This window comes from Jaculus jaculus, chromosome 4 (assembly GCF_020740685.1).
Source record: "Jaculus jaculus isolate mJacJac1 chromosome 4, mJacJac1.mat.Y.cur, whole genome shotgun sequence".
Taxonomy (NCBI): Eukaryota; Metazoa; Chordata; class Mammalia; order Rodentia; family Dipodidae; genus Jaculus; species Jaculus jaculus.
Window position 1 is genome coordinate 47165406 of NC_059105.1, and position 72089 is coordinate 47237494.

At 37.4% G+C, this 72089-nt stretch overlaps 3 pseudogenes; all 3 read left to right on the forward strand.

Annotated features, from left to right (window-relative positions):
• The first annotated feature begins 3415 nt into the window (after window positions 1-3415).
• Window positions 3416-4150, forward strand: LOC101597795 (annotated as a pseudogene).
• A 4701-nt stretch (window positions 4151-8851) lies between these two features.
• Window positions 8852-9295, forward strand: LOC123460226 (annotated as a pseudogene).
• Window positions 9296-10224: 929 nt separating this feature from the next.
• On the forward strand, window positions 10225-49938 carry LOC101598388 (annotated as a pseudogene).
• The last annotated feature ends 22151 nt before the right edge of the window (window positions 49939-72089 follow it).

Consider the following 72089-nt stretch of genomic DNA (forward strand, 5'->3'; position numbering starts at 1 on the left):
CTTATATTTCAGAGAAATATATTTCCATAGAATAATTTTAATTTTTTCTACATGGATAAACTTTGTAAAAATATCTAATCAATTTAACTTAATGTGATAAAATTAAGTTGTGCACAATAGTCTATTATACAAATAATTAAGAATTTTATAATAAATATTATGATAGGTTACTTGGTACAATGCATTATTACTAATTTTGAGCAAGATTCAGAAGGAATAGTAATAATTTTAGTCCTAAATCTGACATCAAATGACTATTTATTTTTATTTGTATGTTAGAGAAATTATAATGAATAATATTCCAAATTGTGTGACAATATCTACTTTTACTGATGTAGGACCATGGTGCTATCCAAATACTTCTAGCCTCCAATTTTGCCAGTGTCAAACAGTAAAAACTACTTAGTGAAAATTAAACCTACCTTAGGTTCAGGCCACCTCTGTAGAGCGTAGCCTATTGTATCATCTGTGTCCGCTTGGTAAGTACATGGACAAAGCAAGAAATGACGGGTTTGCAAAGTCCATCAGTACTATGGAAACTTAAGAGCACTGTGCATTCATGCATTGATATATGGCTGCTATTATTTTCCTCTTTGCCTTACATGACTTACAATGCTTTTATAATTTTATGTCATAGTAGTTATATGACCCTTAAATGAATGAAGTCCCTGTACTCACTGTATGATTATCTTTTATATTCTTTTTTCTGATGGCACTTTATGAATCAAGGAAATATTAGCATAAATAGTAATATCATATTTGTGAAATTTCTCTAAGCTTTTTTTTTTTTTTAATTTATTTGAGAGAAAGACTGGATGTTCCAGGGCCTTCCACCATTATAAATGAACTCCACACATGTGCACCCCCTTGTGCACATATAAGACATTGCATCCTGGTATCACTGTATGTCTGGTTACATGGGCCTGGAAATTTGAACGTGAATTTCCTTAGGCTTTGCAGGCAAGCGTCTTAAAGCACTAAGCCATCTCTCCAGCTCTTCTAGGTTAATTCTAATCAATGGCCAAAGTGCTGTCCCTGACTTCTGCTGTTCCTTTCCAGTGTGTCACACTATTTCTCTGCACATGTACTCTGGAGCTGTGAGAAGCTGCTTCTTACCCATATACTGGAGAAACAATACCCCATATTTGAATTCTGCAAGAAGGAAATTGGAATTCATATTAGGTATTCAACTAGAAAACAAACTTGGAGACCAAAAGAAAACTTGGTCTTAGTTTACATTTGCCAGTTAATGAAGGAAAAGCAAGCCCCAGAAATCATAGTCATTGCTATTTAGTCTGATTATAGCTAACATGGAAGGTGCAATCAAGTCTTTCACTATCCCCAGCTTGCCCAAAGCCCTTTGTTCAACCTCTGATACAGACAGAACCGGCCAATCACACACATACACATGCACGCACACATGTCTTCCATTATCTAGTGAATTTTGTTCAAACTATATAAGTGGCATTTGCAATGGCATTGAGATTGGAAAACAGAACAGTGTAAGACAATATTAACATATGATCTGTAATGAACACTATGTAATATATTTCAGATCTCTGGATAAATGACAATTGAAACCCTTTTATTGTGAAATTAGTGATACCTAAATTTTAAACAATGAAATTAGAAGTTTGGATCTATGCTCTCTTTTCATTTAGAATTTCCACCATGCATTTGATACACATGCACTAAATTTAATTTAATAAATACAATTAAGATATCATAAATTTATTGGAATTGATTTTAATACCAATAAGAAAAATGTTTACTTTGAAAGAAATATACCTTCATTTTAGTTGAGTCAGACTAAAGGGCAATGATGACAAAGTAAAATAAAGAATGAAAGTGGCATCTCAGCTGAACAAGTGAATATATCACAAGTAGCATATTTCAAATCGAGAGAGAACCTACAAAAGGACCAAGGAGCGATGTTCCATGGCATATTGATAATCATAAATAATGTGATAGGTCACACTGCTGAAGATAATTGACAGGGAACAGGCTGTCTAAAAGATATGTCACTTCCCTAACCTTTCTGTAGAGCAGCAATGTTAAAAGTCCTTTGGGGTTAATGAGTTAGATGTGATACCAATGAAACTGTTGAAGTGTACATACTGGTTTAAGCAATCTGAGAAAGTTAAATGCAAGCAGCTACAGGAAATAATGAGCATGTGTTAATAGAGCAAAGATAAAAAGTAGAATATCCCACATTATTAAGCAACTTCAACACAGAATGGATGAAATGGAGAAGATCAATTCTGGCACACACGCAGGAACAGTGAGATTTAAGTGAACAAGCATGCCTTGTTTTGCACAGGTGTGTGAGGATGAAGGCAGGTAGTGGAGGAATTCATTTCTCTTTACCTACTACAATAGATGCTCTAAACACAATGGAAATAGTTTGGAAAAGAGATTAACAGAGATGTGGAGGTCAGAAAGGAGTGACGTCTCCTGACTTTAAATGAGAGCATGAAAACACATGAAATCAAGGCTGCTGTTATGGGATGAGATTTGTAATCCCAAAACTAGTGTAGGGAAATGGGAGATTGAGAGGTGGCCATGACTACAACACACTGTTACAAATAGTATACTGCTTACTCACTTTCTTGAAGTGCATTGTCATAATTAGATGCCAGTTAACTCTTTGATGCTTGCCTGGTTAATCTAAGAAAAAAAATATCTGATTCAGTAATTGTATGCATCTAATCTTGTTCAGTAAAACGGCATTAACATTTGAGAACCTGACACTGAGCACCTGTCATATGCTGACATGATATTGCAGTAAGGAACCATCTGACTAGACTGCTCATGAAAAGATTATCTCCTGATGAAGTTGTCTGCTTCAAAGTTCATAACTTTTATATTTGATGATCTAGTGCTTTTTAGTTTATTGTTAGGTAACTTTACTTTTTGCAGTATGAGGGATTGAATGCAGGGCCTTTTGAATGCTTGAAAAGCATTCTACTACTGAGCTGCCATTGCAACTTTTTTGATTTTTAGACAGACTATAGCTAAATTGTCCAGGTTGGCCATTAAATCACTCCTGTACCATATCAGGACTTGAACATGTGCTCCTCATCTCTCAGCCTTCTGTGCAGCTGGAATTACAGGCCTGTGTCACCAAGCCTGGCTAGGTTTATACTTGCTTCTGTTTCTTTCGAATATATTACTTATTGTATTAGCAAAACATTAAGACATAGTCAAATCATGTTTAAGTCTCTCAGGCCAAGCTAGATGCCTAATTTGCTGCTTTTTTTTTTTTTTTTTTTTTAATTAAAGAGCTCAGGCCGGTTGTGGTGGCGCACGCCGGTAGGATGTTGCTGAAGAGGCAGAGGCAGGAGGATCAGGATTTCAAGGCCAGCCTGGGCTACACATTTCCCAGAGACTGCCCAGTGCCCGACCATCCGCCCGCCACCCACTGGGACACAGAACATCCAGTCATGGATAAAAATGAGCTGATGCAGAAGGCCAAACTGGCCGAGCAGGCTGAGTGATACAATGACATGGCAGCCTGCATGAAGTCTGTAACGGAGCAAGGAGCTGAATTAACTAATGAGGAGTGGAATCTTCTTTCCGTTGATTATAAAAATGCTGTAGGAGCCCGTAGTTCATCTTGGAGGGTCGTCTCAAGTATTGGGCAAAAGACGGAAGGTGCTGAAAAAAACAGTACATGGCTCAAGAATACAGAGAGAAAATTGAGACAGAGCTAAGAGATATCTGCAATACTGTATTGTCTCTTGGAAACATTTTTGATCCCCGATGCTTCACAAGCAGAGAGCAAAGTCTTCTATTTGAAAATGAAGGGAGACTACTACCGTTACTTGGCTGAGGTTGCTGCTGGTGATGACAAGAAAGGGATTGTGAATCAGTCACAACAAGCATACCAAGAAGCTTTTGAAATCAGCAAGAAGGAAATGCAGCCAACACATCCTATCAGATTGGGCTTGGCCCTTAACTCTTCTGTGTTCTATTATGAGATTCTGAACTCACCAGAGAAAGCCTGCTCTCTTGCAAAGACAGCTTTTGATGAAGCCATTGCTGAACTTGATACATTAAGTGAAGAGTCATACAAAGACAGCACACTAAAAATGCAGTTACTGAGAGACAACTTGACATTGTGGACATCAGATACCCAAAGCGACTAAGCGGCAGCAGGAGAAGGAGGGGAAAATTAACCAGCCTTCCAACTTTTGTTTGCCTCATTCTAAAATTTACACAGTAGACCATTTGTTATCCATGCTGTCCCGCAAATAGTTTTTGTTTACGATTAGGACAGGTTTACGTTAATTCTATTTGAATTTCTATATTTCCCATGTGGTTTTTATGTTTAATACTAGCGGAGTAGAGCCAGTTAACATTTAGGGAGTTACTCGTTTTCATCTTGAGGTGGCCAATATGGGGATGTGGAATATTTATACATGTTATAAATGTTTGGCATAGTACTTTTGGTACATTGTGGCTTCACAGGGGCCAGTGTTAAAACTGCTTCCATGCCTCAGCAAAGAAAACTGCCTACATATTGGTTTGTCCTGGTGGGGAATAAAAGGGATAATTGGTTCCAGTCACAAGTATAGTTATTGTGGGCACTTTAAGGTTTGGAGCACTTACAAGGCTGTGGTACAAACAGATATCGCACGGAATACTACATGTTGGAATCATGTGTTTCTGTGGAATAGTCAATCTCAGCGTGCACATCTTTGACTGTAGCTACAGAAGTGTTCTTTAGAAAAGGTTGTGACCCAATTTACTCTGGATAAGGGCAGAAACGGTTCACATTCCATTATTTGTAAAGTTGCCTGCTGTTTGCTTTCATTATTTTTGCTACACATTTTATTTGTATTTAAATATTTCAGGAAACCTAAGAATAAGTGTAAAAGTGCAGTAAAATGAATTCTTGGTATTCATGACTTCATGTGTATCAAGCACCGCAGTAAACAAAAATCTCATGCATTTAACTTTTTTTGGTTTTTTTTTTTTTTTTTTTTTTGCTTTTTTTTTGATACTTGCCTAACATGCATGTGCTGTAAAAATAGTTAACAGGGAAATAACTTGAGATGATGGCTAGCTTTGTTTAATGTCTTATGAAATTTTCATGAACAATCCAAGCATAATTGTTAAGAACATGTGTATTAAGTTCATGTCAGTGGAATAAAAGTTTTATGAATAGACTTTTCAATTACTTTCTCTACAGCTTTTCATGTAAATTAGTCTTGGTTTTGAAACTTCTCTAAAGGAAATTGTACATTCTTGGAAATTCTTTATTCCCTTTGGCAGCTAATGGGCTTTTACCAAGTTTATCATAACAAAAAATGCTAATATAACTACCATTCTCTACCACGTCCCATATTACCCCCCCTTCTTCTCCCCCTTTCCCAGTGAAATGAACTTTTTGGGGGAAGTAGGGACAGATTGCAAAAGGTAATATGCTCCATTTTAAAATTTTGGTATATGGCATTTTCTAACTTAGGAAGCCACAATGTTCTTGGCCCATCATGACGTTATAAGTTCTGTGCTTCCAAATCACTTTGTTTTTTAAAACTATCTTGGTATTCCTATAGCCTGCCTTTGATTTGATCCTTTATTCTTTCCGTTTGTCAAGTGCGCAAGATTTCCTACCTTTTTAGCCTCTTATCTTGGCACTAACCATTCCTACTTAGTGGCCATGTACTTGGGAAAGGTCACATGATCTCTGGCTCCACTCATGTCTAAGATAATGATCTGCTTCCTTTGCTTGCATCCCACACACTTCCCATCTCCCCTTTACTGCAGCACATCTCTCCTTAGTTGATGAGATTGTGTCTGTGTCCCTGTCCTGAATGGTCTGTCACTGTCTGCCTTTAAAATCCTTTCCCTTCCTCTTTAAATAACGATGGGGCTAAGTTATACCCAAAGCTCACACCCTACCAAATATTTCCTCAGTACTTTACAGAAAACACAAAACAAAATTGCCATTTTAGAAGAGGTGTATTTTTTTTCTTTTAGAATGTAAGCTCCTCACGAGCAGGGACAATGTTTTCTGCATGTTCTGCTGTGCCTAGTACATTGTAAATGCTCAATAAATACTGATGACGAGAGGCAGTGTGTCTTGATGATGAGGGTGATGAAATTGGGAAGTACCAGCACTTTCAGACAACTATCACAACTACTGGATTCGATCAAAAGTGCAGTCTGGGTGAATATTTCCAGGAGAAACAAAATCTCACACATCTGGGGCATGAAGCATCTCATTTACTTCAAATTTGCCTAAACCCCAGGCCAAGGAGATGAAACCACTATGGCTTAAAGAGAATTAAGTAGTTAGTAGACTGAGGATGGAATTATATCTTGTTCAAGTAAATTAAACTCTGGAACCTGTCACATTTGCCTATTGGGTATTTGTATGCACTAGTCATTGGTAAACAAGTTTGGTTTTTCACTATCATACTAAATAGTGCCCAATAGATGGAAGATTTTCAGCCTGAGAATTTTTTTCCCCTTGAAATTATTTCAATAAATTTGCCTTATTTCCCTCAAAAAAAAAAAAAAAAAAAAAAAAAAAAAAAAAAAGCTCAGTCATTTGGGCTTCAGCAATACTAAATAGAGGAGTTATATCTTTTGTCAATATAGATCATGTTGGTTTCAATTAGCTAGTATTTACTCAATTCTATGATGTCGATGTCTCATAAACAATTACAGATACAGTGTAGACCAGTAAGTGGCCATGTGTATCTGCTTACATAAAACAAGTTTTATTCTCCTCCCTTCTCTTTCCTTTATTCCTTCATTTCTTCCTTCCTATCCTTCATATATTGCTATAATTATCATTAATAAAATGGTAAAGTTATGTTTGAACATAATGAGAATTTGTAAAATTCACCTGTGGAATTGGACCAATAGAATTATCAGGCTAAGTACCTCAGTGTGAGTGTTGTTTTACTATATTTTTACTTATTTATATTTTTATTGTTTGGCCTATTTGGTTGGAGTTAAGGCAAGCTTTTTAAAAAATATGATTGCTCTCAGTAGTGTTGGAAATATAATTAATTTGAAATACTGAAAGCCATATTTCTGGAGACTAGTATAAAAGCTCTCCTGATACCTTGAATATTAAAAATATACACATCCATTCCAATCAAAAGATTCCTCCCCTTCTGCATGTTAGGATCTAATAAGCTACTATGCTGTTGAAAATTTTACTGCAGTATAGTAAAGGTCACATACACACACTGAGCATGTCCCAAATTGATATCATATCCCCAATCATCTAAGCAGCCAGATTGAACTTCTGTGCTTATTTTCACATCCTTGTGTTGCTGACTTACAATTCACTTTTTCAGTAACATTTGGGGATTGAAGGAACTGGGAGAGGGTACATATAATATTTTAGAAACATTTCAGCTATTTGACAGAAATCTAAATCTGTAAAATACATTTGGAAGCAGAAGTTATGATTTTATTAAGAAAATATGCAATTCCCAACCCAATGTTTGCCACTGCTTTCTAGAATGACAATAACAAATATTTAAGCAACATACTTAAATATTTCATAGATCCCTATAGGTACAGCTTATATGTATATTATCTAATGTCAACACATCAAATTGTCATGAAATGCTGTAAGAAAGAATCCCCCCCCCTCACTAATTCAACTGCCTGATCAGGAAACCATACATGCCGATGCATGTGAAGGAGAGTAGAGAACATCCTGGCAGCCTGAGAATGAGGGCTGGGCTTGTCCCTTCTTACTTTCCTTTTTACTACCTCTCCCTTATCCCTCCTGATTTTGCATGGATCGTGTTTCAAGTAGGAAAAGAGGAGAGAAACAGAAATGAGTATAATGGATAAAGATGACTTGGAAAAGCCATGGCAGCCAGAGATAATTGAGGAGGAATGTAGATTCCAAATCAGCAGAAAGCACTCCTGTGAGTAAAGATGGAACCAGCCAAAGGGAGGAAGGGCAGCAGGTATGGCACAGGGAAGACGCTGCCAATAGATCCTATTCTAAAACCTCTCACATGACCTCAACATTTTCACAGCCACAACTTCTCCTCACACCTGGAACTTGACCATTTCCTGAAGATACCATGTACCAGGCATAGCTTCTGCAACTTCTTGAGCACAGGTGAAATGCTGTGACTCTGTAATAAGTTGATATTGGTATTTTCTCTGCCTACTAATTGTTACCTTCTCATTGCTGGGACAAAAGACATAACCAAATGCAGCCCATAGGGGAATAAAAAAAGGTTAATTTCCAATTTATAGTTTCAAGGGAAAGCTTCATTATCTCCCCTAATTTTGTTTTTAAGTCAGGCGTTTGAGTATTTAGGAGTAATATTCTCTGATTTTAATAGACATATTATGCAGTATCCAACTTAATGTGGAAAATTTCTTTCTCCTTAGTGATATTCAACCAATCATCCACCCCCATTTCATGGCAAACACTTTACGTCATTGAAAGCAATGTACCACTGCCAAACCATGTACACAAAGAGAATTCTAACTTACAATGTATAAAAAATGACCCAGAAAGCCAGACCTCAAACTCTGCAAGAATCGGCCCAAGACAGGACAGTATTAGGAGTTTAATCAGATTGATGATTAAGTTACATTGCAATGTATGGATTTGTAAACAGTTTATTCATTAATCAATTATTATTTTTTCAGATGGAAATAATTGTGAAACATCACAAAATCTACAAAAATGTTTGTAAACATTTTATTTATTATGATTGAAAACTGGATACACACCAAATTTCTTTAAGTACTGGCTCATATACATGGTCATATATATTACTTATAAAGTGACTAGCTGTTCCCCCTGCTCCTCTGACCTTGCTGTTGCTCTGGCATTCTTACTTTTTAATCTGGCATGTCTTTTGAAGAAGAAAAACTGCTCACGGGTGGACTCAATTTCAATAGTGGTGAGCATTCACTTGAAGTCCACTTCAGCAGCTTTGGGCCTATTTCTGAGGTCGTTGTTGTCAAGGACGAGGAGACTTAGCAACCCAAAGCATGCTTCATATGCTTTGACTGCCATGAACAGATAGTCCCTAGATGGATGCAAGATCCAAAGTGAACATGGAAGGACACCAGAAAGAGTGCCTTTGGGGCCCATGGGCAAGGTCACAGCTTCTCTAGAGGTGGTGGGACAAGAGCTATGGAGGTAGCAGGTATGGCAGTTGACCTGGAGGTTGTATATGGATGGTCCAGATACTACAGTAGCAGCCAGGACGGTTAAGACCACTACTCTGGAGGAGATTACAGAAACAGCTGTGGTGATGAGGCATGCATGCATAATACACACAAAGAATAATAATTCTGACCCAGAATCATTGTTCCAAATTGCTGTATTTATGAAGAGTTTTGGGGATGCATCAAAACATCTCCTTAAGTGCATCATCTTCTATTGTTGAATGACACTCCCAAGGTAGCTTATTAAATTCCTTTTAGAAAGCCCCATATTATTTTTAAATAGTTTTTTCCCATTTAAGGAAAAATTCCTAAGCAATTTGTAGAGTTTCAATATTTACCCTTTTACCAAAATTTTTGGATTATTGCTCTGACAAAAAAAAAGTGTAAACAGACTGATATTTATAGAAGACCTTTTTTAAAAAATATTATTCAATATTTATTATGGCCAGAAAGTAATTTCTAAATATACCTGTAAACAGTCTGCATTAAGAACACCATTAATTAAAGGTGTATTTTATTCAAGATCACCACCCTAATTAAATAGAAGAACTTCTTTAAAATGTTTTTGACTAGCATTTTTAACACATTCTTGTTCAAATATGTTCTGTTATGTTTCATATGGTATGTAGGATGTTCTGCATAGAGCTGATTAAAAAAACTGTTGCAGGGACTCCTGATGTCATGACCTGGCTATAGTTCAAGGGACTTTTGCTGATAATGTAAGGAAAATGGCAATCTCAAAGGGTTATATGCTTTATCACTCCCTCCACTTCTTTTCTTAAAAAAAAAAAAAATTATTTGAGACAGAGAGATACAGAGAGAAAGCAGAAAACACAGAGACAGTGAGAATGGACACACCGAGGCTTCCTAACACTGCAAACAAACTGCAGATGCATGCACCACTTTGTACATCTGACTTTAGGTGGCAACTGGGGAAATTTAATCCAGGCTGTCAAACTTTGCAAGCAAGTAACGTTAACTGCTGAACCAACTCTCCAACCCAAATCATTCCACTTCTAAAATAATCCCAAGACTAATGGCCATGGAGGAATGAGTGTAACTGCTGCTGCCAAGAGTTATGGTAATAGGAAGTCTTTACATGGGTAGTAGGAAATTAAACCAACGTTCCTAACTGTGCAGGCAAGTGACTTACTGTTGAGCCATCTCTCCAGCCTCTCATTTTTCTTCTTGAAAGTTTGTGTATCTTCATTTCTATTGTCTAAAATTTCATGATATAGTTTTGTGGTATTTTTAAACTCATTATTTTTATGGTGCACAGTATAGAGAAGATGGTTTTGTTTTGTAAGCAAAATTGTGAATTAGTTAATGATTTTCTACTTTCATCTTTGACAAACTTTTTTTTCAGATTTTTCAAAATTTAATTTATTAGTTTTCTTTTTAGCAAATACAGGCAGTTTGGTACCATTGTTTAGGCTCATCCATGATCTACCCCCTCCCAATGGACCCTCCTTGTTGATGTAAATGGGTCGTGCATTGTGGAGTTAGCCCACAGTTATCGGTAAGATAAATGTCTCTGCATATCATGACCCAACATGTGACTCTGACATTCTTTCACACACTCTTCCACAAAATTTCTCTGAGCCATGTTGGGTTCATTTTTGGTCTGCTTCAGGGCTGAGGTGTTGGGGGCCTCTGAGGCTCTGGCTCTCTGATTTGGTAGGAGTTGTTTTTTCTCTGTGTTGGTCTCCTTCCCCTTTGTGCTGGTATCTGGTTCATCAGGAAAACAGCACCCTTGCTTGTTTGACCAAATTTCCTTAGTTTCAGTCGGGCCCCCTTTTGAGGTATGTTGGGAAAGCTCTCTCCTTAGGCTCTGCATCTATCTGAAAAAGAGAAGCAGATTCTCCAATGGAGAAAATTGAGATAACACTTATGTTTTTGATAGAGAGTTTAATAGGTGTAGGTCCTCTTGTACCCCATACTTGATGGTAGCTTGATATTGGAGAGAGGGCTTATGTTTGGATATGGCTCTGACTTGTTTCCCAGCTCCAGCTATGGGTCTCCTACCACTGAGGGTATCAGTTAGCCAAATGAAGAGCAGTTGGTTCCCCACCATGGCTGTGTGCCACTATTACACTTGTGTGGCATCACAACAGGTTATTTGTTGCTAATTAGGTTATACCATGAGTTGCTTAGACAGATATTGGTCATTTCCCCCAGTTGCTCATGTAGCACCTTCTGGCACTAGACACGCTGACTGTCTTGGGACTGACTCTCTCCTGGCTTCCAGCCATGCCATTCCATTTTACGTGTCAGTTGCGTATGGAGTCTTCAGCAATAGGGTCTTACCACTGACCTTTGGTGGGTCATCAAGTACTCTGACAGAAGTCTGTCATTGTTTTGGGAAACTTGTAGGTTTCTCTGATCAAAAGTTCATTGTGGATAATAGCCCCAAGCTGGTAGTGGGGGTTACAGGTCAGTGCCCACTAAGAAAATGAGGAAAAGCATAATTAATATACAAGAGTTAGAGAGGAGGGGGTGGGAAAGGGAGGGAGTGAAGATGTAGAAGATTTAGGTTAGTCTTGATCCTACCCTCTCCAGTGTCTTGTGGTTCAGGTGTTTCCTGTAAGGGTCTAGTGAAGGTTCAGCCATTTGGTCTGCCTTTTAGAAAGTAGAATTTTATGGTACCATTGCCTTTTGGGTCCAGATTAGTGTTTCCCACCCCTTCAATGCCCTCCTCTCCCTCTCCATCCATCCTAGTGTCTAATCAATGAGGTGCTTGCTGGGTATGTAAGGTATCTTGGGTAGATTCAGGTTAGGTGTTGTAGATGAGTGAGACTATGTGTCGATTTTTTTTCTGTGACTGGGTAAGTTCACTGAGAATGATCTGTTCCAGGTTCAACCATTTTTCTTCAAATATTTGTGTCTTTTTTTCTTACTGCTGTATAGAATTCCATTATGTAGATATACCACATCTTAGTTATCCATTCTTGTAGTGATGGAAATCTGGGTTGATTCCAGCTCTTAGCTATTACGAATTGAGCCACTACAAACATGGTTGAGCAAATCTCTCTGGCCTGTGGTTTGAAAGTTTTAGGGTAGATGCCCAGTAAGGGTATAACTGGGTCTGTTGGTATCTCTATAGTCAGCTTTTTCAATGATCTAAAATTTCATATGGAAAAACAGAAGGACTCACATATCCAAACATATCCTTGGCAAAAGAAATACCTCTGGTGGCATCACCATACCTGATCTAAAGCTATACTACAAGGCCATAGTAATAAAAACAGCATGGTACTGGCATAAAAACAGGAGTATAGACCAATGGAATAGACTTGAGGACCAGGATTTTGGGTCAAGCAACTATAGCTACTTGATATTCGACAAAGGCCCAAACAATATAGGCTAGAAAAACGACAGCATTTTCAACAAATGGTGCTGGACAAACTGGATAACCACATGCAGGAAACTAAAACTTGATCCACACATTTCACCATGCACTACACTCAAATCCAAATGGATCAAAGACCGCAACATAAGACCAGAAACTTGACTACTACTGGAAGAAAATTTACGAAGTACTTTCCATGATATAGAAATGGAAAAAGACTTCCTGAACAAAACCCCAATAGCTCACGATCTTAAACAGTCACTCAACCAATGCGATCACATAAAGCTGAAGAGCTTCTTTACAGACAAGCATACAATAAGCAAAGCCAATAGATTACCCACAGTATGAGAGAAAATATTTGCAGGTTATTCAACTGATAGAGGCCTAATCTTTAGAATCTATAAAGAACTCAAAAATCTAAACAGTAAGAAGTCAAACACCCCACTCACAAAATGGGGCAAAGAGATGAACAGGCAGTTCACAGAGGAAGAAACACAAATGGCAAACACACACTTAAGAAAATGTTCAGCATCTCTAATCATTAGAGAAATGCAAATTAAAACAATTATGAGATTCCACCTTACCCCAATAATGATAGCAAACATCAAAAAATCAAATGAAAATAAATCCTGGTGAGGATATGGAGAAGTAGGAACAGTCATCCACTGTTGGTGGGAATGTAGGATGGTACACCCACTTTGGAAAGCAATATGGAGACTCCTGAAAAAGCTGACTATACAGATCCCAACAGACCCAGTTATTCCCTTACTGGGGATCTACTCTAAAACCTTCAAACCACAGGCCAGAGAGATTTGCTCAACCATGTTTGTAGCGGCTCAATTCGTAATAGCTAAGAGCTGGAATCAATCCAGATGTCCATCACTAGAAGAATGGATAACTAAGATGTGGTATATCTACACAATGGAATTCTACACAGCAGTAAGAAAAAAAAAGGAACAGATCATTCTCAGTGAACTTACCCAATCACAGAAAAAATATCAACACATAGTCTCACTTATCTACAACACCTAACCTGAATCTACTCAAGATACCTTACATACCCAGCAAGCACCTCTCATGGATTAGACACTAGGATGGATGGGGAGGGAGGGAAGGGCATTGAATGGGTGGGAAACACTAATTTGGACCCAAATGGCAATGGTAACATAAAATTCTACTTCCTAAAAGGCAGGCCAAATAAGCATATAATAAGCAAAGCCAATAGAATACCCATAGAATGGGAGAAAATATTTGCAGGTTTTCCAGCTGACAGAGGCCTAATCTCTAGAATCTACAAAGAACTCAAGATTCTAAACAGTAAGAAGACAAACACCCCACTCACAAAATGGGGCACAGAGTTGAATAGGCAGTTCGCAGAGAAACATATACAAATGGCAAACACACACTTAAGAAAATGTTCATCATCCCTAATCATCAGAGAAATGCAAATTAAAACAACTATGAGATTCCACCTTACCTCAATAAGGATAGCCAACGTCAAAAAATCAAATGAAAATAAATGCTGATGAGGATGTGGAGAAGCAGGAACACTCATTCACTGTTGGTGGGAATGTAGGATGGAACAACCACTTTGGTAAGCAATTTGACAAACTTTTATCTTCAGGATCCATCATTTATTCTTTTAATTTATTCTGTTTGCCAACATTTTGTCTTCTTATGTCCATCAATATTGTATAATATATAGAATATATTATATTTACCTATAGTGTAATATTTTGAATATTAATAAAAACTACTATATACACTTGTTTTTATAGTAATAAATTCATGAATACCTTGATTTTTCCTTTTCCCTGGGAAACTTTCATTATATCATTTGTTTTCATTTTGAGATTTATCTCCTGGTATCTGCTTATACTTGCTAAGAGATAATTATTATTTTATTGTTTTAAGCTCTATTTCATGAAGTTTCCCTTAAAAACCTCTGGTGGTACTATTTCAGTGTCTTTCATGTCCTGGATTTGTATACCCAAAGGCATCACATAGCTATTCTCAGTTATTCAATATTAGAAAATAATGACCAACCATCACCTCTTACATATTTGAAAAGATACACACTTTATACATTTATTGAATTGTGGTTATAAAACAAACACTATTATATCTAACTGACATAAACCAGTGAAAGTAGTAGTCAGGGTCACTACTCTAATGCAGTCTACAGTCTAGAGTACCCAGGGTTCAAACAGTACTCAGTCAAATTTGTATTCAACTTTAATGTTTGCACTCCACCCAAAACCCCTCACATTTGGAGGTCTCTTTCTAAGCAGTGAGTCTTTTGTAATGTCCTTATTGTTAGTCCATCATCTTCCCTTTGGTTGAACTTTCATTTAATCATCACTTTATTATCAATTTACTCTGGTCATCAAGGAGAGACAATAGTTTCCATTCACTGCAATCCCTTAGAATTAATTGAAATTCTGTCCTAGGTGATACATTCAAAAATGTTATGATATTTGATATTGTTCAAAATTTATTGGAAATAACAATTCATATAGTGTTCAATTTTTCTCTATATATCAATTAAATGATTTATTCAATATTGGTTCAATAGTATATTCACTTTTAGTTTATGCATGAATAATATATAATTGTTTCATAGTAAATGGTGACATTTTCAAATAGATAATTGCAACTTCTCTAGATTTACAAGGTCTATAATTTTGAGTCAAGTTTTAATTTGAGTATATGATTACATTAATGGAATTTCTCACTGGAGAGATGAGTGTCAAGCTAGAGTGATTTGATTTATGTTTTTTTTTTTTTTTTTCCTTTTAAGGTGGAGGGAGGCAATCTTGCACTGTGATCTCATTTAGAAACAAATACAGGATTCATTTTCAGATTGATTATACTAGTGGAATCATTAATAACTTTACAAATCAGCTCAAATAGATTTCTCCATCCATGAACAAATTTGTCAGATTTTTTTTTACTGAAATCTATTTTCACTGTAATGTATTCTTCAGAATGAGAAATTTTAACTTAATAAAATGAATGATAACATTTTTACCCTCTCAGGACTAAAATCAATCATCTTAGCATATATATATATATATATATATATATATATATATATATATATATATATATATGATATATATATCTTTAGGGCTATATCCAGATGCCTTAAAATTAGTATTGTAATAAATAAATTTTTCTTTTATCTTGCTATTATATAAAAAAGAAAGCCATAATACAATTTTTATTATTGCCAGTGTTTTAATTAGTATAACTATAAAGAAAAAAAGTTGAATATATATTGAAACTTAAATAAATGTTCCAAATTCTTCTCCTTCCCTCATCTACTTGGAATAGATGATAGGGATGGGCAGTTGCCTCCTCCCAAATTCCTTCAACTCCTAACACAGCTGAAGTCTCAGCTGTTGTTCCTGAGAGAGAATAGTGTACACCAGTCCAAGATTGAGAAAGCAAATGGTCAAGGTTAATTTCAGGAGGTGAAAAATCAAAAACAGACTAAATTCACCCTCAGAACAAGCTAAGCATCAGTGCCCCACCTCTTCTGGTAACTTGGTTTATAAATCTTGGTCCCTATCCAGTGGCTTGGGGCGGTCTCTTTTCTTGAATATGTAAGACTTTCTAAAAGTCATCCTTACCCACCATTCAACCTGTTAGAATTTAATATATTAGCTGCAGGAAAAAAATATACATATATAATTTTATATATTTATAACACATATATGTTATATATAACATATTTATATATTTATATCTAATATATATATATATATATATATATATATATATATATATATATATATAATGGCATAACTATCTATGAAGCTGAGTTCATTATAAACCATTATTAGGACAAAGATATCTTGAATGCTCTTCAGGGAGGTGATCAGACCAGTGTTAGCTGAGGACTACTTAGTTGTTTTACTCAGCACTGTCCATCCTCATATGGTCAGCCTGGCTGCCTTAACCCAACTCTAAGCCTTTTCCATTGTTAACATCGCTTGTTTGACTTTAATATTTGTCAGTGCTCCTGACTTGGCTGTTTTAACTCTAATATGATTATTTGTTGCATATTTCCAATTTTGAATTCAGCACCATGTCTTTCTGGGAAAAGTCTTTATGCTAGAGATATGGACAATGAAAAAATAGTGAAATGTTTATACAAATGGACTAAAAAATTCCCAAGGGTAGTTGTCGATACTCCAGTCTGTGCACCAAAATGAGAATGCACTGTGCATGTGGCCTTAATTGCCACCTGAGTACTACAACTTGTAGCATCACCTATAAAACATTCCTATAAAAGCCAAGAGAAAAGGAAGTGGAGCCATATGGAAAATTGTTATCCAAATTACAGTAAAATGGTAAAATAGTTTGCAATCCATATCTTCCTGTTTTGTGAAATGCTATATGAAAATTTTGAGTTTGTTTACATGGACACATTGGTTTATGGGTCTAATGTTAAGATGTGTGTGGGCTCTTCCTTTCTGTATATTAATGTACTGTGAAAAGAAATAGCCAAATTAAGTAAGAGTATGATAAATCAATGAATTCTAAGATCCCTTGATTTAGACAATAAAACAGCTTCTTGTATCCAATTTCTTTAGCCAACAAAATATTATGATGTCACAGACAGAACAAACTATACCCAGAATGCTATCCATAAGCATGCACTTGATAGTAAGAAATTTAAATGCGGCTATAACAAACTTAATGAAGATATTAAAGTAAAAGGCTTGGCTTCTAGAAGACCTCTGCAGAAATGCAGAGTACTTTAATAAGGAAGTATCTATAAAAGGAAAATGAAGGATCATGCTTTAAAAATAATTAAGAACAATTAATCATCACAGACAATGAAGCATAATTATTCTTTCTTGTTTATGTGGTCTGGATTTCTGAGATATTCCTCTGATTATTTGAGACATTCACTTGAATCATTCTATAGGTAGATTAAAAATGAAGCCATGCTGAGAAAAAAAAATTCCAAAAGATAAAATAAACCAAATCAAGAAACTAAGCTAAAATAACAGTTTGATATTTAATACAGATTATTAAATATTGAGGACTCTACTTTCAAGCATAGATAAGATTGCATGTTTATTACACCTGAAGTTGGGTGGAACAAAGCAAATAAAGCCAATAAGATTTGAACACAGTGGTATGTTGTCATTGTTGGGAAAGCCACTCAAATGCTACATTCAGAGCTTTTTCCATGTCATTAGCATGACAGCTGGTACTCTTTCAGAAAAGTCTACCAGTCTTGTCACTGTCTGATTACATCATTCAAATCTGAAAATATATGAACGTTTGATATGAGGGAAATTTACCACTCATATTTGAAGTGTTATTGTCATTTATGCCCCAGGTTAGCTAAATGAAAAAATTCAAAATTAAACTAATAGGAAAGAGACTGGCTCCTAGATGGATAAGTGAATCTTTATTGCAACTTGACTCCACCATGTATTTGTGTATTAGCAATGAGGGCTCAATTCCACAACCACATCATGCCATTTCAATATTATTCCTGAGGGCTTCACTTTATAACCATAGAGTTATGAATAATTGTGGTAAAAGCAAAATGACCCTGCAGTGTCTGAAATATTAACTATGCAGCTTTTACCAAAAGAGGATGATTAACTCCTCCTCTAGAAAATTTGGAAGATGTCAGAAGACATCTAAAGGAAAAGTTCAAAATGAAAGAATGGGCGAATGAAAGAACAACCATCTAAAGTCTAGAGGAGAAGGCAATCCCTAATTTGTAAAAGGGTGTGATAGCCTGAAGAATTAACAGAGCACAGAAGACTGAAGACCTGTCCCACATAATCACCCCAATGGACTTTTGAAAAGAGAGGGAATGATACATAGATAAGCAAGGATCATTTAGGAATTTCATAGAAATGGTTCACAAATCATAGTTCATCTTGTCTTTGCTTTTCAAAGAAAATGGGTAATTGGTAGTAGTTATATCCATGTACAGTAAAGTATACGTGTTCTGCATCTGAAACTGAGTAATCATTAAATGTTGATCATTATTTGTTTTCTTTTGCATATATATATATATATATATATATATATATATATATATATATATATATATATATACACACACACACACACACACATATAGTGTATTAGAGAGAGATAGAAAGATAGAGATGGGGGAAAAGGGGACCATGGGAAGGAGTGACAATGGAGGGAGGAAAAAGGGAGGGAGAAGAAGAGAGAGAATGATTGATTCTGATTGCATGCAGGCGCAGTATGCGTTTTGTTTTAATATTGACAGCTCCTCGTGATTGTCATACTAAATTAATAGTTCCGCCTTCAATTACCCACTTGACAGGAAGTACAAGTAACAATAGCAGCATGGGGAGAAGTGAAAGCAGACACAGGCTGACAAGAAACAGGGAGGTGGAGAGCTTATAATTCACCAAGATTAGCACACACTTGCATACTCCATCAGTCATGCTGAGGTGACCTGTCTGAATTATGCATATAAACAGCTTTCAAGAAATATGGTCTTACAACTGTTGTATAAACTGAAAATCTTTTAAGTTATTTTTGTTTTCCATAGAAATGGTAGAATTTTTCCCCTTAAGTTGCTAATTTTAAGAATTTCACTAAACTGCACAGGAAGAGATGCATTTCAGGCTGCAAATAATTCATAATTAATGGTAGAAATAAAATCATAAGTGTATGTACTGTGGTTAGATGTTCATTAAAAATAAGGGGAAAATGATGTTAATAAATTTAGGGACTGGGGGAAAAGTATTGTGGGATCAGGTAACCCTTCTTAAACAAAGTTCAAGTCTATCCTCAGAGACTATCAAGTTTAAATTCTATATTCCCCTTAGCTTTAAATTTGTCTCCTACTTATTCAAAATTTATTTGTGTATATGTGCACATCATATGCGATGTGTATCTATTCTTCAAGTCCGATGTTAATAAACCTACTAAATCCAACATAATTAAAGATTTTTCCACACTCAAGGGAGAGTGAAGATACCACTATTGACTAGATGTTGAAATTACTTATTTCAAAGCTTGTATTGATTGAGGAGTTCAATTGTTCTGCACTACAATTTCCCCCAAAATGTGGTTCAATAATTTTCTAGCATGAGATGTATATAGGACAAGAATGATCAGGATAAAACTTTTTTACATGTCTATTTGGAATACTTGATCAAGATGCTCTAAAGTAAAAGTATGTTTTTTCCCTAATATTTTATTTTGATGTTAAAATATTCCATTAATCATAAATTCTTAGTTTTGCTAAAACTATTTCAATAAATCATAAATTTGAAAGAGAAAGTATGGAGTAATATAGCCAAATTATGATATCAAGTCATATTTCTCACTATAAGAAAGAACAGTAATGCTTTCATCAACTTGCAATTCAAGGCTGCTATGAGCTTGTTTTAGCCATTCTGAATCATGTCAAATTGGGCAGTTTGGAAGATGTTCCACAGGTCTGAATGTATTCTTTCACAACTCTATTGGAAAGATCAAACAAGGTGAATTTATGTTTTAAATATGTTGAAAGATAACAGAACCTTAGAGCCTCCCACTACTTGTCAATCAAGCTAATTCCAGAGCCAAATTCATGGCATCATTCAAAAACATATACCCTTTATTATGTTATATGAATGTTGAAAGCTAGTGGAAACACTGAGTGAAGAAAAGAGCAGGTATGCATTATAAAGCATATGCTATTTTATATTTATTTAATAAAATTTCACAAATAAATGCTCTTTCAAGTATGAAATGTGATAGTCTTAACTTATGTGAGTGATGTTGTGGAATAGATGCAAAGCAGGAGTGTCAGTGTTTGAATAAACAATAAATCAAAAAAGTTGTTTGGGCCAAGCACTAGGCACAGCACTCAGGAGGGTGAGACAGGAGGATAAACACTAATTTGAGGCTGCCTTGGGCTACATAATGACTTCCAGAGTAGCCTGTACTATAGACTGAGATCCTGTATGAAAAAACAAACGAACTAGAAAAGGGGAGAAACAGAGAGAAGAAGAGGAGGTGGAGGAGGAGGAGAAAGGGAAAGAGAGGAAGTAAGTACTGAGGGGGATGAGAGTGACTGATGAGAAAAAAAAAATAATCAAAGAATTTGCATTCTCAATTAGATCATGCTACTATAACAAAATATCACAGACTGAGTATCTTATAAATAGCAATTATAACAAAATATACAGTTTTATAGACTGGAAAATCTAACATCAAAGCCTTAAGAGGTTGGGTGTTTGGTAATAAAAGAAATAAATAAGTGGACGCATTCAGATTACAAAATACATGCATATAAAATTAGAGTTATATTTATGAAGTAGTGGATGTATTAATTATCTTTCTATAATGCATACATAGATCAAAACATCATGTTGAAAGTGTAGCAAAAAGTGATTTTCTTGCCTAAAACTTGCCAGATTATGGCTCTGTGCCCAACACTGAAACCAAAATTAATAAACTAAAATGCATATAATATTGTCTAATAAGAAGAAGTAATTATTATTTGCTAATTAAAAGTAAACGAATAAAAATTCAGCAATGATGATTAAAATAATGTTGTCAGTGACCTTGGGATGACTCAGAAGGCATCATGGTGCTGGAAAGAAGTGACCGGAGTGCTCAGTACTGTAATATCTCTATCACACCTTCCAAAGCTCAGGATCTTATGCAGAAGAGTTGGCGGAAAGAATGTAAGAGCCAAAGGAAGGGTAGGACTCCTTGCAACATGCTCCCCACAGACACAAAATGGCCTGGATATCCATGACCTCACAGTGCCTGACACTATCTACACAAGTCTATCATAAAAGGAGATAAAGATCATGACATCAAAATAAAAAGAGACTGAGATGGGGAGGGGATATGATGGAGAATGAAGTATCAAAGGGAAAGAAACTGGGGGGACCGAGGGTATTACCATGTGATTTTTTTTTGTAATCATGGAAGTTGTTAAGGAAAATTTGAAAATTAAAAGAAAAAAATTAAGTTCTTCATGACTATCAGCAAAAAAAGAAGAAAAAAAAAAGGATCATGTTGTTAACATGGGCTTGCTATCACACACCTTTAATCCCAGCACTTGGAAGGCCAAGATCAGATGGCTGTGAGTCTGAGGACACCTTGACACACCAGAGTGAATTCCAAAACAGCCTAGGATAGAGCAAGATCCTACCTTTGAAAAATTAAAAAAAAAAAAAATCATGAAAATTATGTAGTTAAAAAGGCTCTAGTATATAACTGTATTCTTACTGAAATACTTTTTATTACATGTACATTTATAGTAGCAGTTAGCCTTCTGACTTGCTCAGGTACAAAATTCACCTCAGTTATTAAATCAATTGAGTTTGGATAAGGATAATAAATATATTTATAGAGACTAATTAATACACTGTCCAGTTTCAATTGTAAATCTTGAGAACAAAATCTTTCTTTGCTCTTGTATTTATGTGTGCGGTGTGTGGTAGGTGTACATATGTGGCCTTGAACTCTTGGCATTCTATGTGCATGTATGGGGATGCCAGATGGGAATACCAGCTGTTTTGTCCTATGGCACAACTCCTTTGTTCTCTTGAACAGGTGTCTTTCACTGATCATGGCACTTCCCTTTACTGATCAAACTGTGTGATCAGTGAGCCCCTGTGATTATGGTGTCTTCTACCACTCTTACAAGTAAATTTGTCTGCTAGAACTGATGGGCTATGCCATTTATTTAAAAAAAAAGTCTCTGTAAGACAATAGCTCATTGATTCTTATGCATCTCTTCTTTAGGAAACTCACAAAATTCTAAGAAATAGTTCAAAAATAAGATGAAGCTATGGGCAAGAAAATTAAGATACCACCTGTTTAGGTTCCTCACCTCTAGAAATGGTTTAGACCCTTTATTGTTTCCATAGGGACCATGAGTATTTTCCATCTAAGATCACAGCATCCCTTTGAAAACAGTTTTGAAGATCATAGTGTGAGAATACTAAATGTAAAGCAAAATAAGCTGGGAAGATTTAGGGTTTTTGAAGAATTTTCTTCTCTTATGATTTTAAATTTATAAATTTATAAAAGACACACAGGTCTAAAACTGGGATAACCACAGAAAGCCTTGTCACCCAAAGTCTGAAAACCAGTTTCCATGGATTCTCTGCTGCTTTTTTGGCTTTTCTGACCAGTGCCCCTCACCTGGGACACTAATTCTTTAAATATCTGCTGAATAATTCATGGTAACTGAAGAGTATTCAAAGTAAATTTTATCCAATTAAAAATTACCTATACAAGGCCACTTTTTACTAAGTATTAATCATTAAAGCATTTTCCAAATACTCATAATAAGCTTTAATTATACTCTAATATACTTTGCATAATTCTTTTCTTAATTTGAGTAGATTTATGAAATCTGCATTTGACTAAAAATATTATTCAGTTCTTAGAATTTCAACAAACACAGTGGAGGATAAAATAAATTACCTTCTGTATTCCAGTAACTAACTAAATAAAAGTGAATATGAAATACATGCATATACATTTGAACTCAATACAAATAGTTATATTAACTATGTTAACTACTTATATTATATATATAATACATATAATATAATCATATATTATAATATATATTAACTAATTATAAATAAAATATGGTAATAATGCTTATGGATATAAGATGATAAAAAATAACTTCTAGTAAAAGTTAAATAGATTTATGAAGAAAGCTGCAGGGACATCTTAATTTTCTTATAAGTATAAGGACCTAAATTCAATTCTCAGATATCACACACACACACACACACACACACACACACAAAAAAAAAAAAAAAAAAAAAAAAAAAAAAAAAAAAGGCCCAGTGCTGGAGACCCAGAGACAGGCAGATTCCTAGGTATCCCTGGACAGCCAGTCTAGACCAATGAGATGAGTTTCCAGCCAAGCGATGAGTAACACTGTCTTTTTTTTTTTTTTCTTTCTTTCTTTTGTTTGGTTTTTGTTCAAGGTAGGGTCTCACTCTGGTCCAGGCTGGCCTGGTATTAGCTATGTAGTCTCAGGGTGGCCTTGAACTCTTGGCAATCCTCCTACCTCTGCCTCCCGAGTGCTGGGATTAAAGGTGTGCACCACAACGCCCAGTGAGTAACGCTGTCTTTAAAAAAAATAAAAAAGATGTCTAAGAAATATGCTCATGCAAGCAACCCCAAGACAAATATGCCCACAATACATTATGTACATATATAAAATTTCCATAAACAAAATGAAAAAAGATGTGGACAGCTGTTTTGAAGAATGACAACTTATGTTGTCCTCTGAGCTCCCCCCCGCCCCCAACAGCTTTAGAAAGTTAGATTTTTACACTTGTAATTGAGATAAAGGTAATATTTGAGCTAGAAACCTTCCTGTTGACTGGCTGTCAGAAAGCTGGAAATTAGCCTTTTCCCAGAGTGAACTCATCAACAGTGTTAAATAGCAGTTGACCCTGCAAGTCTTATGCATTGCTACTCAGGCCAATCGTGCTAACTGGTATAATAGTAGTATGTCTTTCATGGGGCAAATCAACTGCTCTCTGATTGGACTGGAGGCCAACTTCAAGGAAGGGAATATATGCCTGGTACTGAAAATCTAGTCCAAAGCCTATGGCTGGAGAGGTCATAAGCCCTCTGGGAGTAATAACTACTATTGTCAGGCTAAATAAATATATTATGCTTACCAAAGTGCCCTATAAACATTTATGTTTATGCCCATATATTAATGCTACTCTCAGTTTTGGTTAAAGAAACTTCTCTTTTCAGATGGAGGTAACCACTGGGGTGACTCACAACTCAATTCTGAGAAGTGAAAGTGGAATATTCAGCACTGAGACATCTCTACACTACCTCCAAAGCTCAGAAAGAGTTGGCAAAAAAAAATGTAACCACAAAAGGGGTAGGACTGCTTACAGTGTGGTCATCTAGACATGTAGTGTCTATAATAAATATTCATAACCTCACAAAGTCTGCATAATAGTAGGAAAATATAATGGCATCAAAATAGAAGAGATACTAGTTGGAAAGAAGGGATTCAGTGCTAGGAGGATATTTGGTATGAGGAGAAAGGAGAGTGTTGGGAAGGGATGATGGTCATGGTATATTGCCTATATTTATGAAAATTGTCAATAAAAAGTTAAAAATATGGTACAGCAATAAAAGAAGATACTTTACATCAATCTCTGGTCTTCATTACATGTACTCACATGTGCATGCATGTGTGTGCACACACACACACAATCTTATCATTATACTATAATTAAAGTCATATGAATGTAGTCTCTTGAAATATCTTCCCACACTCTATTCTTTCAAGATTATATGAAATGACATAAGGTCGGTGTGATGAGATATAGTGAGGGGAATGTTCCAACATCCACTGTGTCCCTAGCTTTTACAGTTTGAAATATGAGAAGGAAACTAGTCATTATTGTTCTGTTTTCATCTTAACAACCTCACTGAGCTTAAGTTCATTCTTTCCATATATCATGACAAGGTCAACACACATTATTTTTGGTGTTTTCTTATTAAGTTGGGATTTTTCTATTTTTACTTAAAAGAAGTACTTTTTAGATTTTCCTTTGGTATATGAAAATTGGCAGCATCCTGACTCTTTCACTTTAGGGGCAGTTAGTAAAACAAAGATTGCTTACACAAGTCTCTGCAATCTCTTAACAGCAGATGGCTATTAAATTGTATAAGAGATAGCTGACACCAGACACCAGGAACCTTCAAGTGTTGAAGTTCACAAGCGAGACCAGGATGCCTATTATGAACAAGACAGGGAAAGCTTTTCTTATGAGTTTTCACCTCTGGAGCAGAAGGAAGTCAGCCATACTCTAAACAAGTGAAACTTCGGGATTCATTGATTTTTTTCAGGTAGGCTAACATTTGATAATTTTTAATTGTCTATGAACATGATTTGAAAAGTTGTTTCCTTTCTTTGGGTCAAGCATTCCGACCTTGAGGTTTGTAGGCTAACAGTAGAAAAGGTAATCCATACCTGATAAATAACGTTTATTACAGGTGACATTGACTACATAAATGTCCTGTCAACATGGCTTGATCTGGTGCTGGTGATAAGGCTGATGGACATCAGGTGAGTGAGCTCTTGAGACAGTACAGGGCAGGGAGTGTGTGTGTGTGTGTGTGTGTGTGTGTGTGTGTGTGTGTGTATGTGCTTGTGTGCATATTTATATTTTGTTTGGGTTTACACACACATACAAGCCAATAATTCTATCACTGAGCTACATCTCAAATTCATAAAACTTTATTTTAATTTATTTTGGTTTTTCAAAGTAGGGTCTCTCTCTTTAGCCCAGGCTGACCTGAAATTCACTAACATGTCTATATACAAAGATGAGTATTTTCTGATGCAATTTGTAAGAGAAAAAAGAGATAAACACAAAATAATGACAGAGGTCCTAAGTCTTTTATCCCATTTTTGTATATATGTGGTATGTGCATGTATGTGTGTGTGTATACCTACACATTTGTATGCATGTGCACACAAATATGGAAGCCAGAGTTTGACTTCAGGTGTCTTTTTCAATCACTTTCCCACGTATTCTTTGGGATCTCTCACTAACTATTATTTCTTAAATTATCACTGAATATTTTTTAGAAATTCATGACCATATGTAAAAACAATATGGTGAAAAGTAAATTGGTGGGACGAGATGGCCTACTGTGTTGAATTATAAGTAGATATAGCTGAAGAGAGAATTAGTATAGTGGGAGATAGAATACATAAAAATTTCCAAGATTCAGTAAAAATGGGAAAAAAGTTTTACAACTTCAAAATACCTTTTTTTATAAGCTTAGGCTTTATCCCACACTCTCTGGGGTGCTTCTCTTCAGGAGTTTTCCCCCTCCTATTGAGGGATATATCTTTTAGTCTATCTCCAAGGACAACAATTTCTTTGGTACCAATTTATTTTGGATTTAGTTTTGTGTTATTTTTCCCCATGTTCCCCTTCCCCTCTCCCTAAATGCTTCCACCCCTGGGCTTTGTCTGGGCTTTGAGTTGTCCATCAGGCATGTCAGCTACTAGCGCTGGTCCAGGTTAGGAACCTCAGATAAGTGAGACCATGTGGCATTTGTCTTTCTGTGATTGTGTGAGCTTGCTGAGTATGATCTGTTCCAAGTCCATCCAATTTTCTACAAATTTCATTTTATAATTTTTTCTTACTTCTGAGTACAATTCCTTTGTGTAGATATAGAACAACTTCATTATCCATTCTTCAAATGCTGGGCAGCTGGGCTGATTCCAGTTCTTAGCTGCAATGAATTGAGCAGCTATAAATATCTTTGAGCAAATGTCTCTGTAGTAAAGCATGGAGAATTTAGAATATATGCCCTGTAGGGGATAATGAGATCTGTTGGAAGATCTATGTTCAGCCTTCTCAAGGATCTCCATATTGATTTCCACAGTGGTTGTAAAAGTTTACATTTCCACCAACATTGGATGAGGGTTGCCCTTTCCCTACATCCTCACCAATATTTGTTGTTGTTAGATTTTTTTAAATTTTCATCCTTACTGGAGTAAGGTGGAATCTCATAATTGTTTTAATTTGCATTTCCCTAAGGGTTAGGTATGTTGAACATTTTCTTAAGTGTGTGTTAGCCATTTGTAATTCTTCCTCTGACAGCTCAATTCTCTGCCCCATTTTGGAGTACATTGTTTGATCTTCTGTTTCTTTGTAAATTCTAAATATTAGGCTTCTGTCAGTGGTATAGCTGGCAAAGATTTTTCTTCCATTAAGTGGGTCATCTATTGGCTCTGCTTATGGTATGTTTATCCATGCAAAAGCTTTTCAGCTTCATGAGAAAAAGGTTAGATGATTGTTTAATTTCCTGGGCTACTGGGGTTTTGTTCAGGAAGTCTTCCCCACTCCTATATCATGGTGCATCTCTCCATATCTCCTATTTTTTTTTTTCTTCCAGTAGGAGAGTTTCAGATCTTATATTGAGATCTTTCAACTATTTGAACTTGGTTTTTGTGTATAATGAGATGAGTGGGTCGAGTTTCATGTTTCTACATATGTTATCCAATTTCTCCAGCACCATTTGTTGAAGGGGCTGTCTTTCCTCCAACATACTTCATTGGCACATTTGCCAAAGATCAAGTAGGTATAGTTACTTGGCCTAAAGTACAGGTCTTCAATTCTGTTACATTGGTGTATGTTTCTGTTCTTTTGCCAGTACTATGTTGTTTTTGTTACTATGGCTGTGTAATATAGCCTTAGATCAGGTATGGTGATACCTCCAGTGGTGTTTCTTTTGCTGAGGATATGTTTGGATATCTGAGGCCTGCTGCCATTCCATATAAATTTTGTTATCATATTTTCAACCTCTGTGAAGAATGATGCTGGAATTTTTATTGGTATTACATTAAATCTGTATATTGCTTTTGGTAGAATTGCTATTTTCACAATATTAATTCTACCTATCCAGGAGCATGAGAAGTCTTTCCATTTTCTCAAGTCCTCCTCAATTTCTTTCTTGAGCGTTTTTTTTTTTTTTTTTTTTTTTTTTTTTTTAATATTTTTTTTGTTCATTTATTATTTATTTATTTGAGAGCGACAGACACAGAGAGAAAGACAGATAGAGGGAGAGGGAGATAATGGGCGCGCCAGGGCTTCCAGCCTCTGCAAACGAACTCCAGACGCGTGCGCCCCCTTGTGCATCTGGCTAACGTGGGACCTGGGGAACCGAGCCTCGAACCGGGGTCCTTCGGCTTCACAGGCAAGCGCTTAACCGCTAAGCCATCTCTCCAGCCCTCTTGAGCGTTTTTAATGTTTTCATTATATAGGACTTTTACATCCTTGGCTAATGTCATCCCAACAGTATTTAAATTTTTTGTTGCTATTGAAAATGGGACAGCCTCACTGATTTCTTTCTCTTTGTATTCATCCTTTGCATATAGAAGGGCCATTGATTTTTGTGTGTTGATTTTGTATCCTGCCACTATACTGAAGGAATTACTCACATTTAGAAGTTTTGAGATGGAGATGTTCTGGTCGCTTATGTGTAGGAGCATGTCATATGTAAATAGGGCTAACTTGATTTATTGCTTTCAAATTTGTATCAGTTCTGTAATTTATGGGCTGGAGAGATTTCTCAGTGGCTAAGGACCTTCTCTGTAAAGCATAAAGGATCCAGGTATGACTCCCCAAAACCCACATAGAGCTAGATGCACAAGGTGGCACATATGTCTGAAGTACATTTGCAGTGGCTACAGGTGTGCCTATTCTCTCTCTCTCTCCCTCCCATAAATAAATAAATTTTAAAAAGGTAATTGGGATAAAGGAAACCAAAATATATTATATGCATAAATTAAAATGTAAAAATGGAAAATAAGTAAAAATTAAAGAGAAAAACAAAAAAAAAATATGCATATACTTAAGGGCTAGAGGCTGTAGAATTCTGATGTATTAAAATACCTGCCAGAAGTGAAATCATGCATCTTTCTTTGACTTGCTTAGTGCACTCAACATAGCATTCTGAAAACTCAACTACAAAATTTCATATTATAGAATTTCCTACTTTTCAAAGGTTCAATATGATTCCATCGTACCTATTCACCCATTGGTTGGTGTATTAAATTGTTGTCAAATTTTATTCATAAACATATGTGAGTGTAATACCTGTGTCAGGTTGTATTTCAATTCTTCATGAGTACTGAAAGATGATTTACATCATCATATAATATTTCTACTTGTACTTTTCTTAGGAATTTCTAGACCGTCTGCTAAGGGGAAATCTTCAATTGTTTTACTTATACAGTGATCCTAATTTCTCTATAACCTTGACAATACTGGTATTTTGTTTCTTGCTCTCTCTGCTATATTTTTTTTAAATATTTTATTTATTTATTTGAGAGTGACAGACAGAGAGAAAGCTAGATAGAGGGAGAGAGAGAGAGAATGGGCGCGCCAGGGCTTCCAGCCTCTGCAAACGAACTCCAGACGCGTGCGCCCCCTTGTGCATCTGGCTAACGTGGGACCTGGGGAACCGAGCCTTGAACCGGGGTCCTTAGGCTTCACAGGCGAGTGCTTAACCGCTAAGCCATCTCTCCAGCCCTCTCTGCTATATTTTTATAATTATCATCCCAGTAAGTATCTTGTGATACCTTCTTGTTATTTTTTTGTTTTGCATTTTCATGATGACTCCTGACATTGGGCATCTTTTCCTAGCCCTGTGACCATTTATATGATGAATCTGGTGAAATTGCTAATCAAGTCCTTAGCCTATTTTATGGGTTGATTGCTTTATTTACTATTGACTTGTAGTGATTCTTTATTAGTTATTAAAATTTGAAATAATACCTCTATCATATATAATCATTCCTCACATTCTATCAACTGACTTTCCACTTTATCTTTCTGTGAGTCATTTTATCCTTCACTTTCTTTCACTGTGCCAGAACATTTCCATTTGCTGTGGTTCTCTGGTAATGTTCATTTTATTGTCTGTGCTTTAGGATCATATTAATCACTGCAAAGGCCAGCACCATGAAAGTTTCCCCTACATTTCCTCCAGTTTCAGTTCTTCTGAATGAGCATTTAACCCATTTTTGAGTTGATTTTGGTAATAATATTGAACCAATAAATGCCTATTGTTAGAAATGTTGATATGTAATTTCCCCAACACAATTTGTTAAACTGTTGTCCTTGTGTAAGGGTGAATCGAGTATTCAGAATATATTTGTGGAGGAATCAACAAGTCATGTGCACAGCTATATTTTTGTGGTTTCTATGCTGTTTTCCTGAATCTGCATTTGTCTTTACATCACTGCTACAGTGTCAAAATACTATAGCTTTCGAGTGTACACTAAAATCAGAGTGTGGGATGCCTGTAATTTTATTGTTTTTCAACATTGTTTTGTCTATTCGGGGCCCTTTATGGTTCCAAATTAATTTCAAAACTTTTTAGGTATCTGAAACAATTGACAGTCACATTATTTAAAGATTCTTAGTTCAACTACAATTATTCCAATATACTGGTGGTCAGAATTTCCTTCAACAGATTATTTTGGTGGTGCACAACACTAGGTTATTAAAGAGGCAGAGACAGGATTTAGAGGCTGAAAAAAAAAGTGAAAATTAAGAAAAAAAAATTTCCTTTAACAGATAAATTTCCCAAGAGTGCAACTCAGCACATAACAGAATTCCTTGGGAATCAGTCTAGATTCTCTTCTCCTTATAATGTTGATTTCTTTTTTAGATTTTTTTTATTAGGTTTGTATTCAGCAAATACAGACAGTTTGGTACCATTATTAGGCTCGTCCATGACCTACCCCCTCCCCATTGGCCCCTCCTTGTTGAGGTATATGGGTCATGCATTGTGGAGTTAGCCCACAGTTATTGGTACAATAAATGTCTCTGCATATCATGACCCAACATGTGACTCTGACATTCTTTCCGCCCCCTCTTCCACAAAATTTCCCTGAGTCATGTTGGGTTCATTTTTGGTCTGCTTCAGTGATGAGGTGTTGGGGGCTTCTGAGGCTCTGGCTCTCTGATTTGGTAGGAGTTGATTTTTCTCTGTGTTGGTCTCCTTCCCCCTTGTGCTGGTATCTGGTACATCAGGAAAAAAGTACCTTGCTTGTTTCACCAATTTTCCTTAGTTTCAGCATGGCTGTTTTGAGTTATGATGGGGTGGCTCTCTCCTTAGGATCTGCATCTATCTGAAAAAGAGAAGCAGACTCTCCAACGGAGAGTAAGTTAGCACCAGGGCAAATGAGATAACCCTTATTTTTTTTATAGAGAGTTTAATAGGTGGAGGCCCTCTTGTAGCCCAGGATTGATGGTAGCTTGATATTGGAGAGTGGGCTTATGTTTGGATATGGATCTGACTTGATTCCCAGCTCCAGCTATGGGTCTCGTACCACTGAGGGGATCAGTTAGCCAAATACAGAGCAGTTAGTTCCCCACCATGGCTGTGTGCCACTATTGCACTTGCCTGGGCATCACAACAGATTATTTGCTGCTAAGTAGGTTAGACCATGAGTTGCTTCTACAGATATTGGTCATTTCCTCCAGTCGCCCATGTAGCACCTTCTGGCACTAGACACGCTGACTGACTCTCTCCTGGCTTCCAGCCATGCCATGCCATTTTACGTGTCAGGTGCATATGGTGTCTTCAGCAATAGGGTCTTACCAGTAACCTTTGGTGGGTCATCAAGTACTCTGACAGAAATCTGTCATTGTTTTGGGAAACTTGTAGGTTTCTCTGATCAAAAGCTCATTGTGGATGATAGCCCCATGCTGGTACTGGGAGTTACAGGTCAGTGCCCACTAAGAAAATGAGGAAAAAGTTAACTAATATACAAGGGCATCGAAGGGGGAGGAAACACTAATCTAGACCCAAACGGCAATGCTATCATAAAATTCTACTTCCTAAAAGTCAGACCAAATGGCTGAACCTTCACCAGGCCCTTACAGGAAACACCTGAACCACAAGACACTGGAGAGTGTAGGATCAAGTCTAACCTACATCTTCTACATCTTCACTCCCTCCCTCACCCTCTCCCGCTCTCTCTCATCTCTCTAACTCTTGTATATTAGTTATCTTTTTCCTCATTTTCTTAGTGGGCACTGACCTGTAATGTTGACTTTTTTTAAGCTTTAGTTGGGAATATAATTGTCCTCATTTCACATTAGAATAACCCTTGTTATTAACATATAATACCCAATAAAAATCAAAATAAATCTCAAAATTACATATTAAATAATAGACTACATATTTTAAATATGATTAAAATTATAGCCTAAGAAGGAATAGTACTCAGTTAAAATAGGAAAGAAATTTATATGTGTGTGTAGGTTTGTGTGTCTGTGTGTGTGGGGGGGGTGTATTGTCACATGAGATAAATAAAAATTGTACATTTCATTATCTTAGAAAATAACTGAGTCAAATAAATGTATATATTTCTGTTTACTGTAGAAGTAGTAATATTCACTTTCATTTTAAGACTGGGATTATTCTAAGTAGTAAGGAGTAACTAGTAATAAACATTAAATTTTACTTAGTAGTGTCAATTTTGGTAATTTTTTGTAATTAGGAGGCAATTTTGTTTTTTATATAATAAATTAATGTAGTTGTGTTCCCAATATTTTTACATTACAGATTGGGTATTTGAATACCTATTAGTAAAATTAAGGCTAAATATGATTTTCAAATTGAAATGTGAGGATAGAATTTAAAATCTAATTCCAGACCTCCCAAAATGTTCATAAAACTAATGGCTTGATAAGTATAAAAATCATGTGTAAATGTCATGAAATTCATTTTAAGTATCATTTGAGACTAAAATACAACAGACTTCTTTTGAGAAATGGCTGTATTCTCAGTCCAGGCCAGAAAAAAAAAGAGTGAATCTAAAGTAGTTTGTTGTGCCAGTAGCACAGAAATACTAAAAAATCAATACAAAAATGTTAAAAAGAAACAAAAGCCATCTTAAATAGAATCCCATTATCTCTATTTGTCCTCATCCAAATGATAAAAATAGTAATGGTTTTAATGGCCCATAACACTTTTAACAGATACATATTCATAACTTTATGGGTATATTGAAACAGGGAAAATAAAATAAATTGCCAACATTGGAGGTTAGACCAACTTGTAACTCCTAAAGGTGCTAATAGAATAGGAAATTAAATATATACTTTATCTTTTAAGGTGAAATTGTTGGTTCACCCCTATTTAATGAGAGGTGGCCTTCAGAAAATAATTGCAAATATGTGCAAATGAATATTTTGCAGTATCAACAAACATACTTAATTGTGAGAATAGTCACCATTTGCTCCTAAATCCATGAAGTAAAAACATCACTGGAGCATTCAATAGCCATATGATGCAAAAATATCCCCCAATATCTTTCTTTTTTCTCTTTTTCTCTGTCATATAAGATAAGTAGATTTATATCTGTACTTAAATTTAGTCAGTTTACATAGTGTTTAGACAGTAGATAATGCACGCAAAGGCTAAACCAAACCTTAGAGAAAGGGTTATGTGGGTTCTGTCATGCTAAGGATAATTTTGTGCTGCTGGCAAAATACCACCTTGTTATTGTCTTTATTGGCAGATCAATATGGTGGCAGACATGTGTACAGATACCATGCTCACAAGGATGGGCTTGTGGTGGTTGATTTATGATGGCAACCTGACTGGATTACAACCTACCCAAATAACTGCAAATCACTACTTTTTTCACCTTCCTTGGGTAGGCAAAAAGTCCCCATTCTGCTGAGGAGGGAATTCATGATGTTTGAATGGATTAGTATGAAGAGGTTGCTCCAAAAGTGTTGGCGTGAGTGTTCCAAAGAAGACTGGCCTTCTCTTCAGTAACTTTCCTGAGGACAATCCACCTTCAGTGTGAAAGAACAATATCCATACTACTGGGTCCCTGCAGGGGTGGGGTGGGATAGGGGTGGGAGATAGAGAGTCCTAACATCCTTTGCTGTCACTTCTCAAATTGGAATGCCCTTCTCCCATTTTCGGACCTATAAACTCCATCTTTCCAGCCATCACCCTCTAGTCAAGCAGAACCTTGTGGTAAGCTTTGCCCTGGAAGAGCAAATTACTTCTTGGTATTCTTACTTTTCAAGTTTTCTGACTTGGATTACACCATGTTACCAGCTTCCAAATATGGCCTGGTGTGGAACTTCTTCGATTTCAGGACTGAGTGAGCCAGTTTATCTCATAAAACCTTATTTCTCTCTTCTCTGAATGTGTGGCTGCCAATTTTGAATAAGTTATTACTAAAAAACAACGTGTAAATATGGAAGCATGAATAAAATTCACATCTACTTTGGGACCAGTTGTTCTGACTTCTAGAAATATCTATGTACAAAATATTCACACTATACTTTTGTTTATTTAATCACTATAATATATTTTGCATTGAGAGACATCAGAGGAACCTCCATACTGATTTCCAAAATGACTGGACCAGATTGCATTCTCACCAACAGTGTAGAAGAGTTCCTTGTTTTCCATATCATCACCAGCATTTATGGTCATTTGTTTTCATGATGGTAGCCAATCTGACAGGAGTGAGATGGAATCTCAATGCAGTTGTAATATACATCTCGCTGATGGCTAGGGATGTATATTATTTTTTTTTTAGATGTTTATGGACCATATGTATTTCTCCTTCCGAGAACTCTCTATTTAGATCCATAGCCTGTTTTTAAATGGGTTGTTTGATTTCTGATTATTTAGTTTTTTGTTTACTTTGTATATTTTGGATATTAATCCTCTGTAAAATGTATAGCTGGCAAAGATTTTCTCCCATTCTATAGGTTGCCTCTTTGCTCTATTCAGTGTCCTGTGCCATATAAAATTTTTGTAATTTCATGAGGCCCCAGCAGTTGTTCTATGGTTTTATTTCCTGGATAAGTGGGTTACATTCAGTAAGTCTTTGCCAAGACCAATATGTTGAAGGGTTTCCCCTACTTTTCCTCTAGCAGTTTCAGAGTTTCAGGTCTGATATTAAGGTCTTTGATCCATTTGGACATAATTCTTGTGCTTGGAGAAAGATAAGGATTCTTCCAATCCAAGAGCAAAGGATGTATTTCCATTTCCTAGTGTATTCTGAAATTTCTCCCTTGAATGTTTTAATGTTTTCCTTATAGAGATCCTTCTCTTCCTTGGTTATGTTTATTCCAAGGTACTTTCTTTTTTCTTGATACAATTGTGAATGGGACTGATTCTCTGATTTCATCTTCTGTGTGTTTGTTGTTAGTATATAGAAAGACTACTGATTTCTGTGTGTTTATTTTGTATCCTGCCAGGCCCAAACATCACATGGTCTCTCCCTCATATATGTGAACCTAGCTACAAGTGATTGGACTTCTATGTAAGTAGACACAAAACTCAGTACCAGAGGCCAGTAAGCTGAAAAGGGAATAGAAGATGAGGGACTTAATAGGATGGTATTATATATATGGAAGTAGAAGAGATCAGAGGAAGAGACTGAGCAAAGAAAGGTAGAAGGAGGGCTAATCAAAGTCTAACAGGATATAAATAAGTCATATAAAAACCGACTTTTTTGGACAATGGAACACTTGCCATAGATTGTTACTAGAAAATTTTCAGTGTCAGGTATGGTATACCTTCCAGTGAGTTGTTTGCCACGGAGGTCAGTGATACCCCCAAAACATTACAGGCCATTGCTGAGGCTCCTGATTTCCACCAGGAATAGATGATAAGACCCTATTGCTGAAGACTCCACATACTTGGGATGTAGTCACTGAGAAATCTTGCTAGAGCTGAGCTAAAAACTTCCTCCATGTAAACCAGCTGATAGTAAGGTGGAAAAGCTATGCTGCATACAGTTCAATGGGAGAGAGAGAAATCACTAGTGGCATGTCTGTTATGGGGGAAACCAACTGCCCTCTAATTGGACTGGAGGCCTGCTCTATCAGAGGGAATACATTCCAGATACTGAAAACCTACAACAGGGGTAGTCATGAGCTCTAGGGGTGTAACACCTGCTTCTGATGGCTAAATGTATATACTGTGCTGACAAAACTGCCCAGTAAGCACTTAATGTCCATGCCTATAGATTAATGATACTCTCACTTTTGGTTAGAGAACCTTCTCTTTTCAGATGGCAGTGACCTTGGGATGACTTAGAAGGCACCATGGAGCTAAGAAGAAGTGACAGAGAAGTTCTCAGCACTGACATATCTCTATCACATCTTCCAAGGCTCCATGTTTATTGCAGAAGAGGTGGCAGAAAAAAACGTAAGAGTGAAATGAAGGGTAGGACTCCTTATAACACCCTCCTCCAGACACAAATTGGCCTATATATCCATGACCTCATAGTACCTGACACTACCTACACAAGACAATTGTAATAGGAGGAAAAGATCATGATATCAAAATAAAAGAGAGACTGATTGAGACTGGGAGAGCATATGATGGAGAGAGAAGTTTCAAGGTGGAAAGTTGGAGGACGGAGAGAATTAACATGGGATATTGCCTACAATTATGAAAGTTGTTAATAAAAATATGAAAAGAATATTTTTCACCAAATATGTAGACAAACATGTATGACCAGTTTAAATTTAACTCAGTGATAGGGAAGAGAATCACAAGATGGAAGCAACTGTGAATTCATTACTTAGAAATGAATTTTAGTGGAAACAGGGAAATGCTTTGGAAAGGAAAATTATTATCTGGATAAGATTCTGATTTGTTTCCTAGTTCCAGATATGATTTCCTTTCCCATAAACAGATCTGCACTAACACTGGGATATAAGAGGGTCTACACACATTAAATTTTCTGTAAATTAATAATGTTTATCCCATGTAACCTGTGCTGACTTCACTCTCCCTTGGAGAATCTGCTTCTCTTTCAGATGGGAGTGGGACCTGAGGAGATAAGTGACCCATCACACTTCAGCTCAGTCCCAGCTGAAACCACAGAGGAATTGGGGAAATGAGCAAGAGTGTTGGTTTCTTGGTGAATCTGATATCACCACGAGGGTGAAGAAGATAGGCACTCAGGACACCCAACACCTACAAAACCAGAGATACAGAGGCTCCCAAGTGCACATCACTGAAGTAGACTTAAAACACTCCCAACATGGCTGAGGGAATTTTGCAGAAGAAGGGACAGAAAGAGTACTAGAGCCACAAGTTGGGAGATTATGCCTAGAGACATTGCCTCTCCCCCATGACTGACTTCTGCTCCCACAATGCATGATGCACAATGCCCATGGGGATGATCTTCATCCCCAATGAAGAGGGCCCCTTTGGAAAAGGGCAGGGGTGAGGGAACAGATGGTATCAACATGTGTCATTTACATGCTAAGTATGTCCATAACTAATAAAAATAAACTTTAGGGCTGGAGAGATGGCTTAGCGGTGAAGTGCTTGCCTGTGAAGCCTAAGGGCCTCCGGTTCGAGGCTCAGTTCCCCAGGTCCCATGTTAGCCAGATGCACAAGGGGGCGCACGCGTCTGAAGTTCATTTGCAGAGGCTGGAAGCCCTGGAGTGCCCATTCTCTCTCTCTCCCTCTATCTGTCTTTCTCTCTGTGTCTGTCGCTCTCACATAAATAATAATTAAAAAAAATTTTAAAAAGAACACTTTCTATTAAAAAAAAAAAAAACTTTAAAAACAATTGAGATGACTTCCGGTTAAGATGGTGGCGTAGGTACCATGCCCAAGCAGCCTAGGGGGGAAAAGACTAAAAAAACTCAGCAAAATACACACTTTTACAAAAAAGTGAGGTGTATAGGAAATTGAAGTGGCAATCGAGAAGTAGAAGAGATCCAGAGCGTCCAGAGTCCGCTCAGGCTAGAAAAAGCAGCCCCGGCAGCTCTGCCAACCGCAGGGGCAGAGGCTGCACCAGAACGCCACCAGGCTCAGTTCGAGCTGCAGAAAAAAACAGCTGAGGGAAGCTTCTCACACTGGTGCTCTCTGAAACTCAGGAAATGTGAAGGGATAGTAGCAGTGAGCAACGGAGGAGCAGACAAGAAGGTAGAACAACATGTGGAATAGCAAGAAAACTAGACCAGCTGCAGCTCCCTCCCCTCCCCCACTGCCTGAGCCCAGCTCCAGCAAACAGAGCAGCGGTCTCAACACCTGGGCATGCCAATTTGACCAACAGCAGGATCCAAGCAGTAGCAGAGTCCAGCAGCAACATCAGTGGCTCCAGCACCGGTAACAGCGGCCCCAGCAGCAGCAGATCCAGCCGCGGCAGCAGTGGCAGACCCAGCAGCAGCTTCAGAGGCAGTAGCAGCAGATCCAGCAACAGCAGCTTCAGTGGCAGCAGCGGTGGTGGACCCAGCAGCAGCATCTTCACCAGCAGCGGTGGCTCCAGCAGTGGCAGCTACAGCAGCAGCAGCAGAGGTAGCAGCAGTGGTGTACCCAGCAGCAGCAGCTTCAGCAGCAGCAGCAACAGACTCAGCAGCAGCAGCCTTAGAAGCATCTGTTCCAGCAGCGGGGGTGCTGATCTTCAGGGCCAAAGTTGCCAGGCTCGGTTTGCCCAGCAGGAAAAGGCAGTGCCCAGCTCCAGAAATCAGAACAGCAGCCTGACGACCCAGGCAGCAACTTGCCTGAGACAAAAATCATCCAAGGTAACTGGGATTGCACCAGGGAGGGGTCTCACTTGATCACAAGCTGACTTGGATCACTCAACAGACCAGAAATCTCATTGTTGATAGAGGATCAGATTGTTATAATAACTACTCTTGCATACATACTTGGGGCTGTTTTTGATTGAAAGTGTACAGTGTTTAGCTAAATCTTAGATTCTACCTGAATTTTATTCCACTCAGCCCACTTGAATACTCCCATAGCAGGGAAACTCAACCCCTAGGAACACCTTTGTAGAGACTCTGAGAGTCATAAGAGCCACACCTAACACCTTAAGCTCCTACCCTGAAAATATATAACATCAAACCAATTGATACAGCTAAGAATACCCAGCTAGCTAGAAAATCCAAGCATTAACTTAATCCAAGATACAAAAATATATACATTATAACAAAAGAAACACTAAAAAACAAGAAGATATAAATCCATCTAAAAGTATTAATGCATCAGAAATAACCTCCAGTGGGAACGAGTTAGAGGAAATGCCTGAGAAAGATTTCGAAAGAATGATTATAAACATGTTCAGAGAGGTCAAAGAACAAATCAAAGGAATCAAAGAAGAAATCAAAGAGGAAATCACAGGAATCAAAGAGGAAATCAAAGAAGACGCAGGACACAAATTTAATGAAATAAAAAATGCAATTCAAGACACAAATAAGGAAATAGAAATAATAAAGAAAAAACAGTCAGAATTACTAGCAATGAAGAACACAGTTAATGAAATAAAAAAGTCTGTAGAAAATCTCACCAATAGAATGGATGAAGGAGAGGACAGAACATCTAAGCTAGAAGACCAGGTGGCAGATCTAATACAGTCCAACAAACAGAAAGTCAAACTTATAGAAAAGTATGAGTGGGAATTTTAAGATATTTGGGAACACTATGAAAAGATCAAATACAAGAATTTAGGGCATAGTAGAAGGAGAAGAATTCCACTCCAAAGGCATAGTAGGCATCTTCAACAAAATCATAGAAGAAAATTTCCCCCAAATTGGGACAAAGGTGCCAATGCAGATACAGGAAGCCTTTAGAACCCCAGCCAGACAAAACCTGGAAAGAAACTCTCCTTGCCATATTATAATCAAACTTCCAAACACACAAACCAAAGAAAAAATATTGAAAGCAGTTAGAGAGAAAAATCAAGTTACCTACAAAGACAAGCCCATCAGGATTACAGCAGATTATTCAACACAAACTTTAAAAGCCAAAAGGGCTTGGAGTGATATATTCCAAGTTCTGAAAGATAACAACTGTCAACCAAGGTTACTTTATCCTGCAAAGCTATCCATTCAACTAGACAGAGAAATAAGGACATTCCATGACAAAAGCAGGTTAAAGGAGTATTTGAAGGCAAAACCAGCTCTACAGAAAATACTTGATAGAATTGTCCATGCTGAAGAAAAGGAAAATCACACATATAAGGAACCTAGAAAAAACAAGCAATACTCAAATACTAGTTAACACAAGAGAGCACAGGTAGAACCGGAACCACAAAAAAAAAAAAAAGGCAAACATAAATACACACCTTTCAATAATATCTCTTAATATCAATGGCTTCAATGCCCCAATGAAAAGACATAGGTTTTCAGACTGGGTTAATCTATTGTCTCCAAGAAATTCACCTTTCTACAAAGGATAGACATTATCTTAGGGTGAAAGGTTGGAAGATGGTCTTTCAAGCAAATGGTCCTAGAAAAAAAGCAGGGGTTGCTATCCTACTATCTGACAAGGTAGACTTTATTCCAATGTTAGTCAAGAAAGATAAGGAAGGTCACTTTATATTGATTAAGGGCACACTCCAACAGGAGGACATTACAATCCTAAACATATATGCACCTAACATGGGGGCTCCCAAATTCATCAAACAAACTGTATTAGAACTAAAGTCACAGATAACATCAAACACAGTGTTGGTGGGTGACTTTAACACCCCACTCTCATCAATTGACAGGTCATCCCAGGAAAAAATAAACAGAGAGGCATCTGGACTAAATGAGGTCATAGAAGGAATGGACCTAACAGATATCTACAGGATGTTTCATCCAAAGGCTGCAGAATATACATTCTTTTCAGCAGCACATGGAACATTCTCTAAAATAGACCATATATTAGGACACAAAGCAAATCCTAACAAATTCAGGAAAATTGAAATAATTCCTTGCATTCCATCTGATCACAATGGAATTAAACTACAAATCAGTAGCAAGAAAGGCTATAGAGCATACACAAAATCATGGAAACTAAACAATACACTACTAAATGATGAATGGGTCAATGAAGAAATCAAGCAGGAAATCAAAAAATTTATAGAGTCAAATGATAATGAGAACACAACATATCAAAATCTCTGGGACACAATGAAGGCAGTTCTAAGAGGTAAATTTATAGCCTTAAATGCCTATATTAAGAAATTTGAAAGGTAGCGAGTAAATGACCTAATGCTTCTCCTTAAAGCCTGAGAAAAAGAAGAACAAGGCAAACCAAAAATCAGTAGGTGGAAGAAATAAAGATTAGGGCAGAAATTAATGAAATAGAAACAAACAAACAAACAAAAAACAATCCAAAGAATTAATGAGACAAAGAGTTAGTTCTTTGAAAGGATAAATAAGATGGATAAACCCTTAGCAAATCTGACCAAAAGAAAGAGAAAAGAGACACAAATTAATAAAATCAGAGATGAAAAAGGTAACATCACAACAGATTCCAGAGAAATTCAAAAAATCATAGGGACATACTATAAAAGCATATACTCTGAAAGAAATGGATGCTTTGCTTGATTTATATGACCTACCTAAATTAAATCAAAATGAGATTAACCACCTAAATAGACCTATAACAAACACAGAGATCCGAACAGTTATCAATAATCTCCCAACTAAAAAAAGCCCAGGCCCAGATGGATTCACTGCTGAATTTTACCAGACCTTTAATGAAGAGCTAACACCACTGCTTCTTAAGCTTTTCCAGGAAATAGAAAAAGAAGAAATTCTACCAAACTCCTTCTATGAGGCCAGCATTGCCCTGATACCAAAACCAGGCAAAGATAGAACAAAAAAAAAAAAAGAAAATTACAGACCGATCTCCCTCATGAACAAGGATGCAAAAATTCTCAGCAAAATATTGGCAAACAGAATACAAGAATATATCAGAAAGATCATTCACCCTGACCAAGTAGGCTTTATCCCAGAGATTAAGGGATGGTTCAATATACGCAAATCTATAAATGTAATACATTATATAAACGGGTTGAAGGACAAAAATCACATGATCATCTCATTAGATGCAGAGAAAGCATTTGACAAAATCCAGCATCCCTTCATGATAAAAGTCCTACAGAGACTGGGTATAGAAGGAACATATCTCAATATAATAAAAGATATTTATGACAAGCCTACAGCCAACATATTACTAAATGGGGAAAAACTGGAAGCTTTCCCACTAAAATCAGGAACAAGACAAGGGTGTCCACTGTCCCCACTTTTATGTAATATAGTTTTGGAAGTCTTAGCCATAGCAATAAGGCAAGAGACACACATAAAAGGGATACAAATTGGAAAGTTAGAGATCAAGTTATCATTATTTGCAGATGACATGATTCTATACATAAAGGACCCTAAAGACTCTACTAGCAAGCTGTTAGAGCTGATCAAAACCTACAGCAATGTAGAAGGATACAAAATAAATACACAGAAATCAGTAGCCTTCATATATGCTAACAATAAACATACAGAGGATGAAATCAGAGAATCACTACCGTTCACAATTGCATCAAAAAAATAAATAAATAAATAAAGTACCTTGGAATAAACCTAACCAAGGAAGTAAAGAATCTCTAAAATGAGAACATTAAAACACTCAAGTGAGAAATTGCAGAAGACACTAGAAAGTGGAGAAACATCCCTTGTTCCTGGATTGGAAGAATCAATTTTGTGAAAATGGTAATCTTACCTAAAGCAATCTACACATTTAATGCAATCCGTATCAAAATTCCAAAGGCATTCTTCATGGAAATAGAAAAAAACAATCCAAAAATTCATTTGGAATCACAAAAAAACCTCAAATATCTAACATAATACTGAGCAACAAAAATAAGGCTGGTGGTATCACCATACCTGATTTTAACCTATACTACAGAGCCATAGTAACAAAAACAGCATGGTACTGGCACAAAAACAGACATGTAGATCAGTGGAACAGAATAGAGGACCCAGATGTAAGCCCAAGTAGCTATAGCCACCTGATATTCGATAAAAATGCCAAAAATACTCATTGGAGAAGAGACAGCCTCTTCAGCAAATGGTGTTTTGAAAACTGGATAAATATCTGCAGAAGGATGAAAATAGATTCTTCTCTCTCGCCATGCACAAGAATTAAGTCCAAATGGATTAAAGACCTTAACATCAGACCGGAAACTTTGAAACTGCTAGAGGAAAAAGTAGGGGAAACTCTTCAACATGTTGGTCTTGGCAAAGACTTTCTGAATACAAACCCAATTGCTCAGGCAATAAAATCACAGATTAATCAATGGGACCTCATGAAATTACAAAGATTTTGCACTGCAAAGGACACAGTGAAAAAAGCAAAGAGGCAACCTACAGAATGGGAAAAAAATCTTCGCCAGCTATATATCTGATAGAGGATTAATATCTAGGATATACAAAGAACTCAAAAAGTTAAATAATAATGAATCAAACAAGCCAATCAAAAAATGGGCTATGGAGCTGAATAGAACATTCTCCAAGAAAGAAATACGACTGGCATATAAGCATCTAAAAAATGTGCTACGTCACTAGTCATCAGGGAAATGCAGATTAAAACTACATTGAGATTCCATCTCACTCCTGTCAGATTGGCCACCATCATGAAAACAAACGATCATAAATGTTGGCAAGGATGTGGAAAAAGTGGAACCCTTCTACACTGCTGGTGGTTATGCAATCAGGTCCAGCCATTGTGGAAATCAGTGTGGAGGTTCCTAAAACAGCTAACGATTGATCTACCATATGACCCAGCTATAGCACTCCTAGGCATATATCCTCAACCATGTTTATTGCTGCTCAATTTATAATAGCTGGGAAATGGAACCAGCCTAGATGTCCCTCAACTGATGAGTGGATAATGAAGATGTGGCACATTTATACAATGGAGTTCTTTTCAGCGGTAAAGAAAAATGAAGTTATGAAATTTGCAGAAAAATGGATGGACCTGGAAAGGATTATACTAAGTTAGTTAACCCAGGCCCAGAAAGCCAAGTGCCACATGTTCTCTCTCATATGTGGATCCTAGCTACAGATGATTGGGCTTCTGTGTGAGAAGGAAAATGCTTAGTAGCAGAGGCCAGTAAGTTAAAAAGGAGATATAAAGGGAAGAGAAAAAAAGGGAGGGGGGTACTTAATAGGTTGATACTGTATATATGTAAGTACAATGATTGAGATGAGGAGGTAATATGATGGAGAATGGAATTTCAGAGGGGAAAGTGTAGGGGGGGGGGAGGAGGGAATTACCATGGGATATTTTTTTATAATCATGGAAAATGTTAATAAAAATTAAAAAAAAAACAATTGAATTTTAAGGCAAGATTTAATAGTTAACAATCAATCACACAAGGAAAAAGAAAGTTGATGCTAAATAAAAAACTATCATTCATGAAAGGTATTAGAAGTGGTATGCAAATCTGAACTTATTAAAATAGATGGCAACATAAGTTAATAGTGATAATTATGTGAAGAAGAATAGTGACATAGATAAGAGGGGGAGACAGGCATGGCAATCCAGGTCAGTCATGATAAGTTATGAGGAGGAGCTGGAAGCTTTTCCCTAAGGATATGAGAGTCTATTGAAGGTTTTAAACATGGATATCAATTATATGTATGTATATAGATAAGCATGTGTGTGTGTGTGGAATTTTTACCAATGTTACTCAGTATACAGAATGTATGAGAGTATTGGCCACAGGCCAAGGAAAGTCAGTTGACTTAATACTGCAATGACCATCAAAGAAATATTCCTGTCTTGGACTAAAAATTTATACAAACAGAAATAGTAAGATATAGTTGAAAAGATCATATATGTATATATGATATATTCTACAAACACTTTGTGATGTAGGGTAGCTTTTCAGAAGGGTTCTAAAATATATTATCTGTATTTTTTTTATTTGAGAAAAGGAAAGAGACAGAGAGAGAGAGAGAGAGAGGACATGCCAGGGTCCACAGCTACCGCAAATGAACTACAGATGCATATGCCACCTTGTGCATCTGGCTTACATGAGTCCAGGAGAATCAAACTGAGGTCATTTGGCTTCATAGGCAAACACCTTAACTGCTAAGCCATTTCTCCAGCCTGACTCTAACATTTTGACCTAAGCAAGGGTTACTTCTAAAAATGTGGAAAATATGAAATACTCAGTTCTAAATAAGTTAAATTTGAAATTTCATACACCTCTGCAATACCTCCCATGAAAGCTCTAACTCCTTTATCTAGCTTTTTGTAACAACTGGTTTCCTCACTTTATCTGTGGTAGCTTGACTGCTTCTGTTTTAGATCACAGTAGATATGTTTTAGAGTATGTAAGTATGCCATAACATAAAAGAGTTCTTCTCTCAGGAAGCTGAAATTCATCAACTTATGCTTGCCAATAATTAACCATTGCATTGTATATTCTCAAGTAGGCACTGTTTTCCCTACCATGTGGATCTTTACTTCATTCACTGAAGTCTGGCAATTCAGTAGGAATTGGTTGGCTTCTCATGAATACTCTTATTGACTACTGCCTAAATTTTAATAATTAGCTTATGTTTGATGATCAGCATAGCTCAGAGGCAACACTAATTCACAGATAGCCTACTTCTAGCTGTGAGTAGCTCTTCTGTTAAATTATTCTGCATGGTAGCTTGCCAAGAGTATACACATGAAGACTTCATACATGCTTTTGATGATGAAAGGACATAAGCTTTGCTTCAAGCAATGCCGTGTGTGTGTGTGTGTGTGTGTGTGTGTGTGTGTGTGTGTGTACGTGTACGCCATTTCACAATAAGCTATACATTCAGATGGGATTGGGAATGAAGTTCAAGCCAAGACATGTTCTCATTTTGCATTAGCTTTAAATGGACATAAATATCCATTTAAATGTCTATGCTTTGGGATATAAATGTCACTGATAACAGTATAAACTGATAATTTTCAAACAATTCTGTAAATATTAGATGTAATTTATGATTGCAGTTTCAAAAGAAAGTTGACTTGGCTATTTTCCTATATATAAAAAGAATAGAAATTATTTAAATGAATATTTGCTGTAAATTATTTTATTTTTTAATACCTGATAGCCATTAGCAGACTACTTGGAATTTATCTTATATATACCTTCTACTTTTATCTCTCTTAGAAGTCAACATCTTTTTATTGAGAAATGAGTAGCAATGAATCTTTCTTTTGTTATGGTAATATCAGCTCAAGTTAATTCCCTGCTGAGAAGGCAAAAAATATGACTCAGAGAATGAAAAACATATGTTTTGGAGAGACAGGTTGCCATCAAACTACATCAACAATTTAAATGATTTAAATGTTTCTATAAACATCCTTTTCCTTGTCACTAATGGATGAAACAAACTTGCTCCCCATTGTGTTGTTTATTTTTTGAACAGATGTTAGTGTCATAAAGAAAACTTATTTTTACAGTATTATAATTAAAACCATATATTATTACCTCTTTTGTCTCACTTATTTAATGAAACACAATTATTTTCATAGCTAAGCTCATGCATGAAATTTTTAATAGAAAAATATAACCTGCTATGGGCTAGCTCCAATACCTGCACACTTGCTAATTTGTGCTGTGTAGTGTTAGAAATAGTTTGCTTTCTCTTTTCTAGAAGAAAAATGAGCACATTGTTACATAGTATCCGTATAACATGTGCATCATAAAAAATTAATGTGCAAATCGCTAACCAGCTAACAATATTCAGTTTTTGTGCTTGATGACAATGCCCGCACAAGTTCCTATAGAATTAGAGAAATGTAACCATTTAATATAGTGCCTAAAAACCTTCAAATCTCAATCAATAGCTTCTGCCTCACAGAATGAATTAATGATAGCATAAATGTTGCATTTAAATTCATCATGCCCTGACATAACACAAAACCACTGAGATCAGGACAGTACTAATTCCAAATTACATATTTGAGAAGGAAGTTGGAACTAGAAGTAGTGTGTTTAAAGGTGGAAAAGAGATTAAAATATTTTTAGGATCTTTTTATTATTAATAATATACTTTGTATGGATACATCTGTATTGGTACCCTCTTTTCCACTGTTCCTGCCCCCATTCCACTGAGGACACTATTCGTTTATTTGCCAACACACAGAGAGAAAATTAGCACTCTAGAGACTCTTAGAAGTGACCTCCAGCAATATGCACCACTTTGTATTTCTGGCTTCATGTGGGTACTGGGCAATTGAACCCAGGCCATCAAGCTTTGCAAGCAAGAGCCTCTAATCATTGAGCAATCTCTCCAGATGATTTTTAGCTGTTTTTAATTACATCATTCACAACTTAGAAGGTATCATAGTTTGTAAATACATTTTTTCATTAGACAGTAGGCCATTTCTTGATAATAAGTAATTTAAGAAGGACCATATTTCTACCACAATTCAAAAATTTACACAGGAAAATAAACCATATCTTGACTTATGAGAATTTTAAAATGTTGATAATCATTATTCTCTGAGTTCAGAAACGTTCTTTCCTTTAATTCTTAATCTATTGAAAATCAAACATTGTTTCACTGATTTTATTACTTAGTTAATAAGTAATTGAAATTTCTATATCTTGGAGTACCTTCATTTCTCAAGATTTTGATGCATTGTTTTTATTAGGTTTAGCCATAAATACACATAGCTTGGATTACCGATGTGCACCTGGTGGTCACTGGCTAATAGACATCAATTCACACTTTGTCATTTGTACAGTAGTTGCTGAGTTGGGTATAAATACCCCATATGCAGAGAAATAATTAAAACTTTCATTAAGTCAAGCATAAACAGCTTCAAGATTAAGTGAGAGGGATATGTAACCCAGACCTTAGCACATCATCTCAATACTATGACCTCTCAACAAAGGATATACAACTTGTAATTGTCTAATCAAAAAGAAGAAAAGTACCAAAAATAAAACAAAATTAAAAGCAAGGGAAAAAAATAGCTTAGAACATAGCAGATCATCTAAGAGAATAAGTGAGACAGAGAGAAAAAGAGATGGAAAAAGAGTGAGAAAGAGATAGAACTTTATTCAAATTACACTTGATAGTTTCCTTACTTCTGGAAATTCGAGCTTTCTTAGCCAGTAAGTCATCTTTATATTTAAGCTACTATTTACTGTTGTTGATTTTTTAATGGTTATTTTCAGCTAGGAAGAAAGTAGATGGCATAATCTATTAAGTTTCTGCAGGCATTAAGGAAATTGAAACTATAGGACTCGGGCATTAATTTCAAATGGTAAGTGTGACTTGGGGCTGAAGAGATTGCACAGTGGTTAAAGTTGTTTGCTTGCAAAGCTGATGACATGGGTTTGATTGCCCACTACCCACATAAAGCCAGATGCACAAACCAGTGCATGGGTCTTGAGTTCATTCGCAATTCATGTGCACAAGATCTGGCACACCCATTCTCATTCACCCTGCATCCTGAAAAAACTGCATGAAAATATTTTTAAGAGTTCTTAAAATGAACTGAGATAAATAATAATAATGGTTTAAGATTTTGAGTCTGAAACTAAAAGATATGTTGACTATGAAAGACAGAATTCATTGATTTCTCTGTGCTAATATACAAAGGCTGGAAAAAGTGTATGGCAATGTCAGTCGATGTTAACAATGTTAATAGATCTCCTAATAGTAATACTTCATCTTTCATTCCTTAGTGTGAAAAATACTGCAAACATTATTTATCTTTTTATTTATTTATTTGCAAGCACAGCGAGAGAAAAAAAATAGAAGGAGAGAGAGAATGGGTAGGCCAAGGCCTCTAGCCACTGCAAATGAACTCCAGATGCATGTGCCATTTGGTGCATCCGTCTTTACATGGCTATGGAGAACCAAACCTGGGTCTCCCAGGTCATTAGGCTTTGTAGGCCAGCACCTTAACTGCTAAGCCATCTTTCCAGCCCTTATTTATCCTTTTATTATGTAGAGTCTTGGACCTTGTATTAGTTACTTTGCTTTGTGTGGGGACAAAGCAGATGACCAGAAGCAACTTAAAGAAAGGGACACCCTCTGCTTCCCCTTCTTCCATTCTTCACCCTTCCCTCCTGTTCCCTGACGAGTCTATGCTGGCCTAACCCGGCCTGAGACCTACACTAAGCCCTAGATGCCCCTTCCTGATCACGTGGTACCCACCAACTGCCCACACCTTAGCACAGCTGGGGGTGTGAGAGGGGCTTCCCTGTGACTTCCCCTCCATTAAAGTGGTCACCCACTCCTTGCCCATCGCTCAAGTGTCTCCTGACAGAGTGGAGTACTTTCCCTGGAGACAGAGGGATTGAGCTATGCTTCACCCCATTGCCAGTGGTCCCGCAGTCATCTGGGCCACGTGCATACAGTTCTGCTGAGGCTCCGCATTGCACGTTCTAGGCTTTGGCTTTCAGGTCTGGAGCTTCTTCATACATCTTTTGAGGAAGCAGATCCAGACCCACGAGGTAGTATCAAACCAGGTGGTAACCTTCCCTTATCTCTTGTGTCCCAGAATCACTTGGCTGAGGCAGAAGATCCTGAGGATGGTTCTGGATGGGACACATAACTCCCACTGTGATGGGGTCCTGAGACTCCCCATGTGTGGCTGAGAAGCCTCCTGAATTCATCCTCAAGGTAGCAATAGACATGTATCCTGTCTGGGTTTTTGAACATAAGATACACCATTTGGATTTCATCTTAGAAGGTATAAGCCAGGAGGGTGAGCTGTTGGTGTTTATAGCAAGCATGGAGATTTGTGGCTCTTCTGTGGCAGATTAACTGGACAACAGCAGAAGCAGTCTCAGGAGGATACACTACAGATAGCACCGCACTTTTGAGTTGGGAAGGTCCACCAAGGACCACTCTGTGGTCTGCAGTGCTCTCTACAGCATTGTGATTCTGGATAACTCCTCATAGGCTTATAGGAGTCACCTAGAAATGCCCTCCCCACCAAATCCTGATTCAGTGACCCAAGTGGCAAAGCCCCTCTCAACCTTTCCCCAATGCTAGATTCCCTCAGGTTCATTGATGATGTCCATTCTTAGCCGAATACTTCACCAACATAGGCTCTGGTGACAGCAAGCCCCACCACCTGAGTTGGAGTGTGGTGGAAAGGACAAAGGACCTCTTGAGTTGCTGTCTGTTCCCCTGTCCGATGTGAGTAATTGCCTGGGCAGGGTCTACCCTTCCCACCCCTCTACCTTGGGAACCATACACTACATGTATGGATGGACATACGGGCCAGTCTGTAAAGCACCCTCACTTTAACTTCCTATTCACAATCCATGACAATTCCAGATAGGGTCAAGTAGTGGCCTTGAACAGCTTTGACTACATGAAGGGTTATATGCATCAAATTCTCTCTAAATTCATAATGTTCATCCAATTTAAAGTATGTGACTTCATTCTCTGTTAGAGAATCTGTTCTTCTTTTTCAGGAGGTAATGAGACCCAAAGAAATAAACTACCTTTTGCACTTCAGCCAAGCCACAGGTGAAACCACAGAGGACTTGGGGAGATGAGCAAGAGCACTGCTTCCATGATGAACCTGATAATCAGCACCAGGGTTTAGGAGACAGACCCTGAGGACACTCAACACTTACCAAAGCAGAGATCCAAACCTCTTCATCACTGAAGTACACATGACACGCATCCTCCATGGCCCAGGCTCAGGGAATTTTGAAGAAAAGGGGCAGATAGATTGTAAGAGCCACAGGTTGAGACATCATGCCAGAGGCATTACTTCACCCCCTCCAAAAAACTAACTGACTGCTGCTACCGCAAGGCATAATCCACAACCCCATAGAGCATACCTGCAACCCCACTGAGGAGGGAGCAGGGATAAGGTAAAAGAGGGTACCAACACATAATATAGCCATACAAAATATGTTGTTAATAATAATAATAATTTATTTTTAAAAACTGGTGGAGAACACAGTCTAGTCAGAGGGACAGAGAGACTTGCATGGTCTAAAAAGCTTAAAAAGCCAAGTCAGCTTGTAATTTTTTATTGTTGTTGTTCAAACTCTTATATGGGGCTGAGGAAATGCTTAGTGGTTAAGGTATTTGGCTGTGAAGCCTAGGGACACCAGTTTGATTCCCCATGACCCACATATAAGCTAGATACATAAGGGGCACATGTGTCTGGAGTTCATTTTCAGTGGCTGGAGGCCCTAGCATGCCCATTCTCTCTCTCTCTCTTTCTCTCTTTCTTTCCCTCTCCCTCTCTCTCTTTCTCTCCATCTTCCTCTCTTTCCTTCTCAAACAAATAAACAAATAAAATATTTTTTTAAATGTCTTGTATAAAACTGATCTAATCCTTCACTCCTGATCTAAGGGCTAGGCTACAAGTGAGAGACAGGGATTTTTGGACCATTGGATAGTTCTCAAACTTGTCTTTTCCTAAAAGTTTTTCTCCACACACAACCTGATATCTGTAATTGGATTTCTCTATTTTCTTATCCTTTCTTTGAAATCATGCATTATAACATTGAAAGCAAAAAAAAAAAAAAAAAAAAAGGAATAAAAGAGAGAAAGAAAAAAAGAAAGAGAAAAAAGGAATAAAAAAAAAAATAAAGGACTTATTTTGGATTAAAGTTTTACTTTTAAGCAGAAACTTTGTATGGACATATCATATGTTGGTACCATCATTTCCCTCTTTCCTTCCCCCACTCCAGTAAGGGTCCCCTTTAATGGAATTGTTTGTATTTACCATGGAGTTATGGGTTATAAGCTGTGAGAGCAGAAGTCAGCTTTTCTTGTGGGGAGTAATGTCACTCAATATTCCCTCCCATCTGTGGCTCTTTCAATGTTTCTGCTCCCTCTCCTGCAAAATTCCCTATGCCTTTGTGGGTAAGCTTTAAATCTGCTCAGCAGCTTCTGTATTTCTACTTTGGTGTGTTTTCAATATCTTAGTGTCTGTCTCCATTATCTTGGCCCAGGTTCTCTATGGAAGCAGTACTCTTGTTCATCTCACCAATCCCCTGTGGTTTCACCTGGGCTCTGGCTGCTGTGGTAGGTGTGGTTCATCTCCTGCCCAGGGAGTCAGCTATCTATTCTTGTCTTGTTGAAAGATTTTGTTGTCCTTGGTTCTCACTGCTTTCTGAAAAAAGATTCTCCAGTGGAGAGTGAGATCAGAATCATTATCAGATCAGGTTAGATTAAAGGGGATAATAATTGATAATTTAGAGAGATTTTGATGGTTTTAACATCACTTTTTGACAAAGATTAGTGCATGTTTCTCATTGGAGTCCATAGTCTTTGTCTCCATAGGATTCTGACATGGTTTCAGTTCCAATTATGGGATTGTTTCAGCTGAGTAGATCTCCTAGCCATAAGAGAGTCATTGGCTAACCCACCTAGGTTACGTGCCACTGTTGCACAGGTGTGTACATCTTGTAGGCTGGTTGCTTTCATATAGCAGTGTCCCCTGCCTGAAAACAACATTATTTGGCATTTTCTCCTAGCAGCTCATATAGTACTTTTCAGCCCTATAAGGGCTAACCATCTGGCATTGGCTTCCTTCCAGATTGAGTCAGATCTCTATAATCTGCATTGGCATCATGTAGTATCTTCTCCAAGAGGGTCGTGCCTTTTACCTCAGATGGGTAATCAAATGCTTTGATAGAAGTCTGTCTTGTTTTCAGGCCTTCATAGGTCTCTCAGATCAATATCTCTGTGTAGAAGGTAACCAATTTCTGGTAGTAAGAATTACACACCTGAGCCAAATGTTTTAGGATTAGGCTTCATTCCAAATTCCTTCATGTTTCTATTGAGTGTTTAGTCTTTTACCTAGGAGGAAGGTTTCTATTGTACCAATTCACTTTGGATGTGGTTCTGTATATATATTTACCCTCCCTCCTGTTCCCTTCCCCCAAAACCCTTCTTTCACTCTTGTCTTCCCCTCAAGTTGTCTGTGAGGTTTGCCTGCAACTCAAACTGTCCCAGTTTAGGAACCCTAGATGAGGGAGAACATGTGGCCTTTGTCTTACTGTGTTTGTGTGAGTTTGTTTAGTATGATCAGTTCCAACTCCATCCATTTTCCTACAAATTTCATCACATCATTGTTCCTTACTGCTGAGTAGAAACCATTGTGTATATATACCACACCTTCATTATCCATTCATCAGACGATGGGCATCTGGATTGATACTAGTTCTTAGCTATTATGACTTGAGCAGCTACAAGTATGTTGAGCAAATATCTCTGCAGTGAAGAGAGGAGCCCAGAAGAGGAATAGCTGGTTCAGTTGGCAGACCTATTTTAATCTGTTTTTCAAGATTCTCCTTACTGATTTCCCTAACGGTTGTTCAGGTGTGCACTCCCATCAGCAATAGGTTTCTGGACATATGGAGAGAGACATCATAATTTGGAGAATAAACCAATATTATGATCTCTATAAAGCCAGAGTCAAGAATGCTGTCTCTCTTTGTTGAATATAGTCTACACTCTCCACCACTCATGTTATTCTATACTAGTAAAAGTAGATCCAGTAGTTATTGTCTATCAAGAGTCAGATAGGCTGGAGAGATGGCTTAGCAGTTAAGATGCTTGCCTGTGAAACCTGGGGACTCAGGTTTGATTCCCCAGGACACTGGTCACATTACAGTCAGAGTCAGGAGCACAAAGTTAAAGAGAAAGGAGACCAGGCTGTAAAACCTTAAGACATGTCCCCAGTGATCCACTTCTTTCAGTAAGGCTCCACCTCCGAAAGACTCTGCAACTATACCAAACAGGGCTACCATTTGGGGATCCAACACATAAGCCTATGCCATGAGGGCCAGTTTACATTAAAACCACAACAATCATATCAGGATATACCATTTGTCCATTCTCAGAAGGGGTTCCATGGGTCAATATCTATTTCCGAGAAAAATAAAAGAGAAAAGTTAACAGAAAGAGAATGAAAATGATAATGATATTAAGATTAGAATGATGAATGATGGGAACTGTAAAGATGTTTATTTGATTTTTTTCAAGGGTGAAAAAAAAAGCTTTATGACATATTTTACCTTAAGACATTAACTAAGATTCATTTAGCTATGTCCTGATTTTTAAGATAGGTATAAAACATTTGTCTAAGATTTAGAGATAGCTCGGTGTTTAAAGGTGCTTGCTTGCAAAGCCTGTCATCCAGAGCCCAATTTTCTAATACTCAAGTAAAGCCAAATGCACAAAGAGGAGCATGAATCTGGAGTTCTTTTGCAGTATCGGGAGGACCCAGGCATACCTAGTCTCTCTTTCCTTCCCTTTATCTCTCTCTGTTTGAAAATACATAAAGAAATAAAAATTAAAAATATACATGTCATTTATAATTGTAATTTGATTTATGATAAATATATGTATTTACATCTTAGATTAGCATTTTGTGTACAATATTGTCCAAATGGTCCTTTTAAAATGAGCCATGTTTACAAATTCAATCTTCCATCCTTTCTAAGAAGTAATAAAACATTGAGCCAGAGTGAGAGTTCCTGCACTCAATGTTTACAACCATATGGCTGGACAGGAAAATTTCTAACATCCTCCTTTGCACTCTATAAAAATCAGTGTATACCACAGACAGTTGATTATGTCAAGCATGTCCATGCTTCTCTTCCAGCTTAGAACTATGGCTGGAAGAAACTCTTGCTGGTATTTGTGTCCTTCCACATGTGCTCCCCCCCGCCCCCCCGCCTGGGCAGGTCTTCGTGATCTGTGATGGCAGTACCTATCCCACATGAAACATGGCTGTTTTCATCTTTTAAGAGCAGAGGCAGGTGGGGAAAATGTTGATGTGTGTGGCCAGAGCAGGTGCCAGCTGTTCTCCTTTCCTACCACCTGATATTTAGGGGAGCTGGGCTGAAGCCCAATCCTTATGTTGGCTTGCTTGCATTTTGTGATGCCAACACTTTATGCATGAATTCCCTACTAATCAGGCACCACACACTGTAAGAAATGGTCTGAGTGGTACTTGCTTGCCTTATTTGAGACTTTTATTTTTAATTCAGACAATAAGAAATACTCTGCTCCTAAACAGGTGTGACACCACACTGGATGATACCTTGTGCTTCAGAATATGCCAGTAGTTTAAATACATCTGCATATTGACCTAGACTAGCTCTGTCAGGTGTCCACAGATAATCAATGTGCATTTTTGGCTTTACTAAGTAGTATCCTCGCTCCATTTTGTTGAAAACTGTATTAGTAAGGGTTCTCTAGAGGAACAGAACTGATAGAATGAATTGTATTAAAAGGGAATTTATTGGATTAGTCTATGACAGTCCAACAATAGCAATTGCCAGGCCCAAGAGTCAAGGAACCTGGTAGATAGTCCATAAGGATGGATGCCTCAGCAGTTCCAGTCAAGTGCAGTGCTTAAGGTCTAGAGGCTACCCGGAGAGCCACTGGTCTTCAGTCCTTGCTGGAAGATAGCAAAAGGCACCAGCAGACAGGTGGGAGGAAGGGATTCTGGGGGATTGGCTCACCCTGGGGAAAGGACTTCCTCCTTCAGTTAATCCTTCATGGAAGCAACCTCAGAGACCAACTCAAGAGGAATGTCTGTGAATTTCTAAACAGATCAAGTTGAACAATACTTAACTATCACAAACACAAAATACAATTAATAATGTGTACCTAGAGAAAATATTTCACATCATTTTTATACGAAACACTAGCCCTGAATTGCATCCTATGTCCTACTCTTTTTTAATTATTTTATTTAATTACTTGTTAGAAAGCAAGAGAGAGAGACTGGTCACACCAGGGCTTCTAGCCACTGCAAAGGATTCCAGATACATGTACCACCTTGTGCAGCCGGCTTAGGTGAGTTCTGGGGAATCGAACTAGATTTTGCAGGCAAGCACATTAACCACTAAGCCGTCTCTCTATCCCATGTCTGATTCTTTTTTATTTTAATTTATTTATTTGAGAGTGACACAGAGAGAGAGAGAGAGAGAGAGAAAGACAGTGAGAGAGAGATTGAGAACAGGTGTTCCAGGGCTTCCAGCATCTGGCTAACGTGGGTCCTGGGGAACCAAGCCTTGAACCAGGGTCCTTAGGCTTCACAGGCAAGCACTTAACTGCTAAGCCATCTCTCCAGTCCCATGTCTGATTCTTTTTTTTTTTTTTTATTTGAGAGCAACAGACACAGAGAGAAAGACAGATAGAAGGAGAGAGAGAGAATGGGCACGCCAGGGCTTCCAGCCTCTGCAAACGAACTCCAGACGCGTGCGCCCCCTTGTGCATCTGGCTAACGTGGGACCTGGGGAACTGAGCCTCGAACCGGGGTCCTTAGGCTTCACAGGCAAGCGCTTAACCGCTAAGCCATCTCTCCAGCCCCCATGTCTGATTCTTGATAGACAGTAACTACAGGATCTATCTTTACTAGTATAGAAGAACACAAGTAGTGGAGAAGCATAGAAATACTCAACAAAGACAGACAGTATTCTTGACTCTGGACATATAGAAATCATCATATTGGTTTAGTCTCCAAATCATGATGTCTCTCTCCAGATATAAATAGACAGTCTATAGTCTAACTCACAAGGTCATCTCAGAAAATAAAAGTCGCGGGCTGGAGAGATGGCTTAGCTGTTAAGCACTTGCCTGTGAAGCCTAAGGACCCCTGTTCGAGGCTCAGTTCCCCAGGTCCCACATTAGCCAGATGCACAAGGGGGCGCACATGTCTGGAGTTCGTTTGCAGTGGCTGGAAGCCCTGGTGCGCCCATTCTCTCTCCCTCTATCTGTCTCTCTATGTCTGTCGCTCTCAAATAAATAAATAAAAAATGAGCAACAACAACAAAAAAGTCTCCATAGGCTTTCCATCCTGGAGTACAGCTCAAACCTTGCTATTGGAAGTATAATATTTAGATATATTTTACTTCTAGTGTGTGCAGGAATATATTACTAATTTCTTCTCAGTTCAGCAAAGTCTATAATGTACATTATAAAAGTCCTAGGATTCTGAATCTTATGAGCCTTTCAGTGCCTACTTCATGGAATTTTCAGTGGTTTTCTTGTTATGCAGGTTTGGGGGACTCATACCCAAACTTTTTTGTTCTATTTTTTGACATCCTTTGCTGAAGTAATGTTCCTTGTTTAAACTTGTCTAATATCCCTAATAACACTATATAGTGACCAATAGCTGAAAGAACAAAGTCTTTGTGGTTTTGTTTTGTGTTATTATTATTGAGTTTGTTGAATTCCACATATTGATCATTTATATGCTTTTTAAAATATTTTCTCCCATGTTGTGAGTTGCATTATCAGTTCTTCTAGTGCACCCTGTGCTTTCATAATTTAGTTTTTTCTGCTTATATTGTTTTACCTGTTTGTTTTTTATGTTGTTGTTTTCTTATCATATTTATGATATAATGTCCAGGACAAGTGCCAATGAGGTTTACACATTTTTTTTCCCACTTGTTTCAGGATTTACTTGTGTTGTCTTACTTTACTACTTTATTGTACCTATTTAATTCATTTTATTTGATTTTTTGTATGTAGTACAAAATAAAGATAGGATTTCATTCTTTTGTATTTGGATATCCAGGTTCCTCATCACTATTCATAGCAAAGGCTATGCATATGGATGATTTTATTTGGTTCCATTGGTCTTACATGTCTATTCATGCCACAACTCATTGTTTTAGTCAATATGTCTTTAACATATATTGAAGTTAGGAAACATTTTGCCCAACTTTGTTCTTGTTTCTCGAAATCCCTTTGTTATTTGATGCATTGTTTGTAAGTTTTAGGATTATTCTTTTGGAATGTGTATTTAGGTGAAAAAATGTCATTAGAACTTTCAAAGGGAAGTCCAGTAAAGATAGCATCCGCCTAACCATGCCTCACCTCTCGGGGAAGGAAAGACAAGACGTTTAGAGTACATAGGGATTTTTAGGGGGTTGCAGACTCTAGTAGACCTCTAGTGGGAGTGCACAGAGCCGTAAAGTAAGGAAGCCATTGATTCCCGCGCTCTCTGGTATCCCACCAGTCCCCAGTCTCCTGGAGCAGTGGTCCTTGTCACAGTCCAGCCCCAGGCTCCATCCGCAGCAACCTCAGGCTAGGTGGACCCAGGCCCGCAGGCTAGCATTTCCCCCTCCCTAGGCATTCCAGTCACTAGAGACATCTATACATGAATGCCATTCCACTCACTGTTGTCTTCCCCACACACCCCGACCTGTGGGTGGACCCAGACCAACAAGCTAGCATTCTCCCACCCCTAGGTTTTTCCCTCACTGCGGAGGAGCTCCACACCCCTCCCACTTGGCACCTCCTACCCCTGTGTGTGGACCCAGGCCAGCAGGTTAGCATCCCTCGACCCTAGGCTTTCTAGCCACCATGGAGCTCCATGTGCTAATGTCGTCCCACTTGCCACTGTTCCCTAAGCCCACGAACGGATCCAGGCTAGCGTACTCCTCCCTTCGCTGTCCCACCACCAGCGAGCTGCAAGTGCAAACACCATCCCACTCAGCACTCATCCACCCCATTCACAGACCCAGACCAACAGGCCAGCGTCCCCCTCTCCCCAGGCTTTCCCTCCACCGAGGCTTTCCATGTGCACCTCCCTCCCCACCCTCCGCCCCACCCTATGGCAGACCAGGTCCTACTGAACTTCCTGCAGGATACTTGGACCCAGGCCGACAGGCTATTCTTTCACCCTCTCACTCCCCTTACACACCACCCCACTGGGACGATAGCCAATCCCCCTCACGTGCATCACCTGACCTGCACCAGTCTCATATCCCCTCCCTGCCTTATTACAGGACCTGGCAGTCCCATCCACATGCTGAGACATGGTCCCAACACACCCACTGTTCCATCCCCTCACCACTCAGCATTGTGGAACCATCATGATTTGCTATCTGCCGCCACCCCACCCCTGCAGACCAGCCACAATAACAGTCTGCTTTGTCCCATTCTCCCCTACCCCCAGTACACCAGGGCCACCTGACCACTCAGTCCCATACCCCAAACCACTGAACAACAAGATCCTTGATCAGGTCCGTGGGCCCTCACCGGAGACTCATGGGCTCCTTCCTTCTGAGCAGGCAGGCCCCCATTGCCAGAAGAAACCCAGTCATGTGGAGGATAGAAACTTAGAATTGGAAGACAAAACAGAAGAAACAGTTCATGAGTTCAAAAGTTTCAATAAGTTCAATTTTTTTGTGAACAGAATATGAGGGAACTGTGGGATACCCTTAAGCGTTCCAACATTTGGATCATGGAGCTTCTCCTCAAATCTGTAAAGCAAAATAAACCTTTTTTCCCACAAGCTGCTCTTAGCTGGGTGTTTGCTGCCAGTAATGTTAACCTGACTGAAGAGGACCCTGAGGACACTCAAAACTCAAGAGGCTGTTAAGAACTAAACACTAAACAAAACCTCCAATCACGTGAACCTGACTTCAACAGACTCTGAGAACACTTAAAACTCATTAAAGTACTGAAACTAAGAGGCTCTTGAGAAGTCAATGCTAAACTAGACCTCTCGATCCTAACCCCCAACACTCAGAGAACATTATAGAAGAAGGGGAAGAAAGACTGTCAGAGCCACAGGGTGGGAAGGAGTGCTTTGGGACACTGTCCTCTGGGTACTAAATGACTCATGCATTCCTGATTTCACAGTGGTTGTTTTTACCCCCCAGAATACCTGCACAGTTCTGAGACCATTAACACTTTGCCAGGCAGGGAGGAGAAAGGCAATAGGAATAAGACTTCAAATATAGGAAGAACTACTTGGAAAGAGTAGGGAGCTCAGTGGAAAAGAGTGAAGAAGAGTGTTCAAAAGAGGGTAATGCAACTGAAATATAAGCAAATTACAGTATGTTAATGAATTTAAGTTCTCAAGCAAAATTCATTAAAAATAAAAGAAAGTACAGCAGCAGTCACTTATCAACCTCCACCAGAAATGACTGAAGCACTTGCCAAAAAAGGGGAAGGAACAAATGTCAAGAAGCATGTGAACAACAGAATATCACATCTGGCACTTAACAAATCCAGCAGAAATGACTGCAACAGCCACTTAAAGTCATATGATGCCATCTGTCTATGAAGGGTCTTGGGCAGAGCAAGCTCCCTCAGGTGAAGTTTCAACTTGCCATTCCCACCACTTGGAGATTTGTCACTGACTAGAGTTGTTGGACTTGGGAGCTACAGAGTCTGATGTTTAGATCTTGTATTGGTTGAATATATCTTTGCCATGCCTAATGCTATCTTTTCCAGTGTGCTCATTCTGTGCCATTATGGGATTTGGGGGAACAGCACAGAGACCCTCTTGAGAATGCATTCAATTCTGGTGGCAGAGCATCCAGCACAACTGATTAGAACTACAGATTCACAGCACAAAATGGAGGGATGGAGGTGGGCACTCAGCCTGGGTGAGATTTGAAGCCTTCCAAAAAGTAACGAGGCCAACTGACACAAAAAGCAGGTACGTAGACCTGCACTGGAAGTGCTAATCTCACTTTCCATGTTAGGGCAGGTTATGGGTTAGATATTCCTGGTTGGCTTTATCATTCTAAATTAAGTTGTATTTGGGGGTTGATTATTGATCTCTTTCATGCTTTCAGATTCATAAGGCCTTTGTCTTTTTCTTCTGTCATTACTGGGGTGTGGGTCTGATTCACACCCAGGTTTATCTGGAACACATTTCAGAACAGAAATCTCAACCTCCTACCTGACAGGATAAAGGGTGTAGAACAAGACACACCCCTAGGGATTTTGGCTTTATAGAGTTATCTGTTTGTTTCAATCCCTACACTTTCATACTATGTGCTGGTTTTTATTGAATGTGTATAGAATGTGTATATTGATCAGTTGAAGTTTAGAATTTTCATTTAAATTGCTCCACCCAGCTCACTAGAATACTGGCAGGCAAACTCAACAAATAGGATTACTTCTGCATTTGGAATGAAGTATAAGAGCTACACTTGGCAGCTTAAGCTCCTATGCTAAAGGTACATAAAGTTGCATATCCAGATCTAAAAGCACCCCATATAATTAGAAAATCCAAGCATCAAATCAACTCAGGATGAAAAAAGTCACAACATTATAATAAAAGATACACAAAGAATTAAGGCAATATAATCCTACCAAAAATTATAAATCAAAAGGCAGGAATGGTGGCACATGCCTTTAATCCCAGCACTAGGGAGGCAGAGATAGGAAGATCACCATGAGTTTGATAAAATATATTAAAAGCAGTTGGAGAGCAAAAGCAAGTCACCTATAAAGGCAAGCCCATCAGGATCACAGCAGATTACTCAACACAAAATTTAAATACCAGAATGGCTTGGAATGACATATTCCAAGTTCTGAAAGATAACAACTGCCAACAAAGATTAAGTTATCCTGCAAAGTTATCTATCCAAATTGAAGGAGAAATAAGGATATTCCAGAACAAAAACAGGCTGAAGGAACTTAAGAAAACTATGCCAGCTCTACAGAAAATACATGAAGAAATAAATCCACGCTGAAGAGAAATCAAAGTATACACATGAGAAAACAGGAAAAAAAAATAAACTATACTCAAGTAACAGTTTTAAAAAAAGAGAGTAAAGGGAAACAGGAAGCACTGTAAAATAAGAAAAATGGTGAGAATAAACACATACCTTTCAATAATAACCCTTAATATCTATGGTCTTCATGCTCCAGCTAAAAGACACAGGCTTGCAGACTGGATGAAAACACAGGATCCTTCTGTTTGTTGCCTCCAGGAAACTCATCTCTCCACAAAAGCTAGACACTGTGTATGGTGAAAGGATGGAAATGGTATTTTAAGAAAATGGGGCTAGAAAAAAGGCAGTAGTTACTATCCTAATATCTGACAGGATAGACTTCAAATGAACACATTAGTGAGGAAAGATAAGAAGGTCACTGATTAAAGGAACACTCCAATCAGAGGACAGCACTATCTTAAACATATATGCACCTAACATGGGGGCTCCCAATTTCATCAAACAAACACTATCAGACTTAGGTCACAGATAACACCAAACACAAGTGTAGTGGGTGACTTCAATACCCCACTCTCAACATTTGACAGGTCAACCAATCATAAAATAAATAGACATCTGGATTAAATGATGGCATTGAACAAATGGACCTAAAAGACCTATACATAACATTCCATCCAAATGCTGCAGAATATACATTTTTCTCAGCAGCACATGGAACATTCTCAAAATAGACTATATATTATGACACAAAGCAAATCTTAACAAATACAGGAAAATTAAAATAATCCCTTGTGACCATAATGACATTAAACTAAAAATTAGCAACAAGAAAAACTACAGAGCATACGGTTCATGGAGATTAAACAATACACTATTGAATGATGAATAGGTCATTAAAGAAATCAAAAAGGAAATCAACAAATTCATAGAATAAAATGATTATGAGATTACAACATACCGAAACCTTTGGGACACAATAAAGAGAGGCATAAGAGGGAAATTTATAGCTCTAATGCCTCTACTAAGAAATTAGAGAGTTCACAAGTAAACAATTTACCACTTCACCTTAGGTCCTTGAAAAAAGAAATATAAAACAAACCTAAAATCAGTAGATGGGAAGAAATTATAAAGATTAGGTTAGAAATTAATAAAATAGAAACCGAAAACACAATCCAAAGAATCAATAAAATAAAGACTTGGTCCTCTGAAAGGATTGATAAACTCTTATCCAATCTGACCAGAAGTGAGGAGAGACAAAAATAAATAAAATTAGAGATGAAAAAGGCACCATTACAATAGATACCTCCTTCATGTAGACCAGCTGACAGAAAGCTTGAAAAAGCCATGCTGCTTGCAATTCAATAGGAAAGAGAGAAATCACCACAAGCCTTATATTTGGCCAGCCAGGCTAAATGAGCCAATAGATACATTTCTGTTATAGGGGAAACCAACCACCTTCTAATTTGAATGATGGCCTGCTCATGGGTGGGAATACATATCTGATACTGACAACCTACAACAGGGGTAGTTATGAGTCCTAGGTGTGTAATGTCTGCCACTGTCTGACTAAATATATATACTATGCTGATCAAACTTCTCAGTAAGCACTTCTCTTAATGTTCCTCCCCATATATTAATGCTACTCTCTCTTGGTTAGAGAACTTTCTCAGATGACTCAGTAGGCACTATTGTGCTAAGAAGTGGCAGAGGAGTGCTCAGCACTGAAATATCTATATAGCAACTTCTAAGGGTTAGGGTCCATTGTGGCAGAGGTGGCAGAAAGAATGTAAGAGCTAAAGGAAGTGCAATACTCCTTATAACGTGCTCCTGCAGACACAAAATGGCTTGGATATCCACGACCTCACAGTGCCTGATACCACCTACACAAGACCATCATAATAGGAGGAAAAGATGATGTCATCAAATAAAAGAGATACTAATTGAGAGATGGAGGGGATATGAAGGAGAATGGAGTTTCAAAGGGGAAGGTGGGGGAGGGAGGGAATTACCATGGGATTTTGTTTACAATCATGGAAGTTGTCATTAAAAATAAATTAAAATTTTTTCAGAAAATAATAAGGACATACTTTTGGAATATATATGCCTCTAAATTTGAAAATCTGAAAGAAATGGATGATTTTCTTAATTTATAACACCTACCAAAATTAAATTAAGATGAGATAAACCATTTAAATAGACCTATAACAAGTATGGAGACCCAAACAGGTATAAAAAGTCTGCCAATGAAAAATTATCCAGTTCCTGATAGATCCACTGGTGAATTTTACTAGACCTTCATGGTCTCAAACTTTTCTATAAAATAGAAAATGAATAAATTCTACCAAACTCCTTCTATGAAGCTAGCATCACCCTGATACCAAAACCAGAAAAAGACAGAGCAAAAAAGAAAATTACAAACCAATCTCTCTCATGAAAGTAGATGAAAAAGTTCTCAACAATATATTGGCAAAAAGAATACATGAATATATCCAAAAGATTATTCACCCTGACCAAGTATGCTTTATCCCAAAGATTCAGGGATGGTTCAACATATGCAAATCAATAAATGTACTTCACTATATAAATAGACTGAAGGACAAAAAACACATGATATTCTCAATAGGTGCAGAACAGGCATTTAACAAAATCCAACATTCCTTCAGGTAAAAGTCCTACAGAAAAGGAATAGAAGGAACATATGTCAATATAATTGTGGTGTTTTGATTTAGTTGTTCCCTATAAACTTAGGTGTTCTGAATGTTAGCTTCCCAGCTAATGGAGATTTGGAAATTAACACTTCCTGGAGGAAGAGTTATTGATGGGGGCTGGCTTATGAGTGAGCCAGTGTTTGGCACACTCTCCTGTTGCTATTGTTCACCTTATGTTGGCCAGGGGATGCCATCATTTTCCTCTGTCATTGCAGAGCTTCTCCATGAGGCTGTAAACCAAACTAAACCACTCTTTCCCATAGGCTTGTCCTGGTTGGGTGACTTCTACCAGCAATGTGAAAATAGTAAAAGCTATTTATGTTAAACCTACAGCCAACATAATACTAAATGAAAAAAAAAAAAAAACTTAAAGCTTTTCTGCTTAATTCAGGAACAAGACAAGGGTGTCCACTGTCTGCACTTTATTTAATATAGTACTGGAAGTTTTAACTATAGCAATATGGCCCAAAGACACTCATAAACGCATACAATTTGGAAAGGAAGAGTTCAAGTTATCTTTATTTGCAGATGGTATGATTCTATTCATAAAGGACCCTAAAGAGACTACCAGAAAACTGTTACAGCTGATAACTACACTTAGCAATATAGCCGGATACAAAATAAAAACACAGAAATAAGTAGCTTTCATATATACTAACAACAAACATGTGGAGGATGAAATCAGGGAATCTCTCCCATTCACAATAGTCTCAAAAAAATAGTAAAGTGCCTTGGAAGTGAAGGATCTCTACAATGAGAACTTTAAAACACTCAAGTGAGAATATGCAAATGAAATTTGGAAATGGAAAGACAAACCATGTTCTTGGATTGAAATAATCAATATTGTGATAATGTCAAACTTACCAAAAGTAATCTACATATTTAATGTAATCACCATTAAAATTCCAATGGCATTCTTCAAAGAAATAGACAAAATATTCCTAAAATTCATTTGAATGCACAAAAACCTTGAATAGCCAAAACAGTTTTTAGCAACAAAAACAAGGTTGGTGATATTGCTATACCTAATTTTAAGCCATATAATACATTATATTACGATATGAAAAAAGAACAGCACGGTACTGGCACAAAGACAGACATGTACGTCAATGGAACAGAATAGAGGACACCAATTTTAATCCAGGCAGCTACAGCCATCTGATTTTTGACAAAAATGCCAAAAATATTCACTGTAGAAAGACAGCCTCTTCAATAAGTGGTGCTGGGAAAATTGGATATTGTGGTAATTTGAATAGATGGCCCCCAATATATTCAATTTTATATTTGTTTGTAGTTTGCATCTGCAGCCACCTGGCTGGAGGCAGTGTCACTGGGTGGATCTTAAGGTGTCGTGGTGGGTTTCAGGTTTCAATCTAAAGATATGCAAAGTGTGCCTAGTTGGAGTTCCTGAAGTTTGCTGTGTGGCTTTTGGCTTGTGCTTCTCTCTCTATCTCTCTGCTTGGTCCTGTGAAAGCAGGCCAGCTTCTTCTGCTATTATGGAACTTCCCCTGGATCTGTAAGCTTCAATCAATATCCCTTCCTCCATAACTGTGCCTGGTCTGGAAGTTTATCTCAGTGAACCTGAAGCTGTCTACTACAGATATCTATGTGTAGAAGGATGACAATAGATGCTTGTCTTTCTCCATTGAACAGGAATCTGGTCCAAATGGATCAAAGACCTAATATCAGATCTGAAACTCTGGAAATGCTAGAGGAAAAGGTAGGGGAATCCTTCAACATATTTGTATAATTGACTTTCTGAAGATAACCCCAATTGCTCAGGAAATAAAACCACTAATCAACCACTGGGATCTCATGAAATGACAAAGCTTTTGTGCAGCAAAGGACATTGTGAAAAGAGCAAAGAGACAACCTACAGAATGGGAGAAATCTTTGCCAGATATACATCTGACAGATGATTAATATCCAGAATGTACAAAGAATTCAAAAAAGAAAAAAAAAAACCAAGCAACCCAATTATTAAATGGGATGTGAAACTAAATAGAGTATTCTCAAAATGAAGAAATACAGATGGCATGTAGACATCTAAAAAAGTATTCTTCATCCTTAGCCATAAGGGAAATGTCAAAACTACTTTGAGATTCCACTCCACTCCTGTCAAAATGGCTACAATCAAGAAAATAAATGACAATAAATGTCAGCAAGGATACAGAAAAAGTAGAACCCTTCTACACTGTTTGTAGGAATGTAAACTGGTGCAGCCATTGTGGAAATCAGTGTGGAGGTTCTAGAGACAGCTAAAAATAGATTTGCCATATGATATAGCTATAGCACTCCTAGGCATATATCCTAATGACTCTTCTCAATACCTTACAGATACTTGCACAAGCATGTTTATTGCTGCTCCATTCACAATAGCTAGGAAATGGAACCAGCCTAGATGTCCATCCACCGATAAACGGATAATAAAGATGTGGTACATTTACACAATGGAGTTCTATTGGGCAGCAAAGAAAAATGAAATTTACAGGGAACTGGATGGATATGGAAAGAATTATACTAAGTGAGGCAACCCAGTCCCAGAAAGCCAAATGTTGCATGTTCTCTCTCGTTTATGGATCCTATCTACAAATTTTTAGACTTGTTTGTGAGCTGAAACCAAAAATTAGTAGCAGAGGCCAGTAAGCTAGAAAACGGTTATAAGGGAGGGAGGAGAGGAAGAACTTTCAGGGATGATAGTATATATATGTAAGTAGAAGAACAGATTACGGGGAGGGGAAAGGCCTAAATTAGGCCATGGGAAGAGATTGAGTCAGAAATGGGTGGGGAGAAGGTCAATCAAAACTGAAGATATTCTGAATAAAAAATACGAAAGTCTACTTTTTTGGATAATGGCACATCCAGAAGCCATAGATTACCACTAGAATTTTTTCAGTGCTGGGGATGGAATACTTGCCAGTGAGTTGTTGGCCAGGGTGGTCCCTGTTGCCTCCAAAGCATTACAGGCTATTGCCAAGGCCCTTGGTTTCTCATGAGTAACAGATAGTAAGACTTTATTGCTGAAGACTTTGCATGCCTGGGCAGCAAGGTCACTGAGAAATCAGGCTGGTTCTGAGAGGAAAACCTTCTCCCTATAGATCAGCCAACTAAAAGCTGGAAAAAGTTGTACTGCATGTAGCCCTATGCAAGACAGCAGTCATCAGCAGTGAAAACAGTGGACACTGGAAGCCTCAAGTTTGGCCAGACAGGCCAAATGACTGAATGGATGCAATAGAGGCATGTCTTCTCTGGGGAAACCAACTGGTCTCTAATAGGGCTAGAGTCCCCCTCTATGGGAAGGAATACATGCCTGGTACTGAAAACCTAATCCAAAGCTTATGGCAGGGGAGGTCATGAGCCTCAGTATAAAGGTATAGTATAGTATAAAGAGCAGGGTATAAAACCTGCGTTTGTCTGGCTAAATGCATATATTATTCTCACCAAACTGCCCAGAAAGCACTATATATATATATGTTGTTTATTTTCATATATTGATGCTACTCTCACTTCTGGTTAGAGAAGCTTCTCTTTTTAGATGGCGATGACCACTAAGATGACCCCAAAGGCCACATAGTGCTAAGAAGCGACAGAGGAGTGTCCAGCACTGAAACATCTCTATCATACCCTCCAAGGCTTAGGGTCCATTGTGGAAGAGGTGGCTGAATGAATGTAAGTGCCAAAGGAAGGGTACCACTCCTTACAATACAACTGTCCAGACAGAAATTGGCCTCGATATCCTTGCTATCCTTGATCTCACAGTGCCTAGCAATACCTTCACAAGACCCTCATAATATAAGGAAAAGATGATGACATCAAAATGAAAGAGAGACTAATGGAGAGAGGGAGAGTATATGATGGAGAGTGGAGTTGCGAAGGGGAAAGTTGGGGAGGGGAGGGAATATCATGGTTTATTGTCTGAAAGTATAGAAGTTGTCAATAAAAAATATTTTTAAAAAAGAATTCATTCTGACAATTGGAATATACCCAGTGGAAACAACTGAGTATATTATGCTTGAAGCTTTGTGGTTTTGTCTTGTTTTGCTTTATTTTTCAAACAGATCTTTTCTCCAAGAGACTCTGCACATCTGGTCTGTGATACAGTTCAGTTAGTTGAAGCTAAGGTCATCAGACATCCTTTGTTTTAATAAGATCTCAAACTTCAAAGAATACTCTCATGAGAAGAACACTCCCAAATCAAAGTCTCAGATAATATTAGATAACCAGTGTGTTCAGGTGGAAAGAATGTCTCCAAGGAGAAAAGGAGGATTTAAGTTAATTGTCACTATGTCATAAAGCATTTTTCAAACAGCACTGGAGCCTCCAAGTGATTCCCTTGTTCTCTGGTCACTACAAGCTGCCAACAGTGACTCACATTCAAAAGATAAACATTGCACACTCCACTTGACCCCCACCCAATAGTGCAGAGTGGAAACCTGATGCCAGAACAGAATTTAACTGTTAGAGGACGGAAGTATAATCCTCTTAATGAAAAGACAAAGGCATTTTATTTGCTAGAAGGAAATTGCGGCAACCTGAAAGTCATAAACACAATTTGTTTAAACTACAGAAAGAGTTAACTTAATTAGTTTGGAAACAGGAAATTTTGATGCTTCTAATAAAATGTACTCTTTCCTGTTCTACCTTGCATAATTTAGTCTGCAATGATTTCCCTTATTATACATATCAGCTGCAAGCCTCTTATGCAGCTGACCCTCATTAATTAATAATCATATATCATGAGTAAGATGAGTCTCTAAGTCAGCTTCTTTGTTGGGCATATTTAGGATCCATTAAAGTATATTTAACCCTCAATGGGGAAGAGAAATAATCAGGATCGATCAGCTAGAAATGAAGAGCCTTGGAGTACTCAAGGCTGCCGCACTGGGGAAAGCAAGCCAGCAGTATCTGAAGTGCACTGACATAATCTTCCTTGTAGCAGGGCAGGGGAGGGGGTTAACCTCAGTACCTATCAGGGGTATCAGTGTTTAATTCTTACTCATATTCAGTATTCTCCCTGTGTCTTCCGTGTAAGTGCATCAGTCTTTCTCGGAAGATGCAGACCAGTTCATAAAACTACATATTCCATTATGTACAGATTGGTTTCTATTGTGCTGCCTTTGCAAGCCCACTTGTTAGAAAGTGATACATTTTTAATTAGTTCTGTGTGCTTAGCACTCAGATGTTGACTTGGGCTCTCTAGAGGACTCTTAGCCAAATGACCTATTTTGGATAATGTGCCTTTTCCTCCCTTAGGCAGGACATAGGACATTCATTTTATTCAAACACTGTTCTTCAAGGATATATATTAGTTTTATGATACCTCTCTAAGCTTTCCCCATAACACATCCTTTGCTACTGTTCTGCCCAACTTCTCATTCTTTAGGATAATTTTCTTACTAATGTCCCCACTCTCAATGTCTTGTTCTTCTATCAAATCGCTTCACAAATCTGAAAGTTCTCTTCAACCATGTTTTCATGGTTAAGGACTTTGAATACGTGAAATACTGTTGACTAGTCATTCATATTTCTATGTGTATGTATATATAACTGTATGTATGTATATGGAATTGATATATAACCCACCTGTATTTAGTTATAAAAATTAAATTAAAATCTCTTCATGATAAAGCACATCTTTAAGTCATATTTAGATGCCATAAATGTTTATTCATTTTCAATTTCCTTGGTGTCATATCAGCAAAGCTATGTTGCATGTGACATATTTAGTCCTGTGTAAATCTGTCTTTTAAAAATCAGATCATAACAATGTTGTTGACTTGTTCAAGAACTTGGATGATAGCTAACATTGTCTGAGAAGCTAAAAAAAAAAGAACGTTGACGACAAAGCTAATAAGAATTAGAGTCACACATGACAGCTAGTATCACTTGTTGAGATTTATCCATCAGAGAGTATCTTCCTCTCTCTCTCTCTCTCTCCTTGCAAAAAAATAAATAACATATTTTTTAAAAAGTATCTTCTTATAAACTTGAGATCATCAGATGAAACTAAGTTATACCATTGAAAACCAGAGGCAAAATAGCAAAAGTGTTTAAAGCATTGTTTCTGCATTTGAAAGGCTTTCCCCCTAATGCCAAGGGAGAGTTTCCTGAGATGTAGTGTCTCCAACCTTGTCTTACATACCACGAAGAAAAGCTAAGAAGATAAGTACTGGTAAGTTTTAGCTAAGTAAATAAAAAACGAGCATATACCAGATCAATTCAAATGAAAACTACAAATTTTCATGAGTTTAATTTAGTAGGAAGGAGAAAGCAAACACCCATACATTCTCAGACATCTAAAGGTTCTCACTGTCAGAGACACTGATCTATTTAGAAGTCAAAGCAGTTCATGACCCGTGTGATGTCACTTTTAGCATTGAGTCATCTTGTAGAAGGATTTGTTGCTTGAAGCATCTCTTCTTAACAAGTTAGTGTTTGTTCATCAAATTAGCTAAATATTGTCTTAAACTTCTCTCTTCCACTGAGCAGAAGAAAAGGCTTTATATTTTGACCTCAAGACAGCATCAGGATCAACCTGCATATCAAGAACCTAAACCAAGAGTTCACCTGGCTCATGTGTGTACAGAAGAGTCAACAAGTGTACTGAGTATTGAAATTCCCTGGGTATAGGTAAAAAACAGAAGATAAAATTGAAATATTATTTTTCAAGTGGTGATGCATGATATTCAGATGACAGGAGGATCATCAAACACTGTTAGAATGGAATGTGAGTAAACTTGTAGATGAGAATGAACACTTCTACTAACGCAATTCTGGGGATCAAACACAGGCATTTAAGCATACTAGTATGTGCTCTAACAATATGCTCCATCTCCATCTTCAACAATGACATTTTATAACTCAATAGGTAGGTGAAAGTCTACTGTGTAAAGACTGGGTTACCATGTTTAAGACAGCAAATGGCCCAGAGGAAGGAACAGGGCAAACATCATTCACAACTTTGTGCAGGACACAGGGAACAGCAGAAAAAGTGGCAAAAAATGCTCTTTTACAGCCTAGAGACTTTGTAGTTGAAAAGGTTTTGATATTATTCCAAATTAATCAAGAAATCATTGGATATTTTTGCAACATATAGAGTATGAATATTCATAGCTCCTTCAATATTTTTATTTGCTATGAAAAAAAATGTGAACAGTGATGACGATAATAAGTTCAAAATAAGACAGAATATCTTAGTAACCATTTGTCAAAAGTTTGAACTTCCTGGCTTTGGTATTTAGCTCTACAGTCCAATATATTTCCTTTAAGGAAGAAATTTCAAGAGAGAAAATCTTTGAAGAGACAAACAAAAAGTTAAAATAAAATTATTGGCATTGGTCTTGATGTGTATTGCTTCCCTGACTATTTCTTTTTGTTTCCAATAGGAAAGATGAAGTTTGAGCTCATCTTTAGTTAGGGCAAGTTCAATTTTGTTTTCCTTGTAAATCAGATATTAACACATTTCAAGTCATCTTGTCATTTTTGCATATTATTTCTTTATGTGTTTAATTAGACAGTGCATTTGAGAATAAAATGCAGTTTTAGAAGAAAACCAAAAGAATGTGAAAAATAGTAGGAAGTGAGAAAATAAAAGTTTAAGAACATGATGAGATTATAAAAACTTTATCTTATTTGTAATTTTTATATAATTATTTTGTTTAAAATATAATAAAATAAATCCTTTGGAAAAGAAGTGGAAAATGTGTGAGACATTTTAGTGCTGGAATTCTGATTTCTTATTTTCTTAACATAAGTAAATTAATAAACTTTGGTAGCATATAGCAAATAATCTAGAAATATCATAGTGACAAGTTAATGTGCAGAAGTTAAATTGTATGTTCCCTATGGAATTGGAAATAATCATTTCAAAATACAGATAAAAAATGTTTAGAAATCTGTGGATATTATATAGCTGAATTATATTATTTTTATTATTAATGAATATTTTACTACCTTAATTTTGTGTTTGAGCTATGATAGGAAACACAGGCCCTCATATGTCCTGAGCATGTGCTTTGCCAACTGAGCTACATCTGCAGTATCTCTAAGATTTTCTCTTAGATTTATAAAATTGCATTAAATA